The sequence below is a fragment of the Lithobates pipiens genome, unplaced genomic scaffold (assembly GCF_037356315.1).
Source record: "Lithobates pipiens isolate NorthernLeopardFrog02 unplaced genomic scaffold, aLitPip1_a1.2 Scaffold_16, whole genome shotgun sequence".
In the NCBI taxonomy this organism is placed as follows: Eukaryota; Metazoa; Chordata; class Amphibia; order Anura; family Ranidae; genus Lithobates; species Lithobates pipiens.
In genome coordinates, this window is record NW_027507748.1 from 324,621,471 (window position 1) to 324,693,559 (window position 72,089).

Here is a 72,089-nt window from a genome sequence, read left to right on the forward strand (position 1 = left end):
AGGGCCACAGTGGAGTCCCCCGCCAGCAATAGGGTCCCCTTCTGATGCGACGCTAAGAGGGAGCAGATATGTGACAAGAAGGGACCTGGATTAGAATTGGGAGCATAGTAGGTCAAGATAGTAACTTCCGTATCTTGAATGATGCCCAAAAGCAAAAGATATCTGCCTGCAGGATCTGCTATCTGTTTGTCGCACCGAAAGGGGACCGTCTTGCGAAAGGCAATTAAAACTCCCCTCTGTTTGGTCGGACCATTGGCCTGAAACACCTGTGGATATTGGGAGTCGAAATAGTTAGGGTGTGAAGCAGAGGAAAAATGGGTTTCTTAGAGACACGCGATATCAACGCGTTGCCTTCTGAGATATTTAAACGCTTTTACTCTCTTGGGTGGTGAATTCATACCTTGGACGTTCAGTGACAGCCAACGCAGGGTCATAACGAGTAAGCAGAGAACCGCTTATCAGAGGCTCCACGTGCATCCCCTCAGGAATAAGAAGAAGAAGGGTTAGAGTAGAATAGGAAGTATTAGCATAAGAAGAGATATTAACCAGTTGCCGACCGCCGCACGCCGATGTACGTCGGTACAATGGCACGGGCAGGCATAAGGACATACATGTACGTCCCTTGCCTCCCGCGGGTCGGGGGCCCGATCGGGCCCCCGCCCGGTGCCTGCGGCGGTCGGTATTCGTTCGGGAGCGATCCCGGACGAGGGGACGGCCATTCATTCATGGCCACCCCCTCGCGATCGCTCCCGACGAATAGAAATCCCCGGTGACATCACTTCCTCTCCTGTAATGTAAACACAGGAGAGGAAGTGATGTATTCTCTCCTCCGTGTCGGTATTTTTCGTTCCGACACGGAGGAGAGCGGATCAGTAAGTTGCACCAACACTCACACACACAGTAGAACATGCCAGGCACACTCACACCCCCCCTTTACCCCCCGATCACCCCCCCAATTACCCCTGCCCCCCAGTCACAGTGACACCAATGTCATTTTTTTTTTTTTTTTTTTTGCATTGGTGTCATTTGTGACTGTAATAACTGTTAGGGCAGTTAGAGTTAGCCCCCTTTAGTTCTAATGTACCCCCCTAACCCCCCCAATAAAGGTTTAACCCCGTGATCACCCCCCGTCGCCAGTGTCACTAAGGCTGGGTTCACATTGCAGCGGTTTATGAGAACGAATGTGATTCGCACCGCACTGCAGTGCAAATCACATCCGATCTCTGTGCGATTCGAGTTCAGCCATTCGCCGCACCCGCCGCACCCGCCACACCCGCCGCACCCGCCGCAAATTCGCACGGGACCCTTTTTTTGGCCCGCAGCAGAATCGGATCGCATGGGTGTTCACACCATGCGATCCGAGTTTGCAGATCGCACTGCGATATGCGAACTGATCTGGGGGTGTCAGTAACATTTCACTGACACTCCCAGCAGTTCGCATAGGGCAGTGTGAACTGCCGCCGGGAGGCATGCGATGCGGGAACCCGCCGCGGATTCGCGGCGTTTCCGCATCGCTCCAGTGTGAACCCAGCCTAATAAGCGATCATTTTTCTGATCGCCGTATTAGTGTCACAGGTGACGCTAGTTAGGCAGGTAGGTATTTAGGTTCGCCGCAGCTTTTTATAGCGCCAGGGACCCCCATATACTACCGCATAAAGCCCCCTGATTGCCCCCTAGTTAACCCTTTCACCAGTGATCACCATATAACTGTTACAGGTGACGCTGGTTGGTTAGTTATTTTTTTATAGTTTCAGGGCACCCGCCATTTATTACCTAATAAAGGTTTAACCCCCTGATCACCCGGCGGGTGTCATTTGTGACTAATAACTGTTAGGGCAGTTAGGGTTAGCCCCCTTTAGTTCTAAGGTACCCCCCTAACCCCCCCAATAAAGGTTTAACCCCGTGATCACCCCCCGTCGCCAGTGTCACTAAGGCTGGGTTCACATTGCAGCGGTTTATGAGAACGGATGTGATTCGCACCGCACTGCAGTGCAAATCACATCCGATCTCTGTGCGATTCGAGTTCAGCCATTCGCTGCACCCGCCGCAAATTCGCACGGGACCCTTTTTTTGGCCCGCAGCAGAATCGGATCGCATGGGTGTTCACACCATGCGATCCGAGTTTGCAGATCGCACTGCGATATGCGAACTGATCTGGGGGTGTCAGTAACATTTCACTGACACTCCCAGCAGTTCGCATAGGGCAGTGTGAACTGCCGCCGGGAGGCATGCGATGCGGGAACCCGCCGCGCATTCGTGGCGTTCCCGCATCGCTCCAGTGTGAACCCAGCCTAATAAGCGATCGTTTTTCTGATCACTGTATTAGTGTCACAGGTGACGCTAGTTAGGCAGGTAGGTATTTAGGTTCGCTGCAGCTTTTTATAGCGCCAGGGACCCCCATATACTACCGCATAAAGCCCCCTAATTGCCCCCTAGTTAACCCTTTCACCAGTGATCACCATATAACTGTTACAGGTGACGCTGGTTGGTTAGTTATTTTTTTATAGTTTCAGGGCACCCGCCATTTATTACCTAGTCTCACTAGTGTACCCCTAAATTTAGGGGTGTCTACTTTCCAAAATGGGGTCATTTGGGGGGGGTTTGTGCCATCTTGGCATTTTATGGCCTTCAAAACTGTAACGCCCTTAGAAAGCCTGAAGGCGGTGCTTGGTTTTCGGGGCCCCGTACGCGGCTAGGCTCCCAAAAAGTCCCACATATGTGGTATCCCCATACTCAGGAGAAGCAGCAGAATTTATTTTGGGGTGTCATTTCACATATGCCCATGGCATGCGTGAGCAATATATCATTTAGTGACAACTTTGTGAAAAAAAAAAAAAAAAAAAAAAGTTTGTAATTTTCCCGCAACTTGTGGCAAAATATAAAATATTCCATGGACTCAACATGCCTCTCAGCAAATAGCTTGGGGTGTCTACTTTCTAAAATGGGGTCATTTGTGGGGGTTTTGTGCCATCTTGGCATTTTATGGCCTTCAAAACTGTAATAGGTAGTGAGGAGTGAAATCAAAAAATTACGCCCTTAGAAAGCCTGAAGGCGGTGCTTGGTTTTCGGGGCCCCGTACGCGGCTAGGCTCCCAAAAAGTCCCACATATGTGGTATCCCCGTACTCAGGAGAAGCAGCAGAATTTATTTTGGGGTGTCATTTCACATATGCCCATGGCATGCATGAGCAATATATCATTTAGTGACAACTTTGTTAAAAAAAAAAAAAAAAAAAAAAGTTTGTAATTTTCCCGCAACTTGTGGCAAAATATAAAATATTCCATGAACTCAACATGCCTCTCAGCAAATAGCTTGGGGTGTCTACTTTCTAAAATGGGGTCATTTGTGGGGGTTTTGTGCCATCTTGGCATTTTATGGCCTTCAAAACTGTAATAGGTAGTGAGAAGTGAACTCAAAAATTTACGCCCTTAGAAAGCCTGAAGGCGGTGCTTGGTTTTCGGGGCCCCGTACGCGGCTAGGCTCCCAAAAAGTCCCACATATGTGGTATCCCCATACTCAGGAGAAGCAGCAGAATTTATTTTGGGGTGTCATTTCACATACGCCCATAGCATGTGTGAGCAATATATCATTTAGTGACAACTTTGTGTAAAAAAAAAAAAAAATTTTTTTTTTTGTCATTATTCAATCGCTTGAGGCAAAAAAATAAAATATTCAATGGGCTCAACATGCCTCTTATCAATTTCCTTAGGGGGTCTACTTTCCAAAATGGGGTCATTTGGGGGGGTTTTGTACTGCCCTGCCATTTTAGCACCTCAAGAAATGAGATAGGCAGTCGTAAACTAAAAGCTGCGTAAATTCCAGAAAACGTACCTTAGTTTGTAGATGTGACAACTTTTGCGCAAACCAATAAATATACAATTATTGACTTTTTTTTTACCAAAGACATGTGGCTGAATACATTTTGGCCTAAATGTATGACTAAAATTGAGTTTATTGGATTTTTCTAATAACAAAAAGTAGAAAATATCATTTTTTTTCAAAATTTGCGGTCTTTTTACGTTTATATCGCAAAAAATAAAAATCGCAGAGGCAATCAAATACCATCAAAAGAAAGCTCTATTTGTGGGAAGAAAAGGACGCAAATTTTGTTTGGGTACAACATTGCATGACCGCGCAATTACCAGTTAAAGCAGCGCAGTGCCAAAGTGTAAAAAGACCTCTGGTCATTTACCAGCAAAATGGTCCGGTCTGAAAGTGGTTAAGAGAGCCAGAAAAAGTAAGCACAGAAGAATCAAAAAAATGTCGGAAGAGAAATAATAACCACAACTGTGCATGTAAGCGTAGGCCTGGTGGCCTACCAAGAAGTCGGAAGTTGAGAGGGACCATAATCCCACGCAAATACCGAATCTAGGGGGGCGCAATAGTCCACCTGGCCCACTCGGTCTATCTTAAAAAAATTACAATAAAACAAACATTGAACTTGAGCACTAACTTACATAACTATTGACTGTAAGTAGAACAGAATACTTATGGTAATGTCAGACACGGAGTGCTGGTACTAAAACAACACCAGCGGGTCGAGACAAGCTCGATAACTAGTAGGTCACACAAGGTAAAACCCCATAAACTGCAGGGGCACATGAGCTTAAAATTAACACAACATGTGGTCATTGAGGGCTCCAAAGGATGTATTAACCTGTTATGTGCTGACGTGAGGATGGGCCAGGAAAGGAAAATTACTGTAAATATTTGATAACAAGTTTCCATTATCCTGTAGTTTTTAAGATCAAAGATACAATTATGTTGGTGCCCCTTGTTAATTTTACATTGCATTTTTTTAAATGTAACTGCCCAAAATGTAATTTGAAGTAAAACACAAAGCCAAGTATTCTTCTACACAATTTTTTTATTTTGCATAAAAAAAAAGGAAAACAAATAAAATTAGACATGCTATCTGCCAATGGAACTTAACCAAAAAGTGCATTCTGTGCATCCAAAAAATATAAAAAATCAAATCATTATTATTCAACCAAACAATAAAATAAAAGCCTCATGCATGTGTCCTGCTTCTTAATATAGGGGGTCAACAATGCCAAGATTTGGTGAAAGCAGGGGTCCATCAGCCAGAGATAATTCCAATAAACATCTGGATTACTCTCCTGGAGCTCCTGCAGCAAAGGCATATGACATAATTGGTCACGATTAATAAAGCAACCAATTTTTGGTCCAATAACCCCCTCCTCCTGTTCCTGGACTGGACTTGGATCAAAGCAATAACTCCAAGGCCAATAATAAATAACACATTCTCTCCTCCGATTCCACAACATGTTGACGAATGGCTGTTCAGAAACACTCACCAAACTTCTACTAACCCGAAATTAGCAGAAGGAGCCCAAAGAGGGCCGCTAAAGAGTTCAAAAACCACGTAGTACGTCAGTACATTTGTGTTTGTTGGCCGACAATTCCTTGCCGTTTGTATGCAAGATAAAATCCAGGCACACGCCTTTGGACAAAAGTCAGAGGTTTTGTCTGCAGAAAATCCGATCATGTGTACGAGGCTTAAGGCCCCCTTTCACACTGAGGCGCTTCTAAATTGCCAGTAAAACACTGAGTGCTTTTGAAGAGCTCTTCAGGCACTTTTGAAGAGCTTTAAAAGCGCTTTCCATTCATTTCAATGGAGAGGAGTGTTTTTTCACTGCCCTACCAGCGCTCTGCCCCAGTGTTAATTTTAAAGCTACATTTATACTGGGGTGTTGGGGGTGTCGGCAGTAAAGCGCCGCTATTCGGCTGCTATCGGGGCACTTTTAACCCCCCACTACCAGCCAAAAAAGGGTTAAAACTGACCGCAAAATGCTGCTGTAGTGCCGCTGCCCATTGATTTCAATGGGCAAGGGCGCTTTAGGAGTGGTGTGTACACTGCTCCTACAGTGCTGCAAAGATGCTGCTTGCAGGACTTTTTTTACCGCAAGCGCACCGCTCCAGTGTGAAAGCAGTCGGGTGTGAGAGGAGAGGCTCTTTACAGGCGCTAAGGTTGTTCTAAGACTACTTTCACACTGGGGCGGGTGGGTGCCGGCCATAAAGCGGTATTCGGCCGCTAGCGGGGCAGTTTTAATGCCCCACTGGTGGCCAAAAAAGGGTCACAACCACCGGCGGTTTGGCGGCGCTGCCCCGTTGTTTTCACTCCTGGCTCCTGATTCTCCAAACACTGTGCTGGGTTTTTCTGGTTGAGACACTGAAAACTAAACTTATATATGATGATCTATGAAATGTGACATATGCTTTTTGCTCATTTTTAATAACATCTTACACCACCCACTTTTAAATAAACTTTACAACAGATGTTTTCACAGAGTCCGGTATCTATGTGGATAGATGTTTATGACAATAGCTTTGATCCAGCCCATGAAGGGGGACACAAACACACATTACCCAACCAGAAAGATCCAAGAGTGGGTCTGGTTTCCTGGGAAACTGACAGATAGGAGACAAAGGGAAGGCAGAAATATTATAGATTGTAAGCTCTAACGAGCTGGGCCCTCTGATCCATCCTGTATTGATTTGTAGGTGTACTGTCTGCCCTCATATTGTAAAGAGAACACAAACTATTGGCGCTATATAATAATAATTATAAGTAAGCTTAAGGACAGTTTACCTGGTGGTAGAGGCATTTAGTGGTTTACATTCCCAATGGTCCCAGTCAGAGTGTGGTTCCTTCTATAGACTCTGTCCACTTCTGGCTCCTGATTCTCCAAACACTGTTCTGGGTTTTTCTGATTGAGACACTGATAACAAAACTTATAGATGATGAAATGTGACATTATTCTATTTGCTGTTTTTTAATAACATCTCACACCGCCCACTTTTTTATCTTGGGTATAAAATAAGATGTAACAAATAAACTTTTGAACAGATGCTTTCACAGAGTCCGGTATCCAGTCTCTTTCTCTTTTTTATCTGTCCTCAGTAATTGCATACAGTTGAAAAACTACAACCCCGCTGTGTAAAATCTACATGGAATAGAATGCAATGATTTGCAAATCTCACAAACCCATATTTTATTCACAATAGAAAACATATCAAATGTTTAACCTGAGGAAATGTACCATTTTAAACAAACAAACAAACAAATAAGGTAATTTTGAAAAAGCTGGTGAAGCAAGTGGTACTAAGAAGGAACAGCTGGAAGAACATTTTGCAACTAATTAGACTAAAGCCACATACACACGATCAAACAATCCGGTGGAAAAGTTAAGCGGGCTGATTGTCCGACGGACTTTTTTTTACCCAAAAGTCCGGCGGACTAAGAAAGTAGTTTTGCAAATCAATCTGTCCACCGGACTCGGTGAACAATATGGCCGTGTGTGTGCTAGTCCGCTGTACTTTTGAAATGAACGGACTTTTCCCGCCAGAAAAGGGGAATCCCTATGCCAAAAAAAACGCTGTGAGGGTCCCCCCTAGGTCCATATCAGACCCTTATCCGAGCACGCTACCCGGCTGGCCAGGAAAGAGGGTGGGGACGAGCGAGCGACCCCCCCCACCCCCTCCGGAGCCGTACCAGGCCGGGCTGGTATCCGGGGGCCCCCTTATTAAATGGGGCTCCCGGATTCCAATAAGCTCCCCGCCCACAGACCCCGACAACTAACGGCCAGGGTTGTCGGGAAGAGGCCCTTGTCCTCATCAACATGGGGACAAGGTGCTTTGGGGTGGGGGGGCCGCGCCCATGTTGAGGGCACGCGGCCTGGTACGGCTCAGGAGGGGGGTGCTCGCTCATCCCCACCCCCTTTTCTGGCCAGCCAGGGTAGCGTGCTCGGATAAGGGTCTGATATGGACCTAGGAGGGACCCCCCGCCAATTTTTTCGGCGTAGGGATTCCCCTTTAACTCCATACCAGGTGACGGGGCCAGCAACGCTTCCTTCGCTGGTCCCGGCTACCTGGAGCCGCGCTCAAAATGAGCGGACTTTCCTCTGTGTGTGTGGGCGAGTCCGTTCATTTCAAAAGTACGGCGGATAGTCCGCCGCAAAAGTACTGTGTATGGGCAGGTAGCTCATTCGGGAAAGTCCGGCGGTTTGTCCGCCAGACTAAGTCCGCCGGATAGTCTGATACGTGTGTACGTGGCATAAGTCGCAACAGGTCAGTAACATAAAAAAAAAGGGCATCTTCGAGAATGTCTAAGTAGGAAAAATAAGCAGGGGTTCACCAATCTATGAAAAGCTGCATCCAAAAATTGTCAAACAATTTCAGAATAATGGTCTCAGCGTAAAATTGCAAAGACTTTATATAAATCCTCATTGTTCTACAAGGAGCAAAGCCAAAGCTCAATATTGGATGCCTGTGATCTTCGGGCCCTCGGATGGCACTGCATTAAAAACAGAAATGATTCTGTGATGGACATCAATGCATGGGTTCAGGAATACTTCCAAAAATGTGTAAACACAGTTCACCTTGGCATCCAAAAAAGCAAGATACAGCTCTATCATGCAAAGAACAAGCCATATCTGAACATGATCCAGAAGCACTGCCGTCTCCTCTGGGCTGAAGTTGAATTTAAAATGGTCATTTGCAAAGTAAAGTACTGTTCTGCAGTTAGAAGAAAAAAAATTGACATTCTTATTGACAACAATGGGTGCCACTCCCTCCAGACTAAAGAGGTGAGCAACTTTCCAGCTTGTTAACAGCACTCAGTTCAAAGGCCTGCATCTCTGATGGTATGGGGGTGAATTAGTGTATATGGAATGGGCAGCTTACACATCTGGAAAGGTACCATCAATGTTGAAAGATATATCAAGGTTTTACAGGAGTATATGCCCCTATCCAGATGATGTCTTATTTCAGGGAATGCCTTGCATATTTCAGAAGGGCAATTCAAAACTGCATACTGCATGGCTTCGTAGTAGAAAGGTCTGGCTGCCCAAATGACCTGCCGGCTGTCTAGACCTTTCACCAACTAAAAATATTTGGATCTAGAAATAAAAAATATGGCAAATTGGATCCAAGACTGTAGAGCAGCTGGAATCCTATATCAAGCAAGAAAGGGACAATTGTGCTTAAAGTTCATGAAAAAGATGTGTTCAAAGTCCATTGAAACACAATTAAAGGTCAAAATCACATCAAAGAGTCCATACACAGGTAACCAGGTAGATCCAATTAATAGAGGAAAGGTGCACATTCAGGGTGTTAATCCCTTGTGGTTATCTGGATCTTAAACTTAATAAAAATAAAAAAAAAACAATCCATAGAGCTCTCTGACAGACAGATTTTTATAAAAAAAACAAATGTATATGCATTCACATAGATATTTAAAAACAAGTGCTTCAAAAACTGCTGCTGTGCTCACTCACATGCCTTCCCACTACAGCCACTGAAAGACCAAACATCGCTCTGAGATGAATCATGCAGTCTGTAAGGTCTCTCACTCATTCTCCCCAATGAATAGGCTCCACCCTATGTGTTACATTAGAGGGGCTCCTGATGACGCAGCATCCAACTTCTTATTCTTCCACTAGTTTATTAGCTCAAAAAAAAAAAAAACATATTGCAATCATAGTGCTTTCTGTAAAAACTCTGAAGGGGAGCCGGTGACATCATCATGCAACCCAGGAAGTAATCAGACATCGGGGAGACCAAGGAGCTTGTTTTCTTAAAGGGATTTACACACAAAAATTCCACCATGCATGGGACTAGTGCATATATATATATATATATATATATATATATATATATATATATATATGTGAATATGTTTTTTATTTGTTTTTAATAAAGGGAGCTTTACAGAAAGCACCATAATTGCAATATACCTATTTTGAGCTGATAAACTGGTAGAAGGATAAGAAGGTAGATGCTGGAGCCATTACCCAAAGGGAAAAGTTTCTGGTTTATGCTACAAGGTAAAGTGTTCCTGGAGGAAAGTTTATGAGCCCCAAGTACGGAAGAGTGAACATCTATAGTGTAGCCCCTTAAAGGAGAACGAGTGATTTGACCTATAATATATATGGGTCAATACCAAAGGTGAGAGCATATTGAGAACAGAGGAGAGAAACACTAAGGCTGGATTCAAACCTATGGCATTTTTAGTGCTTTTTGCATTTTTGCAGATTTGCACTACAGAACATGTTCCATAGGACACCATGTTAAATGGACTGTAGTGCAAATCTGCAAAATGCAAAAAGCATTAAAAATGCATAAGTGTGAATCCAGCCTAAGTGAAGTTGTAGTGGATCACAGCACATGTTTTTGGCGCACAAGCTTTGAACTGTTTTGTGTATAATATAGACTTGGACTTTTCATGGGGAGTATAATTACGATTTAATTGCAAGTGGTATAATATTTTTTTTCTCACAGAAATACACTAGTGGGATATTTTGCATTTATTTTTAGGCAGACTGCACTAAATTTAAGATATATTATTTATGGTGTAGGAACAGTCGGTGTGGGCTAGCTACTAATTATATATATTTTTTATGTTAGAATCTTTATGCTGATAGCAGAGTTTGCATTCATTAGATTCCTGGCTTCTATACTTGCCTTTGTTTTGAAATCTCTGGTACCAAAAGGATTTTTTCTCACGCTGCTTCTTTTTCTTAGGAAATTGTTTCCTGCGGTCTGCTTACTTATCTAACGCTGTTTCGAGTTCACTGCTAAACAGCAGTTCTGTGTTAAATGGAATTACACATAGTTTGGATTTCGAAGTGCCCTCCGTCCACCAAACTGAGCAGCTGGCTAAGTACATACGCTCGGACTTTCTGACGGAAAATGTGAGATCAGATCGCATTGTCGGAAAATCTGATCGTGTATGGGCTCCATCTGACTTCTTCCGTCGGAATTTCCGACACACAAAGTTTGAGAGCAGGATCTAAAATTTTCCAACAACAAAATCCGATTGTTTAAATTCCGATCGTGTGTAGGCAATTCCGACAGACAAAGTGCCACACATGCTCAGAATAAATTACCAGATGAAAGCTATTGGCTACTGGCCCGTTTATAGTCCCGTTTGTATGTGTTCTACGTCACCGTGTTCAGAACGATCGGATTTTCCGACAACTTTGTGCGACCGTGTATGCAAGACAAGTTTGAGCCAACATCCGTCGGAAAAAATCAGATGGATTTTGTTGTCGGAATGTCCAACCGTGCGTATGGGGCATAATTCCACACAGTTTGGATTTCGAAGTGGCATTCCATGTTTTCAGCCATATTGCTCCCTGGCCAAAAAATGGAGAGCTCTTCTTGGAATGCGTACCGACACAGCTGAGGTGTCTGCGATTAACTTTGTTGCCTTTTCAGTATAATCAGTAACAGGTACAAGATCTGGTCCCTTGTGGTTCTCAACTCCAAATGTTGCTCTATCAGATTTAGGAACAAGATATACAGGTAGTAGCTAAAGCTGGCTTGAAATTGCAGATTTCCTCTTCCTAGGTCCCCCTCTGCTATTTTATCCTATTTTGGAAACCTGTCACAGGGATGTATCTAATTTAGGGCATTTGTTCCACAATTAAGCATCATCTAAAAAAATAAACTTATTTTTCAGGTTCAAAGGAAAAAACAAAGGCTTCCCTGGCTGCTTGCATTGCTGTTTGATAGATTGCTTTAGGGCTTCATGCATTGGGAAGTATGCTCTTTTCTTGTAATCCCCCATACATTTGATCATGTATTGACAGTTGTTCCAGGATTCCCAGAGAGGCCCTCCATATCCTGATAATACATACTTTTGCTGCTAGCTTTCTGGACTCTGCTAATGTAAGGATCCCTTGTTCCCTGGTTTATCTGAAGAGTCAGCATTGTTGCCTGACCTCTCTGACATGTCTTTCCTGCCTTGATGGAGAGGATGCTACTGAAGAATCACCAGGGCAAGCTGACTGACTACTAGAGGATACAATAGCCTGGTTACTGAAATCTTGTATTAGCATTCTAAAGGACTGAAATGTTGAAGACATTTCTTCTCGCATTGGGGTTGATTTACTAAAGGCAAATAGACTGCTGATGTTCATAATCCAATCGCGTGCAGGCAAAAATGCGTTTTTTTTTCAATTTCCCAGCACGTGATTGGGTATGCTTAGTAATGTGAAGCTTTATATCATTTAATAAGCTCTGGATCAAATGCACTTGCACAGTGCAACTGCACTTGCAAAAGTGCACAGTCTATTTGCCTTTCACCCCCCTAGTGTCCATAAGCTCCTTAAACACTTCAGCCCGGACCATTTTGCTGGCTTAAGACCAGACCACTTTTTGCGATTCGGCACTGCGTCGCTTTAACTGACAATTGCGCGGTCGTGCGACGTGGCTCCCAAACAAAATTGACGTCCTTTTTTTCCCACAAATAGAGCTTTCTTTTGGTGGTATATGATCACCCCTGCGGCTTTTATTTTTTGCTTTATAAACAAAAATAGAGTGACAATTTTGAAAAAAACGTATTATTTTTTACTTTTTGTTATAATAAATATCCCCAAAAATACATAAAAAACATTTTTTCCCTCAGTTTAGGCCGATACGTATTCTTCTACATATTTTTGGTAAAAAATCACAATAAGAGATTATTGATTGGTTTGCGCAAAAGTTGTAGCGTTTACAAAATAGGGGATAATTTTATGGCATTTTTATTTAATACATTTCTTTTACTAGTAATGGCCGCGATCAGCGATTTTTATTGTGACTGCGACATTATGGCAGACACATCGGACATTTTTGACACATTTTTTGGGACCATTGTCATTTATACAGCAATCACTACTATACAAATGCAGTGATTCCTGTGTAAATGACACTGGCAGTGAAGAGGTTAACCAGTGGGTGGCAGTGTAGGGGTTAAGTGTTCCTAGGGGCGTGTTACTAACTGTGGGGGGCTGGGCTTTCTTTTAGTGAACACTGATCTCTGCTCCAATCACATGGAGCAGAGATCAGTGTCACTTGTTGCTAGGCAGAACTGGGAGATGCTGTTTACAATGGCATCTCCTAGTTCAGCCGCCCCGTGAAACGATCGCGGGTATGCCCGCGGCGATCGAATCTGCGGGACCCGCAAACAGACTCACGGGGGCCCCGACCGGCGCGGAGGCGCGCCCGCATTGGGAGGGTGGCAAATTTAAAGGGATGTACAGGTACGCCCATTTGCCTGCCCGTGCCATTCTGCCAAAGTACATTGGCGTGAACCGGTCGGGAAGTGGTTAAACAGATCTGAGGCTTTTTTTAGTAAGACTATAGAATAAGAATGCAAACATTAACATACTGTAAAACTTGCAAGTTGCCAGGGCTGTCTTAATGAGAAAGCACACTTTGGGATTGCCCAGGGGCCCCAGCTGCATGGGGGGCCCCTGCACTTTCCCCAAAGTAGCTGCTTCTTAAACCCACTCTGGCCAGAAATTGGGGGCCTAATGATGGCACTGGGAGTGATGGATATACAGGGGAGGCAGGCTGGTACGATCCCTATTATACAGCCAACAGGGAGGGGCGGGGCCGGAGCGCCAGTGATGCTCTGACCCCGCCCCATGCAGCTTGAATGCTCAGGACTCAGAGGCCATGAGGTAGGAGCTGGAGTGAGAGCTGCTGAGTTGGCAGCACTGAGAGCCCGCCTGCGGAAGTGGCATTGTGGCTGTTGTCATGTTGAGCCCAGCTGTCCAGTAGGCATGAGCTTGGTGTTCGAGTCGAACACATGTTCGAATTGAATGCTGGCTGTTCGCCCGTTTGGCGAAGCCAGAACTCTGTGGGCCGCATGGCGCTCATAGCCCACAATGCACTACGCCATCGCAGTGCATTGCTGGCTCATGATTGGCCAAGCATGCACTGTGACCCCACATGCTTGGCCAATCACAGCGCCGGCAGCGAGGAGAGCCATAATTGGCCACAGGCAGGATGTCTGTGGCCAATTATAGCTCAGGCTGTTTAGTACACGCCCCACACTATATAAGGCCGCCAGCGCGGCGGCCTTGTGTAGTGTTCCGGCGTCTGCAGGAGTTAGTGGGTGTTGTGTGCCTTCAGCGCAGTATACACCTGTATCTACCCTTTATTGCTGTTCTCAAATTGAGCCATCTGCAGGAGTTAGTGGGTGTTTTGTGCTTCCAGCGCAGTATACACCTGTATCTACCTTTATTGCTGTTCTCTAATAGAGCCATCTGCAGGAATTAGTGGGTGTTGTGTGCCTCCAGCACAGCACAATATACACCTGTATCTACCCTTTATTGCTGGTGCTCTCTAATACAGCCATCTGCAGGAGTTAGTGGGTGTTGTGTGCCTCCAGCGCAGTATACCCCTGTATCTACCCTTTATTGCTGTTCTCAAATAGAACCATCTGCAAGAGTTAGTGGGTGTTGTGTGCCTCCAGCACAGCACAGTGTACACCTGTATCTACCCTTTATTGCTGGTGTTCCATCATACAGGCATCTGCAGGAGTTAGTGGGTGTTGTGTGCCTCCAGCACAAATTACACTACCCAATTGCTGGTTTTCCCATGTCCCTGCAGGCCATTACAATGTCTGGAAGGCCAACAAGGAGAGGCAGACAGGAACGAGCCAATAAAAGAGGGCAAGCAGGCTCTGTGTCTAGAGACAACAGTGCTGGTCGTGGACGTGGTGCATCGTCATCAGCACGTGGCCATGGGACACGCTTGTCCTTATTTTCGGCAGCTGGACGCGTTGAGCCGCATCATGCCGAAGACTTGGTAGAGTGGATGACCAAGCCCTCTTCATCCTCTCTCCCCCAGGCTCAGAGTACTAGCAAAGCAGCTGCCAACGTATCCTCTTCTCTCGTCTCAATGTCATCATCAGTCACTCCTTCCCTAGACCCACCATGTCCTCCTGAGGAGTCCCCCAAACTGTTTGAGCACAGTGTCGGGTACATGCTCCAGGAGGATGCCCAGTGTTTTGTAGGCTCTGATGATGATGCTCAGCTAGAGGAAGGCAGTAGCGTGAGCGCAGAGAGAGGGGATGCTCAAGAAGGACAGCAATCTGGCAGTCATGTTCCACAAGCTGCAGCATACTGCCAGGTTTTCTCCAGTGATGAAGAGGGAGGGGATGATGAGGTCACTGACTCCACGTGGGTGCCTGGTAGGAGAGAGGAGGAGGAGGCCCTCCAGGGGCCAGCTTAGGGGCAACACACCGACTGAATCACACCGCAGAGCTCCGCCTGTGCAGGGCACTGCCTCTGCGTGTTATTCTAAAAGTTCTTTGGTGTGGGCCTTTTTTGAGACGAGTGCATCAGATCGCACCGCTGCTATTTGCAACATATGTCTCAAGCGTATCTCGCGTGGCCAAAACATCAGCCGCTTGGGCACCACATGCTTGACCAAACATATGTTGACCTGCCATGCAGCTCGTTGGCAAGCGTACCTCAAAGACACACCAAAGAACAAAGCGGACCTCTCCTTGCTCCTCATCAGCTGTGATCTCCAACCCCACTAGACCTTCAGTCCTCTCTGAAACCTGCACTGAGAGGAATCAAGGTGTAGAATTAGGTGTGTCACAACCAAGTGCTTGCGGGCACTCTGCTAGCAGTACACCCATGTCCGATTGTAGCAGGCATATATCCCTGCCCCAGCTGCTGGACCGGCGAAAGAAGTTCACTCCCAGCCATCCACATGCCCAGCGGTTGAATGCTAGCTTGGCTAAATTGCTAGCACTTCAACTGCTGCCTTTTCAGTTGGTAGACTCGGCCCCCTTCCGTGAGTTTGTACAATGTGCGGTTCCTCAGTGGCAGGTCCCCAAATGCCACTTTTTCTCACGGAAGGCGATTTCGGCTCTCTACCGGCATGTGGAAGGCAATGTCCTTGCCTCACTGGACAGGGCGGTCAGCGGTAAAGTGCATATTACCGCTGAATCATGGTCCAGCAGGCATGGACAGGGATGTTACCTGTCTTTCACGGCCCATTGGGTCACTCTTCTGGCAGCTGGGAAGGATGCAGGACAAGGTGCAGTAGTGTTGGAGGTTGTTCCGCCACCACGCCTCCAAAATGCTACTACTGGTTGTGACACACCTCTCTCCTCCACCCCATCCTCTTCTTCTTCCTCCATGGCCCCTTCCAGTGCTCTGTCCTTGGAACCAGCAGTGCTCCGTAGGCATTCAAGGAGTTACGCAAGTACGCAGGCAAAACTATGCCATGCCGTGCTTGTGCTGGTTTGTTTGGGGGACAGGAGCCACACTGGGGCAGATATTTTGTCAGCTCTGCAGGGGCAGGCCGAGAGGTGGTTGACACCATGCCAGCCTAAGCCAGGAATGGTGGTTTGCGACAATGGCACCAACCTCCTCTCCACCCTCCGACAGGGACAACTGACCCATGTGCCCTGTGTGGCTCACGTACTTAACCTGGTGGTGCAGCGGTTCTTGGGCAGGTACCCGGGCTTACAGGATGTCCTGAAGCAGGCCAGGAAAGTCTGTGTGCATTTCCGCCAATCATTTAATGCCAGTGCTCAGCTGGCTGAGCTCCAAAAGGAGTTGAACCAGCCCAAGAAGTGCCTTGTATGTGACATGCCCACCAGGTGGAATTCAACATTGGCCATGCTGCAGCGCTGCACACGCAGCAGAGAGCCATCAATGAGTACCTGTGCAACTACGGCACCGGGACAGGGTCAGGGGGGCTCAGTTTTTTCTCACCACACCAGTGGGGCATGATCAGGGATGCATGCACTGTCCTGTCACCGTTTGAGGAGGCCACAAGGATGGTGAGCAGTGACAGTGCATGCATCAGTGACACTGTACCTCTTGTCGACCTGTTGGAGCATACGCTGCGTGGAATAATGGACAGGGCACTTGAGGCAGAACAGAGGCAGGAAGAGGAGGACTTCCTTGCTTTTCAAGACCCCTTCATCCAGACAGTGTTCCTGCTGTCCCACTCATCGCACAGGAAGAGGAGGAGGATGATTGTGTCAGCATGGAGGTGGAGCCTGGTACTCAGCATCAGCAGCAGCAGTCTTGTAGGGATGATTTACAGTCCCAAGAAACCCGTGGACTTCTACATGGCTGGGAGGAGGTGGCTGCGGATCATGTTGTCCTTAGTGACCCAGAGGACTCCGGACCGAATGCCTCAGCTAACCTACGCTGCATGGCCTCTCTGATCCTGCAAAGCCTGTGGAAGGATCCCCGTATTCTTTGGATCAAGGAGTGGGACCATTACTGGCTGGCCACTCTCCTTGATCCACAGTACAAGGGTAAGGTTGCCGACCTTATCTTGCCGTCTCAGAGGGAGCAGAGGATGAGACATCTCCGGGAGGCCTTGCAGAGACGTCTGTGCAATGCGTTCCCTGAGACTGGGAGGTTACAAACTCCTGGTCCTGGACAACGTGTTGCTGAGGATTCGGCCATAAGGAGCGGTGGAGAAGGTGGCCTTCTGAGCGATGCGTTCAAACAATTTTTTAGTCCGTAGCCCCAAGGTATGATCAGTTACAGCAACCATCGCCAGTGTCTGATTTACATGGTGCAGGAATACCTAGGGGCAAGGTCAGACTTGGACACCTTTCCCACCGAAAATCCTCTGGCTTACTGGGTCTTGAGGATGGATCACTGGCCAGAACGTCACTTCCGCCCATACCTCTTAAAGGTATATTTTTTTTAAATGTCAGATTTTCTTTTTTTTTTTTGTTTTTTTTGTTGCATTTTAGCCCAAATATGAGATCTGAGGACTTTTTGACCCCAGATCTCATATTTAAGAGGACCTGTCATGCTTTTTTCTATTACAAGGGATGTTTACATTCCTTGTAATAGGAATAAAAGTGATCCATTTTTATTTAATTTTTTAAAACAGTGTAAAAATAAATAAAATCAATTAAAATAAATAAGAAAAAAAAAAAAATTTAAAAACACCCCGTCACGACGAGCTTGCGCACAGAAGCGAGCGCATACGTGAGTAGCGCCCGCATATGAAAACGGTGGTCAAACCACACATGTGAGGTATCGCCGCGATCGCTAGAGCGAGAGCAATAATTCTAGCCCTAGACCTCCTCTGTAACACAAAAAATGCAACCTGTAGAATTTTTTTAATGCCGCTTATGGAGATTTTTGAGGCTAAAAGTTTGACGCCATTCCACGAGCGGGCGCAATTTTGAAGCGTGACATGTTGGGTATCAATTTACTTGGCGTACCATTATCTTTCACAATATAAAAAAAATTGGGCTAATTTTACTGTTGTCTTATTTTTTATTCAAAAAGTGAATTTTTTCAAAAAAAAGTGCGCTTGTAAGACCGCTGCGCAAATACGGTGTGAAAAAAAGTATTTCAATGACCGCCATTTTATTCTCTAGGGTGTTAGAAAAAAACCAATATAAAATGTTTGGGGGTTCTAAGTAATTTTCTAGCAAAAAAAACTGTTTTAAACATGTAAACACCAAGTCTGAAAAAGAGGCCTGGTCCTTAAGTGGTTAATCGTCATTAAAATCAGTGCTCCTGAAAAAACTGCCTTTTTAAAAAACATTTTAGGCATTGACCCATGTCCCCTTGGGCAGGAGCCAGGTCCCCAAACCCTTTTTAGGACAATATCTTGCATATTAGCCATTAAAATTAGCACTTTTTATTTTGAACGTTCGAGTCCCATAGATTTCAATGGGGTTCTAAAGTTTGCACAAATTTTCGGTCCGTTCGAAAGTTCTGGTGCGAACCGAACCGGGGGGTGTTCGGCTCATCCCTACTGCCCAGCACTGTTTGCACCGAAGGGCTTGGAATGCCTGGAGGGATGCTCCCTCGTCCAGGGCCGTTTTTAATATAGATTGGACCCTGGGCAAAATTTTTATTGGGCCCCCCATGCAATTTCCCTCTCCACCTACTCTGAGACATACAATAAATAGCAGCTTGACTTAAAATCAGTTTTCCATATCAGATCAGGCAGCAATTGCGATTGGTTGCCAGCAGTTACAGCATATCATTACTGCTTACTGACTAGTTGCTAGAGGTTACAGCACACATTACGGCTCACTGATTAGTTGCTAGAGGTTACAGCACATCACCTCCTCACAGCAGGGGAGCATGATATACATAGGAATGCCGCCTCTATTTACATATCAGTGCCACCAGCCGCAGCTATTTACTCAGTATTGTCACCGCTATTTACATATGAATGCCGGTTAGTTACATGTAAACACAGGGTCTGCAGGTGAGTCCTCTGCACACAACAATAGGGCAGAGCTGGGCAGCATTAGTACCAGCACTTCACACTGAGATATTGGGACACAGCACAGGAATAAAACTTCAAGGGACAATGGAATTGAAACCTGGATAGTTGGCAAGTATGAGGCAGCTGTTTTGGGCCCCACAACAATGACAGGGCCCTGCCTTAAAGATGGCCCTGCCCTCCTCCACCCCTCCTTCTGCCAGCATGACTTGATTGGTATAGGTGAGTGCTGGAAGTGGGCACATAGCCAAAAGTGTCCATACACTGTAGCTCCATTGGAAAAGGGGGTACTACACGTGCTGGAAGTGGCCAAAAGTTCACATGCACTGTAGCTTTATTGGAAAAGGGGGTACTACATGGATGGAATAATGGTGCTGGGGGATATCAAGGGTGTATGGGGGAAAACAATGCTGAGGGGGGATCTGGGGCGTATAGGGGGTAGCAATGCTTTGGGTATCATGTGTGGCTATAGGGCTAGAAGTTTCAGTGATGTAGAGAGGCCAGTGTAAGGGGTATCAGGGATGTAGTGGGGTCACAATATAAGGGGTATCTTATGGTATATGGTAACAGTGCTGGGGGAATATATAGGGTGCAGCGAGCGATCAGACTGCTGGAGGGATATTTGGGGTGTAGAGGGGTCAGAGTGCTGGGGGGATATGTGGGTTGCAGAGAGGGATCAGAGTGCTGGGGGAATAGCTATGGTGTAGAGGGGTCAGAGTGCTTGGGGGATATCTGGGGTGTAGAGGGGTCAGAGTGCTTGGGGGATATCTGGGGTGTAGAGGGGTAAGAGTGGTGGAGGGGGAAATCTGGGATGTACTGGGGTTTGAGGGTTGGGGGGATATCTGGGTGTAGAGGGGTCACAGTGCTGAGGGGATATCTGGGGTATAGAGGGGTCCCAGTGCTGGGGAGTTATTTATTTGGGGTTGAGAATCCAGGGGTGTGGAGGTGGTAACAGGATAATAATGGTAGGGGGAAACCTGGTGTGAGTGTGTGTTTGGATGTATATAAGATGTAGAGGGGTTACAATGTTGGGGGTATCTGAGGCCTTGTCAGACTGGATGGTGCCTCATGATTTTTATTGGTGGTCGTATCTATACTTGTTACAACTGTCCTGAGCATCAGTCTAGCACAGGGGTACTGAATTAAAATTCACAGAGGTCCGGTCAGTAACATTTTCTTCCCGTGGAGGTACGAATGTCATATTGGTCATGACTCAGATGCTTCACATTACAGCCTCCCGTGCACGTCATAATTGTTTTATATTGCCCTTGTAGATATCAGGGTTTTTCTAGGGCAGAAAAACATAGATCTCTGCACAAGTGTGGACAAGCCCTTACATCAGCGCCCCCAGTCCCCCCTTCACAGCACATCCCTCTCTTTTACATCGCAGTCCCACATCAGAAACCCCCCAACCCATTACAGACTGTCTCATCACAGTTTGTCTTTTTAAAGACTTGCCATCACAGACCCCTCCATCACTGAACCCCCCACCTCATTACAGACCCCCCACCCCCCACAAACACAGATCCCCCATTGCAGATCCTCTTCACCACAGATCCCCCTCCATCACAGATCCCTCTATCATAGATCCTCACTCCATCACATATCCCCCCCATCACAGATCCTCCTAATACAGACCCCACTCCATCACAGACCCCACTGCATCACAGACCCCTCTCCATCACAGACCCCTCTCCATCACAGATCCCCCCCCATCACAGTCCCCACTCAGACCCCCTATTACAGGCCCCACTCCATCAGATTCCCCAATACAGACTCCCTCCATCACAGTCCTCCCTCAACATTACAGAGTCAGACTGTCCCTTTCATTATCGCAGCATTCCCCCTTCATCCCCCTCCCCACACTGCCCTACCTTATTTACACAAGCCGGGAAGCACGCATGGCAGGTCCGGACAAAGGGCGGGACTTTTCAAGTTAAAGGGGGGTGATTGTTTGCTGGGACCGCCCCACTGCCTAGCAACCAATCACCCACTTCGTAAAGTGATAAATCCCGCCATTTGTCCGGACCTGCATCGCTTCCAGGCTTGGGTGAATAAGGTAGGGCAGTGTGGGGAGGGGGAGGAAGGGGGAGTGATGTGATGATGAAAGGGAGAGACCTGCCACACCTCCCATGTAAATCAAGGATGTTAGCGGCAGCGGCGGGCTAGCAATCTGGCAGAGGGGAGAAAACACGCAGGCAACTATTTGCGAGGCTGTGGGCCGGATATGGCTGCTACTGGGTCCGGATTCGGCCCGCGGTCTGCCATTTAGTGATGCCTGGTCTAGCAGATATATTATATGCACAGGACAGCTTTGTTACTTTATGTATGTAGCATTTTCCTACTGTTTCTTTGCGGTATGATAATGATTGTTCATGTCGTTCATGTGGAGCTCCACCCAAAAGGGGAAGCTCCGCTTGTCTGCCTCCTACCTACTTGATGTCTGTTTACCTGTGCTGTCTTCTTTGTAGGGGCCCCAGAGCATTACTTTGCCCAGATGCACTATTCCTTCTGGCTTCCCTTTAAATCAAGTTGTTGGTTTAGAACTGTTTTTTTTTTTTAACCAGGGTGCCTTGAGGTTTCTTCAGGGGTGCTGTGTCAAAATGCCTAAAAATGTACAAAATATGTAATACAAGCCAGCAGGTGGATCAAGCCTGCCTTTTAGTTATACAAAGCCTTTCCAGACACTGGTATCCTAACAACCAATGACATCCCTTGATAAGGAGGATGTCTGTTGCCTCCACGGCATCCTTGTTTGACCCTCCTGTGCCTATCTCCCTCAGCACTGGGGTGAGATTGGCTGACTGTTGGAGAGAAACAGAGAGGGAGAAGAGAAACATTAGAATACTAGTCACTAGTCAGTACCAGTGGGCAAAAGTGTATTTGCGTTGGAAGAATAAATCACCTCTAGCATTGGATGGCCTACTTGTTGATATTGCTGCATTGAGGACCTCGACTGAAAAAGGCTACACTGGTTTAGAAGATGACTCCTCCTCCTTTGGCAAAAGAAGCACCAGTTCAAATATATAATCAGTATGTATTGTGATGGGTCATCATTCAAAAGTCAAGAGGGATGACCATTAAAGCAAAAGCTCTGCTTACTTCCATCATCCAATCATGCGCAAGCAAAAATGCAGTTTTGTAAAATTTTCCTTGCACGTGATTGAGTACTTTTTGCAAAGTGAAAGTTTACCTAATTTACTAAGCTCTGGTGCAAAGTGCACAGTCTATTTACCTTTAGTAAATCAACCCCCTAGTGTCCATAAGCTCCTTAAACAGACACAGGGTTTCTTTAGCAAGCCTGGCAAGACCATTTGTTAGAATATATAAATAACTTTGGGTTACATGCTGCACATCTTTTATTGTGGGTTTTTGCCTCTGTTCATCTGGAAGCTTTGTCCTTATGCCCTTTCATCTGCCAAGAGTAATAACAATACTAGGTATTTTTCTTTTTTAGGGCCCTCATGAAGAGAGATGTCAGCCCTCATATCATATAGCACAGAAGACAGAAACACAAATCCTGTGCCTGTAGGGGAGATTTACTAAAAGTGGAGAGTGAAAAATCTGGTGCAGTTCTGCATTGAAAACAATCAGCTTCCAGTTTTTATTATCAAACCTTAAAGAGGAAGTAAACCCTGATGAGTTTACTTCCTCTTTTATTCCCTGCAAAGGTAAAGCAGGACACAGGAGCCAGCGATGTCACCGCTGTCCCCTGTAGTCCGGGCATCCATCTTCTCGGTGGGTCTCGCTGCTCCGCCGCTGTCATTCGGCGAAGCTGCAATGACGTCACTCCGGCGCATGCACATGGGAGCCGCCACGCACGGCATATTCGCCGCTGGCGGTGCCGCGCTCAGTGCGCCTGCGCGCCGCTGTCTACGGCACATGCGCCGTAGACAGTGGTGCCTGTCTTTCGGCAAATATATCCTAAACCGTGTAGGTTTAGGAGATATTTCTTGGACCTACAGGTAAGCCTTATGCCGCGTACACACGAGCGGACTTTTCAACATCCAAAGTCCGAAGGACTGAGTCCGTCAGACTATCCGATCGTGTGTGGGCTGCAACGGACTTTTGACTCGCCAAAGTCCGAAGGACTTTAGAATATGGAACATGCTTCAAATTTTTCCGAAGGAACTCTGCCGGACCCGGTCTCCTTCGAAAAATCCGCTCGTGTGTATGCTACTCCGACGGACTAAAACCGACGCTAGGGCAGCTATTGGCTACTGGCTATGAACTTCCTTATTCGAGCCGAGTCGTACGTCATCACGTTCGAATCCGTCGGAGTTTAGTGTGATCGTGTGTGGCCAAGTCCGCTCAGCCGAAAAGTCTGTCAGAACTCCGTCGGAATTCCAGCAGAACTCCGACGGAACTCCTTCGGAAGTCTGTCGGACATAAGTCCTCTCGTGTGTACGGGGCTTTAATCTAGGCTTACCTGTAGGTCAAAGTGTGTTGTAAGGGTTTACAACCACTTTAATTGAACAAGATAAAGTTAGAAGCTGATTGGCTACCATGCACAGCTGCACCAGATTCTGAGTGCTCCAGTTTTAGTAAATCCCTACCTATGTCTCAGCCACAGCCATCTGGTATTGAAAAAATACAACCATGCATTTCTCTTACCTTAGAGCACATTGGGTCTCTGCAGGAGCAGTGGTGAGAGGTTCTGTGCACTTGTCTGCCTCTCACCCTCTACCGATCCATCTTTACCTAAGTTCCCAGTCCACTAAGCTGAGCAACTGGCTTAGTCCAGACAAAGCTTCTGCCACTAGCATGAGAATTTCCAAAAAGTGTGCTGTACTCATGCTAGACCAAGGAAACACAAATAAACATAGGATGCTGACACATTTTTTATATTTATTGTGAGCCTTGTTTTTACTATTTAGGTAGAAGTCTCTCTCTCTCATGTGTGGCTCTGGATGATAATTAGGGGAAACTGTTGTTACCTACAGCAACTGATGAGAAAAAATGCTTCAACTACTTAAGGACCATAAGGATTTCCCCCCTTAATGATCAGGCCATTTTTTGCGATATGGCACTGACAATTCTGCGGACGTGCGACGCTGTACCCAAACAAAATTTAAATCCCTTTCCCCCACAAATAGAGCTTTCTTTTGCGTGACTTCTGGGATCATATACAGAGCTGAGCAACTTAACCTTTTGGGGGACCCAGGCTAGTACAGCTGTCACAGTGCCCATGTGTACCACCTTGAGGGTTTGGTTGCAAGCTTCTCTGAAATACCACGAACCTGGAATATACTCACCCCACTGTGGGGGGGACCCAAGTCACCTCACTTACAATACCTGATCCCCAGATCTGGGCTGGATATGGTGTCACCTTATTGCGCCACATTATCTCTCAGGGAAGTCTCCTCGGATTTGATTCTCTGAAGGCTGACTTTCAAGTGCCCAACCATATGCTCTTTTATTTTTTCCAACTCCAGGCACACAGTCAATGTACAATTTTGGCGCATTGTTTCTTTGTGCTCCCATCCACTTGAGGAACTTCTCGTGACAGATGGTGCATGGGTGCTCAACCTGTGGCTCTCCAGCTGTTGTGGAACTACAAGTCCCATGAGGCATTGCAAGGCTGACAGTTATAAGCATGACTCCCAAAGGCAGAGGCATAATGGGAATTGTAGTTCCACAACAGCTGTAAGGCCACAGGTTGAGCACCCATGGTTTAGAGAAACAGCTTTCCTCCATTTATGCCCAGCTTATTGTTGCCATCAGGCTCAGGCTTGATGGCCTTTACAGGAAATGGCACGCGGATTTCCCTTCGCTCACTAAAGAGGACTGGTCTATATGTCTGGACCAATTTTTGATTTTATGATATCAGCTAGAGACAGATTTAAGCTTCTACATAGAGTGTACTACACCCACAAAGACTGCCCCGTATATATTGAAACACTGATGTGGACATGTTCTCCACTATCGGCCTTTTGGGGTGAGGTGGTGTCCACCAGCAAAACTGCAAGTCGTCTATCGCTTCACAGAAACCCCTTATTTTCCTATAGGGTATGACTGATAATATGGCAAACACCCAATATGTTAAATTGTTTGTATTCTATTCTGCATTCTATGCTAGGCGGGCCATACTTCTAAAGTGGAAGACTCCTCAACCACCTACTGTGGAGGAATGGAAGGCAGGAGTTAACACGGCTCTTCCAATTTATAAATTAATGTATGCCAATTGCAATTGTCTGAAAAAATTTGACAAAATATGGTTAGCCTGGATAGATGCCAAAGAAATTACCGTTTAATGAAAGCTACTATTTGCAACACAGTTATCAATTCTGAGGAACACGGCTTGGACTGTGGCATGTTCTTGTACATCAACTTAAGTGCAGATTCGGTTGCGAGCCACCTGTTCCCTTCTTCCTCCTCTCACCTTTCCCCATTTTTCTCTTCTGTTCTCCCACTTTCTCTTTCATCCTTCTTCCACACATCATGCTCCTCTCAAGTGATTGCACCTCTTCAGTTGGTAAATGTGCACCACACCTATGCATTTATCCTACTGTATATCCAGATTTTCTTTACTACGCTGTCTCTCTATGTTAACTCAATCTATTCTGCTGAAATTTGACCTGTACTCTGTAAGAAACTTTAATAAATATTTTACGCAGTAAAAAAAAATTCTGCTGTTAGTTGGAGGCAGGATGGGCTTCCCTGAAGAAATTAGTTTTCAGGGAAATAGAGAGTTCAAGAGGATGGGAGAGGCTCTAGAGAAGTCCTGGAGATGATCATGGGTGGAGGAGGCAGGAGAGCTAGAAAGCAGGAGATCTTAGAAGGAGCGGAGAGGGCAGTTTGGGTGATATTTGGAGACAAGATTGACAACATCTCGATTTGTGGATGGCTTTGTATGTTGTTATTCATAGTCTCTGACCATCTCCTGTATCCTGCACACAGTCTTTGACCATCTCCTGTATCCCGCACACAGTCTCTGACCTTCTGCTGTATCCTGCACACAGTCTCTGACCATCTCCTGTATCATGTCCGCAGTTTCTGACTAACTCTTGAGGTGGAGCACTAATAGGAAGAGGTGGGGCATAAAGCGGAAGGGGTGGGGCTTACAGATGAAGGGATGGACCTTGAACAGGAAGGGATGGGACACATTTAGATCCAATTTTAGTCTTGCCTAGGGCAGCACAAAACCAAAATACACCACTGGTGGCAAGTCGCTCCAGCAGCACTGGAAACAGGACAACATTGACTGTATATAGCAGTAATGGTGAACCTTGGCACCCCAGATGTTTTGGAACTACATTTCCTATGATGCTCAAATACACTGTAGAGTGCATGAGAATCATGGGAAATGTAGTTCCAAAACATCTGGGGTGCCAAGGTTCACCATCACTGGTATATAGTATAGACTATTAGAGGGAATTGCAGCATCCATAATGGTCCTCCAGATATGACACATTGAGCCAAGCTGGGCCAATGTTCATTTACAAAATAGGTAATTCCTGGAGTTCATCATGACTGAAAGACATCTGTCAAATAAATAAGGATCTCCCAAAAATCAAATGAGAATGAATAGTACTTTTATTCCTTCACAGTAAAATGAAAAGGCAACATATTTAATAATCAGATCCTCAGAATCGGAATACAAAAAGGAATACAAATTTGAGGGGAATTGTATTACTGACAGAACAATACAACACATAGCAAGATACTGGCCTGGGGCCTGAAACAAAGAGTATTGCTTTGGAAAGACAATTTACATTGACAACCCCCCCCCCCCCCCCCCCCCTTGCTGCTGTATTGTGATAGGTATGCACAGATTTTCAAAGGACCATCTGCTCATCATGCCTCATAGGCACAGAAGACATTTTGTGACCTATGAATAACTTCTGGACAAAAAAATCGACCAAGAAAATGTGAAAATGTTAGTCTTCAAAAAATAAGAAAAAGAAAAAAAAATTATATATATATATATATATATATATATATATATATATATATATATATATATATATATATGGTACATAGTAATCCAAAGTATAGAGCAGCACTCATGGGTCTTGAGAGGTGAACACAGTGGTTATTATTATAATACAGAATTGCTATAGCGCCAACCATTTGCATGGCGCTTTACAATATAAAGGGGGGCGGTACAATTACAACCCAGTTCAAGATAGAATGAATAGGAGGGCCCTGCTCGTGGAGCTTACAGGTTTTAGTTTGACATTTCAACGATTTCTACATCTGTGAGTGCTGCTGTATCTTTTGGAATATATTATATGTAATTCATGGGGATTGCTGAGCCCATTTCCTCTGATATATGTGCAGTGGCAACTACTGAATTATATAGATATATATATATATTAAAAGAAATAAAATGTGTATGTGTGTATATATATATATATATATAAATTAAAACAAATGTATGAAAATAATATATATATATATATATATATATATATATATATATATATATATATATATATACAAACATATGCACAAACACACAGAAAACATTTTAAAACCTATGCATACATTCTGAAAAAAAAAACATGCACAAAAACGTCAGTCTTCAAAGAATATATATATATCTATATAGATATGTATATTTCTATATAGATATATATTTATTGACGCTTGTTTTAAATGGAAAATTCGGCGGCTTGTCTCCTCTGAACACAAAATCCCGTAAAAACCCTCCATTCACAAAATGTAATATGCTTAAATCTCCCAATCGCAGAACAAAGGTTAAAAAGGCCTGATTGGTGGTGGAGCCTGCCACTTATCAAAACACACCAATCACCATAGTATTCCCTGACTGGAATGCGTTTAGGGTGGGACGAGCGTCCTTACAGAGGAGGGGCGAGGCGGGAAAGCGGTCCAATCGCCATCGCAAGGTCTGGAGGAAGCCCCCATTTCCCTTTCCTGTTACCGGGCTCGCACACCAATAGCACATCGAGTTCAGCGCTCCCTATCCTCTCATTGGACCAATAGTCGGGAAGGCGTAAACGATAGCTGGGTATAGAAGTAGAGGACACAGCCACCTCGTTTCTCTCTCTTCGCCGCCATTTTGGAGTGACGAGCCTTCTTTGTGCGTCGTGTCTTTTCCGTGCTCTAATCTTAAAATGTCCCGGGATAGGTACCGAAGCCGCGGCGGTATGGGTGGCGGTGGAGGAATGGGGGGCATGGGAGGAATGAGCCTGTACCGCCGAGGTAACGGTGGCCGCGGAATGGGAGGCGGAGGAGGTGGCGGCGGAATGTCGAACTATCACCGTAGCCCGGGGTACATGGACTCCAATCGCAACACTTCTGGGTTTCAGCAACACAAGCCGGCTCAGCAGCAACAGCCGCCACAACAGCCCCAGAAACCCGCGCAGCAGAACCAGAGCCAACCACAGAGCCAGACCCAACCACAGAGCCAACCGCAGAATCAGACCAAGCCGCCTCAGCAACAACCAGCAGCACAGCAGCAGCCGACACCTGCCCAGGAACAAAAGCCGGCCGTACAGGAGCCCGCCAAGCCCGCCCCGGCCCCACAGACCCCAGCCGCCAAACCTGCTCCCCAGACCCCCGCTCAGTCCCCTCAGACAAAACCAACCCCGTCCCCTCAGCAGAAGCCAGCGGTTACCCCACAGCAGAGCCCGCAACAGCAGCAGAACCAGCAGCAACAGGGTAGCGCTCAGAAACCCGCTGTCCAGAACCAGGCCCAAAAAGTGCAGCCCAAAATGATGCCCCCTCCTAGCCAGCCCCCAGCTCAGCAGCAGGCCCGGGAGCAGCAGCCCCGTGAGCAGCAGCAGGCCCGGGAGCAGCCGCCACCGCAGCACCAACAACACCAACAGCAGCACCATCAGCAACAGCAGCAAAGGCGCTCTGGGCCTAACAACCAGATCGGCCAGAAGAGGCCGCACCAGTCCCGCTTCCACTCTCATCCTCCGCCACATGAACAGCACGATGTCAACATGGACCACGCCAGCCACGAGGAGCCCTTCACTGAGGTAAGTGCTTCCTTTACCTAGTGGTGGCCGTAGATGATTGACCTAGGATCTTTGCACATGGCAGTTAACTGACTTTACACTAAACAATCGGATTGTCCAGTCTCCTTAATGCTGCCTGTACACCACACTGTTTATACGTTTTTCTTTTAGCTATGAGGGCCCCCCTAACCCAATCACATTTGGTCACTTTCATGATCCAAATGGTAGATGTAAAGATGCTTACAGTCATGGATTGTTTAGGGTTTGGGTGGCCTTAGATCTGACATCAACTATATAGTCTAAGGGTCTGATTAACTTCAGATTTTATTAGTGTTAAAATACAATAGATCCAGGCTAATACAAGTGACTATGGTGTTACATCCCTTATAGAAAGTGCATGGGGTGGGGGTAACTTCTTTTTTGTTTTTTCTATGCTATTAGCTTCCAGATTATATAATGTATTATCTACTGTATTCTGTACTTTGTGATTGATAAAACATGTTAAGTCAGTGTCATTGATCTTATACATGTGGCTGCCCTTAGGATTGGCTTTCTAAATATTTAGGTGATCTGTTTCATGAGATTGTATACCGTTCCTGTTACAAAGCTTGACTGTTTATCAGATAGGCTTGTGTGCTTTTCTTTGTATGGGGCTCAATTCATTCTTTACATGTAGTGTTTTTTTTTTTTTTTTTTGCATCACGTGGGTTGCAATGCACTTTAATAGCTTGGCAATGATTCTTTGTCCATTTGTGTCTGGGGGGAAAAAACTAGAGCACCAACTGACAGCAATTAAACTTGTTACCGGTAACGCACCTGAGTAGCTATGCTTGTGCGGAGACCAGTATGTTCTGTCCAAATCACAGGACTTCATTACGGCTTTCATCTTGTCTAGAGAAGCGATTACGTAAGATGTCTAAAATGGCTGCCGGGGCTGCCTTTCCTTTGTCTGGGCTCCATTTTGGCTTTGCCCCTCCCCCGCCCCTCCCTTATGGAAAAAGCAGCAGGTTTGTATGATTGCTGCAGTTGAATGTTTGGTAGGCAAAACAAATTCTGCTATCATCAAGGTAATAAATTATGAAGTGTTTTGCACCATTGTAACTGATTATGTTTTAAACAGGGTGTGAAGGCCACACTGTCCCTTTTGAAGAGGCCAGGAGAAAAGACTTATACCCAACGCTGCAGGCTGTTCGTTGGAAACCTTCCTACTGACATCAGCGATGATGAATTTAAAAAACTGTTTTCGAAGTATGGGGATGCTGGCGAAGTTTTTATCAACAAAAGCAAAGGGTTTGGTTTTATTAAGCTGGTAAGCTTCATGTGTATGTAGTCCTATGTACATTTTTATGTGTATGTATATATATTTTCCATATCTCTTGTTCAAAACACCACAGGCTAGGTTCATATATGCAAGCAGTGGGTGGAGCTGGTTCACACAGGTCTGGGCTGGCCAGTGTGGATTCCAAATGTGTCCTGTGTGTTTGGGTCTGGTTCAGCTGCAACTCAGGCAAAAATTCAGACCTGAAATGGTAAATGCACACACCGAACCCGTGGCCACACGTATGAACCCAGCCTAAGAGGGCTATCAGTGTGTTTTCATACCTGTTATGTCCTATCCAGGCATACATGTCTAGCATTTTACTACTGGTATGCCTTTTGCTTAGGATTATGCTAGGGCTGAAACAACTAATCGATTACTATTTGATTAATCGGCCAGTAACATAATGGGGTAAAAAAAAAACTAAAATGAGCCCTTTATAGTACAAAAAAATATAATCACTACTGTAAATATTACTTTCACTGTTCTACAGTAAAAAAATGAACCCCTTCCAGTAATCTGCTTTTTTTTTTTTTGTAGTACTATAAAGGGCTAATTTTAGTCTTTTTAACCCCCATTATGTTACTAAATGTCTTAGGCCTGGTTCACATCTATGTTTGGTGCTTTTTGCAGAAACTCACTACAGTTCATTTACATGGTTTCCTCTGGGACATGTTCATATCTATGCTTTTTTTTCAGCAGCTGCGTATTTGGAAAGGGTCAGGGCCTTTTAAGGCAAAATTGTGCTTTTTTTTTTTTTTTTTTTTTTGGTTCAATATACTGCAACAGAAAAGAATGTAATGTGTTTTTGCAGCAATTTTTTAATCTGCCCAAAAAAATGCAAAAAGCGCAAATTGCAGTAAAATCACTTGCGGTTATTAATCGAAACAATAATCGGCCAACTAATCGATTATGAAAATTGTTAGTTGCAGCCCTAGATTATGCTGCTGTTTGTATAGCCCAATGTAGCCCCAGGCAAGCTGCAGGGATGCGGCAACAATTGTTACACATGGATATGAGGGTAGTCTCCAATCAATTATGATTCACACCATTGTGAATGTTGATGTTCCTTTGTAGCCTTTATGGATAAGGGGGCAGCCTTTCTTATCAATGTAACTAAACCCTGTGTCGGCACAGTGGTTGTGGTCTTGCAGTGTGCACCTTTAACCACTTCAGCCCCAGAAGGTTTTACACCCCCCAAATGGAGTTTTCTTTTCGTGGGATTTGATCACCTGCATTTATATTGTGCTATAAACAAAAGCAACAATATTTACTTTCTATGCTATGAAACCTATCCAATAAAAATATGTAAAACAATTTTTTTTTTAATTTGGGCAAATGTATTATGCTACATATTTTTGGTAAAAAATGCCAATAGGTGTATAGTGATTGGTTTGTGCAAAAGTTATTGCGTCTACCAACTATGGCAGGGGTAGGCAACCTCGGCCCTCCAGCTGTTTTGAAACAAAGTTCCGTGAGATGTTGCAAGACCCCAACAATCACGACTCCTAGTGGCAGAGGCATGATGAGATTTGTAGTTCTACAGCTGGAGGGCCAAGGTTGCCTACCCCTGAACTATGGGATATTTTTTAACGAGTAATGATGGAGATCTGCAAATTATAGTGTGGTTGACATTGTGGCAGACAAATTGGCTGCGAAGTGACACTTTTTGGGGACCAGTGACACCAATAGTGATCTGTGCTAAAAAAAAAATGCACTGTCGCTGTATAAATGACACTGGTAGGGAAGGGGTTGCCATCAGGGGTTATCAAGGGGTTAAGTTTGCTCCTAGGGAATGCTTTCTAATTGGGGGGGGGGGGGGGGGACTGACTGGAGGAAGACATGTCTGTTCCACTATCTTTTTGCCCTCTGACAGAACGGCAATCTGCCTTTATGTTTTGCCCCCCCCCCCCTACGGACGATCGTGGGCCATTGCTGTCTTGCAGCCACCCCAGGAAGAAACGTACAAATGTGTTTTGCCTGGCCAGGCTGCCCCTGCCTCGGTATGTGCGGTGGGTGGTCTGGAAGTGGTTAACCAGGTTGGGCATTTGTGTTGCTTTTTGCGGTCTAGTTCTTAAACTTTATTTTTTCCAAGCGAACCCAAAAAGTAGTGATCATTTTTTAAGATTAGCTGACTAAATCAACTCTGTAAATGGACAGAACCTGCCTTGGCTTGAAATCGAGCCTGCACGAGTGCCACCATACCAAACTGCTTGTGCTATGGGGGCACTTGGAAGGGGGGAGGAGCCAGGTGAGGGCAGAACGCCAATAGAGGTACACGGAGCAAGTATAACACGTTTGCTGTTTAAAAATAAGTTGGCCCTTATTTTTTTAGAATACCTGTTAAAGCTGAATATTTTAATTTTCTAGGAAACAAGGGCACTGGCTGAAATTGCAAAAGCAGAACTTGATGATTTCCCTATGAGAGGCAGACAACTTCGTGTACGTTTTGCCACTCACTCTGCAGCCCTTTCCATACGCAATCTGTCTCCATTTGTATCAAACGAACTATTGGAGGAAGCATTCAGCCAGTTTGGACCAGTTGAAAGAGCTGTGGTCATTGTTGATGACCGTGGAAGATCCACAGGAAAAGGAATTGTAGAGTTTGCTGCAAAGCCAGCTGCTAGAAAGGCATATGAAAGGTGCAATGATGGAGTCTTCCTTTTGACAACGTAAGTTTCCTTATTGTACATTATGAAATTATTAGTTAACCTTGGGCAGGTGAAAAATGTAATCTAGTTATACATATTTTCTAAAATGTATAATCTTATGTTCCTGCATATTTACACAAGTACTTTGAATCTCATTATCAAACTGTTTGTTGCACTCTTCACCGCATTACTATGAGTGATGGGATTGACCAGAACTTTATGGTTTGCAGTGCTTCTGTCCAATCCTGCACATGCTTAGGAGATAGTAGTCATTGTGCTCTTGCTCCTTCGCTATGTAATCAAAGTCACAGTAGCCTTCAACTGCCGTATTGTTGTGCAGTGTTCAAGGAAGTCTGGGGCCCCTGGCTGTTATCTGGCAGGAGATCATGGATTGGAAGATTTGGGTTAACTGAATTAAAATGGTTATGCTTAAACCCCCCCTCCCTCCCCATATACCCAGTGACCTGTTTGTTTGGCCAATCCTCACATAAGTTGTACCTATTTTTCTCCCCTCTCCTGCATCTGTTCAAAGTGCATGCCTTATACAGCTTCTGATTGTTCATAGAGCAGGGAAGGAGAGCTAACTGGAGGAAGGGCTTGCACCCTCTTCACGTAGTAACAGAGCTGGGGTTGTCAATCACAGGCTCTGTGCTGGCGCTCCCTTCCCTTTTTTATTTTTATTTTTTTTCTTCTCTTGGCGTCAGATGTGACTTGTGCTGATAGGAAAAGGAGACCACAGAGAATTGACACTTGGTACAATGGATAGAGGCGTATGCTTTGTTAATTTTTTCGAGGTTTGCAACCACTTAAAGCAAGGGTCTCAAACTGGTGGGCCTTGAGCTGTTGCCTTACAATGCCTCAAGGGACTTGTAGTTTCGCAACAGCTAGAAGGCTGCCAGTTTGAGACCCTTGACTTAAAGCGAGTCCGGCATGTTTTTTTTTTGTTTTTTTTTTTTTTAAGCCAGCAGTTACAAATACTGCAGCTGCTGACTTTTAAAATAATGGCACTTACCCGCCCAGAGCGCCCGCAATGTCGGCACCCGAAGCCGATCTCTCGATCGTCTCTCGGGTGCTGCCGCCATCTTGGGTATGGGAATCAGGAAGTGGAGCCTTGCGGCTTAATTTCACGGTTACCTACTGCGCCTGCGCAAGTCGTGCTGCGCAATAAGGATGGTCCCGCTGTCTCTGGGATCCGTGTTTCCCAGCAGACAGCGGGGGACCTTCGGAAAGTGGCGTACCTTCTGCAGATATCTATGCCGGAAGTGGGTGCAGATACCTGTACTGTACAGGTATCTGCACCCCCCTGAAAGGTGCCAATTGTGGTGCCAGAGGGTTCCAATGAGCGGAAGCTCCACTTTAGGGTGGACCTCCGCTTTAAAGGATAATCCTTTGGATAAATCCAACCTTTTTCTCCAGGTGTGTACTTGGTGGTTGGGACACTCAGACATGATAAGAAACAAAACAAATCCTATAATGTGTACTAGTTTCTATTCAAAGCTATTATCGTTGAGACAAACATGCTTACCATGATCCGTTTCTATGTACACTGAGCAAAATTCTAAACGCAATGCTTTTGAGTTTGCCCCTATTTATCATGAGCTGAACTGATCTACGACTTTCTATGTACACAAGACCTATTTCTCTCAAATATTAGTCACAATTCTGTATAAATCTTAGTGAGCACTTCTCCTTTGCCAATATAATTCATCCACCTCACAGGTGTCGTATCGGGAAGCTGATTAGACAGCATGGTTATTGCACAGGTGTGCCTTAGGCTGGCCACAAAGGGCCACTCTAAAATGTGCAGTTTACTGTATCAGCGTGACTGCAATTCCTGCACGCAGTGAAGAACACTTCCTTCGCATAGTGTTGGTCAGGGGTTGTTTGTGAACTGTGGCATGTTGGTCCATTCCTCTTCAATGGCTGTGTGAAGTTGCTGGATATTGTCAGGTCATGGGTGACATTTCTGAGTATGCTGGCTATACAAGAACTGTGTGTGTGTGTGGGGGGGGGGGGGTTTCCAGCTTACATGAATTGTGCAAAGATCCTTGGAATATGGGGCCATGTGTTCTCATGCTGTAACATGGGGTGATGGATGTGGATGAATGGCACAACAATGGGCCTCAGAATCTTGTCACGGTATTGTGCATTCAAAATACAATCGATGAAATGCACCTGTGTTGCCCATAGCATACGCCTGCCCTTGCCACAATGGACCACTCAAGCCACAACATTGACATTGGCAAACGGCTCACCCACACTACACTATACAGGCTATCCGCCCTATACAGTAAAAACCAGGATTCATCCATGAAGAGGGCCTCAAGTGGCAGATGCCATTTTCCCACTCTTAAGTCTGTTACAACAAACTGCAGGTCAGTACCCTGAGACAACTGCTGCAACCATTGGTCAAATTGTCTCAGGGAAGCTCATCTGCATGCTCGATCTCATCGGGGTCTCAACCTGACTGCAGTTTGTCTTTGTAGTCTACTTGAGTGGGTAAATGCTTTAATGCTCACATTCAATGGCGTCTGGCACTTGAGGCTTTCTCTTCGCAAATTAATCTCAGTTTTCACTGTCAAGGCAGATGGCATACAGCGTGTATGGTGTTGTGTGGGTGAGTGGTTTGCTGATGTCAATGTTGTGGATTGAGTGGCCCATGGCAGTGGGGTTATGGTATGGGCAGGTGTATGCTATGGACGACAAACACGGGTGCATTTTATTGATGGCATTTTGAATGCAGAGATACTGTGACAAGATCCTGATGCCCATTGTGCCATTCATCCACGACCATCACCTCCTGTTGCAGCATGATATATGGCCCCATGTTGCAAGGATCTGTACACAATGCCTGGGAGGAAATGCTTTAAATGTGATGGGGGGGGGTGTATATTAGTCTGTGTAATGTATTTACTTTTACCAATGTTGTATTCCCTGCACGTATGGAAATGGTGGTTTCCTTTTGTTGCACTGAAATTCCAAGCAGTGTTTTTAAAGTCCACATAAAATGTAACTTCCGCTTTTTGGGAAGGCTCTTTGGGGGGGTTGTTGCAGATACCTGTATAATACAGGAATTTGCACCCATTCCCAGGCGTAGATCATCGTGGTGACCTACACCAATCGGCTTTAAACTCTGCCTAGTTTTGTTGCTGAACGCCATTTCCTCAAGCCACAAAATAGTCTTGTCGAGCAGGGCTGATAATGCTGCTTGAAATTTCGGTGCAGCAGTTGTCGAGGCAAAGCTAGGAGGGCACTGGATTTCTTGCAGGATCAACAGATTTGGTATTAAGACATGTATGAAATGTGCATGTGTTATGAGCTACTGCACCAAGTGTGGGTTGAAAATGCTGTGTTAAGTGCAACATTGCAGTTTTTTTTTCTTTAGATATAACTTGTAACTGTTGGTTTAGGTTGTTTACTTACAGCATATTTCTGTTTTACAGAACCCCAATGCCTGTTATTGTGGAGCCGCTAGAGCAGTTTGACGATGAAGATGGCCTCCCAGAGAAGCTTGCCCAGAAGAATCACTTGTATCAAAAGTGTGTTTTGTCTTATTTTTATTTTTTTAAGAATTTGAATATTGCTAGTTTTATTAATAATTTATATAGTGCCAGCAGTTTATGCAGCGCATGTCATCCAGTAAGTTTGATATCCTTGGAGTGAAGAGAGATCTGGGTGCCATCAGCATAGAGGTGGTGTTGGAAGCTATGGGAGGTTATCAACTGGCCCAGGGAAGAGTTGGAGAGAATAGGAGGGGCCCAAGTACAGCCTGGGGGGCCCAACCTTTTTCACCCGAGGAACGATCGTACTTTTTTTTTTATTTTTTTATTTTTTTTTTTTTCCAACCTTCCAAACAAATTAAGGACACTCACGTTTTTTTCTTGTATGGGAACCAAACTATTTTCGTTTTAATGTGTACTAATTTTGTAGGGGAGAAATCAAATGAAAGATTGCACATGACTAGGAACAAATGCCTTTTGTACATTTTTGTTCATTTCCTTCCTCGATTCTGATTTGCAATGAAACGAGGAGAATCGGACAAACGTTTGCCTGATTTAGACCCCTTTCACACTGAGGCACTTTTCAGGCACTTTCATGCTAAAAAGCTCACGAAAACCCATTTCCATTCAAATCAACATGAATAGATCTTCAAAAGTGCCTGAAAAGCTCTTAGTGTGCCTCACTTAAATGTTTCCCTTTCAGAGCTGTCAAAATGGTCTCAACGTGACCAAGGCTTAAGAGGAGCTAGAACAGGAATGTCTTGGTGGGGTTGACTAGCTTTAGAGAAGACCAATTTATACAGCTGACACTGCTTGGGAAATGTCTATTTTACATGTCTTAAACATATGAGTCTTATTGCTGGCATGATTGGATCAAAATTGTGTTCTGGCTTTAAAGGGTACAATGTCTTTGCTTGTTTGTCTTCTTATTGGAAAGCTTTTGTAGGATGCGTCAACCAGTTTTAAATGGTGGCCTTTACCTTGAGCTAATATCTACTTTGTCCAACAGAGAAAGAGAGGTTCCGCCACGATTTGCCCAACATGGAAGCTTTGAGTTTGAGTATTCTCAGCGCTGGAAGTCTTTAGATGAGATGGAGAAGCAGCAAAGGCAGCAAGTGGAGAAAAATATGAAGGAAGCTAGGGAGAAACTAGAAAGTGAAATGGATGATGCTTACCATGAACATCAAGCAAACCTTCTGCGACAAGGTGTGTTTCAGGCACCCATTAGTTATCACTCCAAATTTGCATACAAATGCACAATCCTCCTCCTGCACGCTAAAACCACATTAATTTTATGATCTGCTATGAGGTGGTCTAATTGGTTTGGGTAAAGTACTAAGTTGCCAGCAATTGATGTTTTGAGCATGTTTTTGAACCCAATGTTGAATCTAAGCCCTCATTCGATCCAGAGCTGTGCAAAGCTAAAGCTCTTCCGTGTCTCACTGGTTTTGCTTGTGAATCGGGAGCCATTGGATCCCAGTTCTCTCAATCAAAGCCAATGGGGGTAGGCTGAGCAGCAGGGCTTGGGAGGGAGCGAGTACACGAGTGCCCCCATGGGAAGCGGCTTCTCATGGGGGTGCTGGGCAGAGTAGGAGCCAGGTGTGCTGACTAAAAATTCCTTTACAATCAAAGGATTGGTAAGTGGCAGTAAATTGCTTTTTGGGTTTTGGTACACTTCATGGTTTTAGGATCTACTTGGTTATCTAGCAGGTCTTAATTGGCTTGTTACTGATCCCAAATTAGTGAACGTGTTTTCAGGACAGTGCATGTGTTGGCACCAACTATTTGCAATAATGTACACTGAAATCCAATTGTGAGTATACACACTAAGACTGCACTTACATAATAAACAATATGTGCATTTAGGAAACTTTATTTTTTTTCCCCCCTCTAATCTAAAATTTCATCTTAGATTTGATGAGACGTCAGGAAGAGCTGAGACGCATGGAGGAGATGCACAACCAAGAAATGCAGAAGCGAAAAGAAATGCAGTTGAGGTGAGCCAAGCATCTTCACACTGATAGTGTAGCTTGTATGAATTTGTGGGCTTTTATTTGTAGTTTTATATACATTTTTCTGCTTTAAATAGACAAGAGGAGGAACGCCGCAGACGTGAAGAAGAATTGATTTTGCGACAACGTGAAATGGAAGAACAGATGAGACGTCAGCGGGAAGAGGGTTACCGTATGAGTTATATGGACCCAGTAAGTAATTTGAATGTTTGATACCTGCTGTTTCTGAACCTTTGTGGGACTTTGTTGTTGCAACTTTGTTGTCTTTTTCAGAGAGAGCGGGATATGCGCATGGGAACCAACTCATTGTCCATGGGAGGTAATGCAGACCTTTAACTTGCTTTCTTTTTAGGATGTTTTCAAATCCTTTTCTAATTGCATGTATTTGCTTTAAAGATCCATATGCTGCCGCAGCAGCCCCAAAATATCCAACAATTGGATCAACTGGCATGGGCTATGAGGGCAGCCCAGGTGTGACACAGGCAGCAATTGCCTCATCTCTAATGGCGAATGACATGGTAACGTATCTTACTGACACTTCAGAAATGGTGTCATTGACAGTGTGACTAGTATTTCTACTTATTGTGGTTTTAGGTATGGTGGACTGCTACACACTGTGTAGTATGTCTCAAGACTGAGTTTGAAAACCTTAACAGGTTTTGCTTAAGCAAGGGACCTGTATCTGAGGCTTTAGAGGCTAGATTATGAAAAGGTCATTCTTGTCTGGTCTAGCTGCTAGTCTTTATAAAATGCTGATGAGGTTTTGATCCATAATGGCAGAAATTGAGTCATGAGTTTTGTAACTCCTGACCTTGACTAATAAAGTTGAGGTCCCTTTTAGAAATATGGGTGTTTTACTGTTCACTAATTTGAAGGATGGGTTTGTAAGCTATTGTAACCCTATAGAATGACAACTTGGGTTCACTGATGTACTAAAAGAGCTAAACCAGATCTGCTTGAAAAGAACAGACTTGGTGCATAGAAAACATTCCTCCTTGGAGGGAATTAGATTTTTAGTATTTAAAATTAACTAGATTAAAAACTATACAATAAAGCTGACTAATGGCATATACTCATTTTGCATAGTAATATGGCCTTTCTTCATAAATATCCCTATTGTGCCAAAGTAAAACGTAATTAAATTTATTTATTTTTTTAAATCGCGGCTTAATTTTGAGTCACAAAATGGAGTGCATTTTATGCAATATTAAATGTAATTGTGCATTTCCATTGGTTGAAGAGCTACAATTTTTGCCCTTTTCTGCAAATTGGGAAAGCCCTGCAGTAAATTATAAATTGTTGTTGAAAAGTAACTTCTGACAAGCTGTCGAAGGTATGTAATCAAAGCTGAACTCAAGGCTCCTTCACAACACAATGTGTATGCATAGAGCAGCAAGGACAGAATGGTTTAATGTGGGTCTTGTGGTTCAGTAGCTTGATTCAAAATGTTTCTGGGAGTATTTGTAAGCAAGTTTGGAGTCCATAAGGAAGTCTACAGCACATATACCCTTATCAATAGTTAAGTGCATACATAGTTTAAAAAATTCTCAAATGTGTATACAGGCTTGGTTTTATTTTATTTTTGTTCACTCATCTATTAGGCATCGCACATATAAACAGCATAATTCACAACCCTCTTATGTATATTCCACAATTCCCCTTTACGTTATAATTGGTAACATATATTCATAAACACTTAAAGCTATTCCACCCACATAAAAGGGCAGAAGGCTGCCTAAACCTCTACTAGTTCTGGCTTGACCCTATATAGGAAGGTATGATTGAAGAGCTTTGACTCTTATAATTTGTCAAAAGCTGGTGACCCTGCTGAACTTTTTTATTTTATTTATTTTTTTCACTCCGGCCCTTCCTGTTATGGCGTGACAAACTGTTCATTTTTGTTTTCCTATGTTTAAACCCACTTCCTTGTTTGAGACTACAATGTGGCTGTGCAGGCAAACCTTGCCAGGCATGGTTCGCTGTCGTCAAGAGACTGATCCTAAATGAAGATGGTGCAGCTGGTGGAAAATGGCTGCAGAAGATCAGGAGCAGTGAGGTGCACAATTTTTGTCGAACCAAACCTTGGGACTAGTAACAAGCAATCGGGTTTAGCTTGTGATGTACTGGTGACTTCCTGAGCAGTTTTGTAACCGTATAATTGTGTGGGTGTGCATCATTCGCTTCTAGATGGTTTGGCTAGAACTGAGTACAGTCAGAGCTATGGCTCTGTGTATCTGAGATTTTAATAGGCAAAATACCCAGGGTATGCTGCACATGGCTCTTACAATCGTCCACGAATGTCCTGCCAAGCAGTTACTTTAAAGCTGAACTGCTTTTGGATACACTTGGTTGGTTTGAGCCAGAACAGTATCAGATCAGTGCTCAGCCATTCAGAGAACAGGAACCATAGGCTCCTGCTATTGTCTGTCAAATCTGTGGGGGGGGGGGGGGTGGGTGGTGTTTGCAGGGCCAAACCACACTACATGTCTAAAGGGGCACATATCCTATTGCGTCTGCATAGGGGCCACTGAGCAGGAGTGGAGGCATGCTGGTGGGGAACCAGAAATTTTGTTGCGCAGAGCAGGTAAGTATTTAAAAAAAAAACACTGACTTTAAATGCCCAGATAATAGGGGAGGGATTTATGGGACACATTGGGGTTGATTTACTAAAACGAGTAGCTGTGCCTAGTAGTTCTAACTTCAGCTTGTTTTTAAGCTTTGACAATCGAAGCTGGTTTCCCTGCAGAGCTGCACCAGATTTTTCACTCTAGTTTTAGTAAATCAACCACATAGTAAGAAAACTTGTATTAGCACTTTTTTGGCTGCTGTAAAGTTGATCAATGGAGTAGTATTTTTCACCATTTTATACAATATTTGCTCTTCTGCCTGAACTTCAGCTTTAAGGATATACCTGAGAAGCCTTGTAAGAATGCTTTTTTTTTTTTTTTTTTTTTTTTTATAACTATTAAAGACAATGTGGCTTTAGTTACCTCTGTAAAGCTGATTTTTTATACATTTGCTCATACCACTATTACATGGTCTGTATCGTTTCTGCAGACTGGGTTTAGATGGTTCTTTTCCTGTACAGGTGAACAAACTGTTTGGAGCTCAACAGTAGTGCCTTTTTAATCATGTTGCCATAGTTCTATTAATGACATTTTAAATCCTTTATATGGTTGAATCTGAAAGCATTTAAGATCTGAGAAAAAAGTGGACTTTCTGTGAATCTGTACTGCACTATCTCTTGTATTTTAAGTAGGATCTTATCTAAATTCCAGCCTAAATTGCTTTGCAGTTCTGCCAAGTTGGTGTTAAAAGATGGCGGTCTGCCTTCTTGATCACCTTTCAGTAAAAGATCCATGTTGCTGGATCTGACTTGATCCTCCTTTGGCCAACGCTACCTTTTTATGTTCACGTTTGCCTACAGTCTCAGGAACAAACTATATTCTGATAGAAAAAGGGGGCATATGCACCATCCAAATGATCAAGCGTGTCTTGCTTAATATCTGTAAGGAGCACTGTCGGCATTGAGAATAAACTTGCTGAAAGCAATGTTAAAGGCAGATTATGTTAAATGTATTGCTCCTAATTGAAATGTTCATCAGTTTCCCAGACTTGAGGATTTTTAGATGCCTATCCTTTTTATTAAATGATCATGGGTGATCCTTCCATGTGTTGGTACTCCTGATGTATTTCTAGTGGCTCTAAACGACAATTCAGTGTTCTTTGAATGCCCAGGGCCATGTGTTTCTTAGCTTGGCTTTACATTTTTCAGGGCCATATGTTTCTAGATTTCTTGCAGTACCAGTAAACTCATAGGGCCATGATCTTGACTAGTAACCTCCCTCGGTTTTGTAGGGTCATAATGCATACTTGCGTTTTTGTGATGAAACCCATAGTATTGGGCCTATGTAAGTGAGCAATTGTGAATACTTAAGATTAGATTTAAGTAAAATGTAACTTGGTACGTTCGTTACTGTGCAAGCAATTCATGTACTTGAATTTGCATCTTGGTACCTTAACTTGTGCTTTCGTGAGCACCATGGGGGAAGTCTGTTCTTTGAAACAGACATCCTTTTTTCAATTGTGGGAGCGTATCTCATGACATGTGATACTTTAACTAATTTGCAAATTACCCTTTTTTCCTTTCTATGTTCCTGGTACCTGTGGATCGGCTCAATGATGATTGTATCGACGAACCTTCACTGCGGACCCTTCTAAAAACACACATACACACACGGACAACTGCTGTAATGAACTGATTTTAACAGCGTAATGATCGCTTTGTTCAGGGCAATGCAGGGACTCCCAGTGCTCAGGCCTCCAGAGGGATTGGGTCAGTTCCTCCTACAGCAAGTGCTGGAGGCTATGGGAGGGGGAGAGAGGAATATGAAGGGCCACCGAAGAAACCAAGGTTCTAGATGGCCACCTATCAACCTGAAATTTTTTTTTTTTTTGTTAACACTTTTATCTTCTATTTTATTGAAGTAACATTTTTATGAATGCTCCTATTGCTTGACCCAGTATCTGTGAAGCTGGCTATGATAGATTTAGGTCTGAGTTATTACGTTTCTTTTTTTTTTTTTTTTTTTTCCCTTATGGCAGTGTATGTTCATTCCCATAAATCGCCCATTTTTTTTTTAATTTTTTTTTTTTTTTTTTTTTACATGTGCTTTAAGTATACTGGATGCTACTTAACTCTTGGACTTTGCCGTTCAGAATTTCACCAGTTAATTGGTATTGGTCATCAAACTTCAATTACTCCTAGAAAGGAGTATATTGGCAAGACCATTGCTTGACATGCCATCAGCGCCAGACTGTAAATAGATGGGCAGCTTTATCCCCAACAAACAGCCGTAGCTCAAACTTGACCCTCTTGTTTTAAGATGGCAGTCCAATTCTAAGTAATGCTCTAATTTGTGGATCACCTCCCTGTGGTTCTGGGATGGATCGGATAATGCTAATTTATGTATTTGAGTATTGTGGTGAGCAGAAACGCGATGAAACTTGTCCTTGTAATACATTGTATTAAAATACTTATAAATAAAAATGTGGAAGTTATTGTGTTTGGGGTGGGTAACTGTACTGTCAGAAGTTCAGTGCTGCAGTTTAGGACTAGAACACCCATATTTCTTGGTTGGAGTTGGGTAGAATGACTTGCTGCGTAAGGAAAGCTGTTTAATGCTCATTTTGTGTATCTGCCAAATGGCGGAGGGTGTATTTTTTTTTTTTTTTTTTTTTTTTTTTTTTTTTTTAAATATAGCAGGGATGCCTGTTCTATGGCTACATGACCTGCCCAAAGCTTTAAATCCCCTTAGCAAGCTTTGCTCTTGTGGTATTGCTGACCAGTTGAGAATAGATGCAAGAGGTCACCTGGCCAACTCTTTGGTCCAAAAGGAAACCCGCATACAAATCTTTAGTGGTTTTTGCTATAGTAGTCTTTGTACTCCTTTATACTAGCAACAGCCATTTTTGTTCTAGTCACTTTTTGGTTTTCTGTTTTCCAGGTTAAACAGCTTTCCTTCTGCAGTAAGTAATCAAGGCTTCCACAAGTGTGACTGACTAATTTTATGTATGGCTAAAGCAAATGTGGTGTCTTTCTGGGCATATTTTACCCAGCTGACTTTCGCTACTACTGCTCACAACAGCAAAACTTTTTTTTTTTTTTTTTTTTTTCCCTTGACCTTAAGACTTATTTTCTATGCATGTTGTGAAAGCAAGCTCCATTGTTTTGCCCACAACTGCAGAGAAACAAATGGTGAATTGACCTCTAATGTGCAGATGAGTGTCGTGAGTCGTCGACCTCACTTGGTTACTTTTTTTTTTGTGCACTGTTAGAGTGCATAATTTTCTATTATGAAATATTGTCCTTTTTACTGGGATAGGTTTACAAAGAATTGGCAGCTAGTAATTTATGCAGGTTACTCTCTTGGCCTAATTTTGGTCAGTTTGTTTACTGTTGTCATTCAGTCCATTTTTAAAGCAAATCTGTATTGTGCGTTTTTTACCTTCATATGCACACTTCAAAACTGAATTTGTATTTTTAAGCTAGTCATTTACTCTGCTTAACTTTGTAAATCTTTCCCACTTATACAGGACCATTGTGTTAGGGATATGTACAATCCTATTGATCTGGTAAAATGAAAGTGGGGATGGGCTGTTGACAGGTTTGTAAGTTCCAAGTTCATGCTGTGTATGTTTACGGAGAGTGTGTGTATATATAGCAAGATCACCTAAGACATGCTTGCACTAACCCACTGGTACTATTGTGCACGCTCCATTTAAATGTTTTAAAGTTGAACTCCAGACAAATGTTAAATTTTGCATCTGCCTTGTCATTATTTTTTTTTTTTTTCCCTTCCTGTAGGGCATGGCCAGTGTTGGGTAAATGATTTGTAAAGCAGAGCTCTTGACTGGCTTGGGGTCATGTTGACTTTTATTTATTTTTTCTTTCCATTTTAAAAGGCAGGAGTTTTCTGCTGGCTGTCTTGCATTTTAAAACCATCAAACACCATTGGCCTAAATCAGTTGTCTGTTTGGATTTCAGCTTTAATACATATTTACCTTGTAAAGGACTACATGTATATCAATTTAGAGGTAACGTAACTAATATGGAATCTAATGTGTATGAATCGGCTTGGAACAAACTATTTTTTTTTCCCCCAGCGTTGGGTTGAAAAATTTGTTAATTTTAAGCTCATTAAGCCACATGAGCCAAGCTGCCACCACTTTTTTTTAGTTTTTTTTTTCGTTTTTTCCTTTTTGGTCTTTTGCCTATAGTTAACAATCACTTCCTCCCATGAACTGGGAAAGATTTTTCAATTTATCTAAAGCTTGTTTGGTTGTGTTCTATAGCAGCCTCTCTTACAGTGTGCAAACATCTGTTTTAGAGCACTCATAATTTAAGCCCTCATTTAAGGGGTTCCAGCAGGATAAGTTTGCTGAGATCTCAACAAGGGCAAGTCATTACTTGATCAATTAACAGACTACTATACAGAACCAGGAAATATGAAAGCCACGATGTTGCATTCTGGCAATGTAATGATCGAAGATCATGTGCAAATTGCCAGATGAAATGCTTGGGACCAAAATCTCTAGTGCTTTTTGTAAGTAATGGAGTCCCCCCACTTGCTAATGGGGTAGGCTAGTTTCCAAATGGCTAGAAACTTCCCCAACCTATCTGGCTCACAAAGTAATGGTCATAGTAAATATGTCAAATGTCACTCATGTCCTATATATAGCTCTTGATATCCAGAACCTTTAACAAACATTTGGGGTGTTTTTTTTTTTTTTTTTTTTTGTCCTGTTGCAGAATTTTCAGTACATGGGGACATAATGGCTGGTGTTAGCTGGCTCCCTCGGGCACATTTTACATAATGTTTGGGCTGAAGTTTTGGTAGGAATCGACAATGGAGCCTACAGTCAATATTTTAGACCTTTAATTTCTTTTCAGTGTTAATCTTCAAGGCACAGATGAGTATTCAGCGGTGTACTTTTTGTTGGCAGCCAGAGATGTAAGAATCTGTTCACTTTATTTTTTTACTGGAGTTTTAGCCACATCAAGTGCACTTTACAATCTTAGTGACCACCTGTAGCAAGCATTCTGCAGTGCATAACTTTGAGGAACATAGTGCTACTGGACAATAGGATCCTGGATGTAGTAGTCCTGCTTCAAGATGCTCAGTGCTGGCCTTGTCCAGGTAGGTACATAAGAAATCCTCTACCTTGGTGACCTACTTTTTGTTATATTGCTATTCTGACATTACACTTCTGTTCAATGAAAACAATGCAGCACTTATTTCTTATGGTCAACTTCTGCTATGCAGCAGCACAATCATAAGGTCGGCGTTTACTGTAATGAACTACATTTTTAACATGGTTTCCAGTGCTGGCTTAGGTGGCTATTGGGAGGGGTGGCAGTAGTTTTGTGACATTTGTTGCCTTCCCAAATGGAGGGTTTAGTGTATTTTAAAGGTCTTCTAATTTAGAAGACCTAACCAGAATATATAGATACTGTAATTTTACAATAAGTGAATGTAGTATAATCTGATGCGGAAAGGATTTTTGCTCCCCCTTAGAGCAAACTTCTGGCTATAAAGTGCCTTTAAACATTGGCCTGTGACTAAAAATTGCTCAAGCATTTATTTGTAAAATGTAGTGCTTGTGTCAAATGATCAAACTGGTTGAATAGCGCCTTTTTGTAATTTAGCTTTTTACACGAGCAGTTAGCCTACAAATGACATTTCAATTTTTAATACTTGGTAATCTGAGCATTGCATTTGGTGCTCCTGGCACATGAGTTGCTAGGTAAAAATGCTGGTTGCTTATTACAAAAGGATCATAGGTTTTCATTTATTGTGAAGAATGGAAATGCTGTTGCAGCTTGAGTAAGATTTAAACCATTGCTATGAACAGTGTCAAAGATTTCCTTCTGGAGTCCCTTATAAGGAATAGCCAGTGGGTTACACTGCTGAAGGGTTATGCCCACAACTGCGCTTGACCATTTTGTATGATTGAAAATGAAAGCGGCTTATTGTGGTACCAATAAAAATGTACTGAGGCAGTATGGGATGGCCATTGCTGATCACCTGCTGAAAGACCTTCTGTATTGATCATGCTGTTTTTCTAATGGCACAGGGGTGTGGTTGGGATGTGTGGTTTTTTTTTTTCCTTCTCCAATCTAAGTGTGCAGCTTATTTTACAAGCTGATTAAGTTGCATACTTGTTCCGGGTCACTTTCAAGTGTACCGAAGCAAACCAATAATGCCTACTTTTATTTTTTATTTTTCAGGTTCTGCAATAGCAGCCATACCTATAACTCTATACATTTTCTTAAGGGTAGGAAACTGAGTCTTTTACATAAACAAACTTGTAGCTTAGCTTGCTGACATGTATTGGTGTGAATAGCCAGTTTAACAAACTTTTTGTGATTTGCTGCACATGGACACTTTATTTTTCTTACTGTACAGGATTTGTGTGAAAAGATTGACTTTCTCCCTTTGCAAGTGGGCACACTACCACATTGTCATTGAAATTTCAATCAACACATTTATGACTTAAATATGGATGGCCAATCCACTGTGCAGCAAAGTAGAGCAGTAACTGTAAACTGGTAGGCTAGTGTCAAATGGTTACTATACAACAAACTGAAATCTTTTAGGTGGAGGGAAGTAAAAATGAACTAAAATATGGTTGCATATGTGTTCACACCCTTAAACTAATTTGATGCACTTTTTTGCTTTTATTACGGCACGGTCTTTCTGAGCATCAGCATGGCACATCTTGACTTGGCAATATTTGCTCACTTTTCTCTATAAAAACACTTATCAGATTACGAGTGAATCTCCTGTGCACAGCCCTCTTCAGATCACCCCACAGATATTCAACCTGATTCAGGTCTGGGGCATTCCAAAGCTTTAATCTTCTGGTGAAGCCATTCCTTTGTATGCTTTGGGTTGTCATGCTAAAGTTCCTCTTCATGTTCAGCTTTCTAGCAGAAGCCTGAAGGTTTTGTGCCAATATTGACTGGTATCTTTAAAGCTGTTCATAATTCACTCTACCATGACTAAGGCCCTCCTTCCAGCTGAAGGAAAACACCCCAATGCATGCTGCCACCACCATCCTTCACTGTGGGTATGGTGTTCTTTTAGTGATGTGCAGTGGGTTTGTGCCAAACATGTATATTTTGGAATTATGGCCAAAACATTCAACCTTTTTGTTTAAACGGACCATAACACGCGCTTTTGGGAGGCTTCAGTTTTTGCTTAATTTAGCTGGGCTTGGATGTTTAGAAAATCTTGCCACTCTACCCCATAGCCCTGACTTATGAAGCATACAGGAGATTGTTCACATGTACCACACAGCCAGTACTTACCAGATATTCTTGCAGCGCTTTAATCTTTTCGTCAATTTAGGAGGCTTCCAGTTCTTGGGCAATGTCACTATTGTGCCATATTTTCTCCACTTGACTGTCTTCACTGTGTTCCATGGTATATCTAATACCTTGGGAATTCTCCTGTACCCTTCTCATGACTGATACCTTTTAAACAATGAGATCCCTCTGATGCTTTGGAAGCTCTCTGCGGACTATGGCTTTTGCTGTAGCTTGCAATTAAAAATGTCAAAGGCCTAATAAAACAGCTGAACTTTATTCGGGGTTAGTCAGAGGCACTTAAAAAACCAAAGCCTATCTTTTATACAAGTGTTAAAGTTTAAAATCGGTAGTAAATGGGTACCAAATGTGGTGTTTGAAAATTGCACACAAACGATGGCACTTTAAAATCTCTGCGACACTTTAAAACCAGTTACCAGGTTAGTTAGTGGACATCTTTTGCTAAATTATTGCTCACTCTGACAGGGGTACCTCACATGTGATTTGAACAGTTTTTTTAAATTTGCAGGCATAACTTGCGTATGTGTTTTCTTTGCTGTGCGAGCACGCAGGGACACTTCAGATTTATTTTTTATTGCTATTACAAATGTAAACCTTTGTGACAGTAATTGGCAGTGACAGGGGTCCTCTTAATGGAGGGATCGGGGGTCTAAAGACCCCTCCTTTGCACTTAAGAGTATTCAGATTGCCAAAATCGTCATTTCTGAATTTTTTTTCAGTGCTATTGGCAGCCAAGTAAACCAGAAGTGATGTTCCTTCAGGGTTTTTACATTGTAGACTAGATCAGAGGTGAATCTGGCTTGCAGATCTCAGACCAGCCAGCGGATGTGCCAGATGGTGGCTCGGGTCTCCTGGTGGTATGGGAGGCCTGGGAAGAGCAGCGGGTGGGTGACATTGCCCTCTCACTGCCTGGGATAACTACCAAGCGGCTGCTGAGCCGAATTGGCCATTATCAACTAATAGCCAGCCGCCTGCTCTAAATCGTATATTGGGTGAAGGCAGGTGTGTACTGACTCCTATTTAACATGACTTTGACTGCTTAATTCTGAACACCGCTACATCCTCACTTATGCAACCACTCTAATTTTTTTTAGTCCCGTTACCCCCCCCCCCCCCCCCCCAAAAAAAGTTTCAGTTTTATTGAATTGTAGTTTATAGGTCACATTTTTTGGAAAGTTCTGAATTTTTATATATACAGGTATGTAGACTGTTTATCAAACTCTTTATCTACAGTATATGCTGGCCTTTGGCTAAATTGACCTTCTCTAGGCTAGAGGAAAGATAAAAATATGAATTATGCAATATACTCGCACTTGGCAGCATTTCCCAATCAGTTTAGGATTTATGGCTCAAACTTAACATCTATGCCGGTTTCCCTGATGTCAATGGAACACATGTTGACGTACATTGCAGTGCTATATTTGGTGAACTCATAAGGGATGAATGCGTGGGTTGTGACGTGACTGCGACATGCTGTTTTTGGTAGGCTTCCATTGATTTCAAGGAAGCTAGGGGAAACTGCATCAAGCAAAATGCATTTTGTCCATATGCGTTTCTAGATGCAGGGCCGCTGTTAGAAATCACGGGGCCCCGTACAGTCTAGCTGACAAGTGTAAAAAAACAATCACTTAGTGGACACAAACCTTGTCATGCTTCAATTCTGCCTGCAAGCCCAAATTCTCCCCAAACGGTGCTAAAATTCCACCCAAATCTCCCTTATCCCCTAAAATCGCCTCATCTAGCGCACATCCTTCTCAAACTTTGTATCCTAGCACAATTCCCCCACACCCTTCTGGCACATATTTTCAGTCCCCCTCTTAGGACAAATTCCCACAAACCGCCCATCCTAGCATAACCCCTCTAAAGTACCTTCCCAACACTTTTTTTTTTTTTTTTCGCCTCGCTACTGAAATCCCCCCCCCCCCAATATTCCTATTGCACCTCCCAGCACAGAGCCACCCCTCCCCCCAACTTTAAAGGGGAAACCAACTACCAGCCAGGAGGTTTGCGGTGTTCTGATCTCGCAGTCTATACAGCACAGAATTGCTCTTAGATTGCATTGCACTATACACACCACCCTTATCCAAATTTCCTGCTGCCGAGAGGTGAGCAGCCCTTGGAGGAGATGGTGTCTACAGTTAATTTTTTTTTCAGGCACTTGTATAGCGATGTCAATTTACACAGCGCTTTACATATACATTGTCATTCACATCAGTCCTTAAACTTGTCCCTAACTCGCATTCATTCATACATGCACTAGGGACAATTTAGATATTAGACGGGATCCAATTAACCTCCTAGCATGTCTTTGGAGTGTGGGAGGAAACTGGAGCAAATGCACGCAGGCACAAAGAACATGCAGACTCCAGACAGGTGGTGTTGTGGTTGGGATTTGAACCAGCGACCCTAGGCACAAGTGCTATCCATTACAGCACTGTGCTGGCCAGTTAAGAGTGATCCTGTGCTGTATAGACCAGTGCTCTTTTGACAGGCAAGAGCACCCCCCCCCCAAATCTGGCCATGTCTCTCACCCAGCAACAAATCCGGCAGAAGGGAGGGAAATGCACATGGTATTGTCATGCTTCATTCTCTGATCCACCTATCCTGCTCTCCTGGCCCCTCTGTGTGCTGGGCCCTATACAAGAGGACCGGTGGGCGCCCCCCCCCTTCTATCAGTGGCCCTGGATACATGCCATGGAAGTTGTGTGCATGCTGCTTTCCACATGTGTATTGACTTGCTGTCCCTTCATAAAAATATTGACTTTTAAATAAGACCTGTAACGAATGAGGTGTGAGATGCACAATTTATTCAGGGTCTGAACTGGATATAGCACAAACCAGGCAAAATTGTAATGACTGAAGGGGAGCGGCATAGGTTGAACAAATGATAGAGCCGCCTCAGTCTACATCGGTTTCTCAACTCCAGTCTTTAAGGTGGCCCAACAGGTCATGGTTTTAGGCTTTCTATTTTGCACAGGTTATTTGATCAGTTTCACTACCTTAGTAATCAACATTACTTTTTTTTTTTTTTTTTTTTTTTTTTTTTTTTTCTGAGGGAAATCCTGAAACCATGACCTGTTGGGCTCTACATATCTCCACCAAACCACACCCCCTGTTTTCTTCCTGCGGCTTAATTGGGGATGGTTAAGCCCTGGTGGGCATGGTGTAATGCATTGGGATATGTGGTTTGGTGAAATGCGGACTGAGGCTGCTCTTGCTACTCCTGACCAGCCCAGGTGAACAATTCTTTCTGCTCTATATTTACCAACTCCTTGGATTGAAATCTGGTCAAGCCTGCACCCCATCTTCTGGTCACTGGGATATACTTTATTTTGAAAGGCTCCCTGAGCAATCCAATAGGTCGCAGGCAAAAATATGGGGGGGGGGGGTTTGAGCACCCATTTAAAGTGTTTTTGGTGATTCCAGCCAAAACTTTTTTTAGATGACAGGTGGGGCTTTAACCCTGCCCCCACACTAAACTGTCTGGATTTGCATGTTTGTCAAAATTGGTACATGCTGCTTTTTATACTTGTAGGATAACATGGACCCATATTTCTTGGCAGTTGCCTACATACATTTCATAGGCTAACAAAAAATCTTTTTTCAGTCCCCGAGATGGCTGATGGACATAGTTTTAAGAGGTAGGAACTGTGAAAAGTAGTAGCTTGGCACAGCAAAGTAGGCATTCGAGCCAGGATGTAATGCACAAATGACTGTCCCATGGACATTGTTATATTGGGGGGGGGGGAGGGAAACTAACAGCTCATTCAAATTTATAAATTTGTCACCTTGAGTTTTTTACATGGCATTTTAGAGACTTGACCCTCTTGGGTGTTCAGTCAGTATTAACCCCTTATGTCGGCCACACGCAAGTATGTGGCCTCTCGGTCGCCTGGTCCTTGGGAGTGTGCACCGAGTGCTTTCGGTACAAACTTATCGGCGCCTAAGTGAAAGTTCCTGATGGCTGCTGGCCATTGGCTTTTTTGGGTCCCGCCTCCCAAAATTATAAACCTCTTAATGGGCCAGGAGCCACTGGCCTGAAGAGGTTAAAATGGTCTCAGCTTTGGCTATTCATACCTAATAGCAAACCTTCATTCTGACTTTGTACTTGCTCCAGAGTGCTCAGTGCAGAAACTTTCCATTGCTAGGGAGTTGTGTGCACTTGGCAGGGCTCATCTGTGCTCAGCCTTCTGGGGTTTGTTTTGAGGTATGCTAAAATGAAAGCAAAAAGTTATTGGGCAGGTATTGACACCATGTGCTGCTTAAGCCAACAACTCGCTCCATGCTGCCTGAGCATTGCAGTGTTTTAGTGAGCTTTGCATAGGGACACTGAGCATGCATTAAGTTACAGTATGTACTCTGCCTTAGTGAAAAGTAGTCTGTATTGGACACTTGAAATGTCTTTGTTCTAAAAATAGATTGCAGTATTGGATTTGGGACTTGATGGGTTATACCAAGCTATGGCAAGGCAAATGTGAGCAAAAGCTGTTAAGCTACCAATGCAATGTTATAGGGTTCATGGAATCTTAGTCGCGTCATGACATTGCACGCTAGCAGTGTGGAGTTTTCAAGAAACACTTAAGTGAAAGTACTGGTTTCTTTGGATTGGGTGGCTGACTTTTTACAGTAGAAACATTTTTGATGCAACGTGGAAACATGGTTATAAAGTGCTGCATTGTTTTCATATTTGTAAATCAACTACTTGCAGTTATTGTCAGAGTTGTTGTGTCAGAATGCACATACTATGTTTTTAAAGGTGCAGTTTTTATGGTTTTCTAAAATTTGGGACAACCCAGAGAAACTTCAAAAGCAAAATCTATATCTAAGCTCTTCTGCGATGTAAATAATTCATGTATTAAAATGAAGTAATGCCTTAACTGAATAGGCAGGAAGTTGTATTTTCTGAATTTATAGGAACTATTTAAACTATTTTACTTTGTCCAAATGCTTTGGACATGAACATTTTTCACTTAAGTTGCAGTGAGTCACCCTTTTATGAAATGTGCTGTAAGCACACATTAGACTGAACTGCAAATATCTGTATTGCAGATATCGATTAGCTGATAAAATTACCTGACTTGCATCCTGCTATACTGAACATTTATAGCGGTGGTCTGGCTGTGCCGAGTAATCTCGGCAAGCTTTGTCCAGAAGCCTATTGGTTAAACAAATTAAACTAAACCCATTAACTGGTTAATGCAGTATTCCGATTGAGATCACAATATGCTATAGATAATTTTAAGAACTTAAGACTTTGATCCAGTTCTGCATTTTTTTTATTAAAAAAAATAATAAAAAAATTTGGATCATAGTTGTGCTTGGTCACTAACATTAAGCAGAAAACTGAAAGCTAATTGCTCTTTCTGGTCACTTGTCTTTAGGTATGGAATTTGGATACTGGCTGACATTGGCTCCAGAGTCTTTATGTTAAGGTATGTTCAATTGTGTGGCTTGTTTTGTTTGTGCCTTTTAGCCAGCCATAGAAATGTGTCAGGCTGGCTGAATCTTGGTCCATGTATGGGCTAGCTGGTTGTGCAGTTGATTAACCACTTGACTGCCTGAAGATGCATCCCCCCCCTCCCCCATGATGGGCCATTTTTTTGCAATATGGCACTGTTATTTTCACTGAAGCTGTAACCAGATATATATATAAAAAAATTATTTTGATGGTATATTTACCACTGCATTACTTTTTGCGCTATAAACAAGACCAATTTTGAGAATTTTTACTTTCTGCTATAAAACATCCAATTGAAACAAATTTAAGCCAATATATTCTGCAAAATGAAAAAAATCCCAATAAGTGTATATTGGTTTTGGCAAACATTTTGGTGTGTATTTTATTATTTGACTTGCAACAATTTACTGAGCTGCCAATATTGCAGTGGACTGTCAAAAGCTGATGCTTTTGACACTTTGCAGGAACCATTGATTCACGACGTCAGTGAAATAAAAATATGCAGTTGCTGTACTAATGACACTGGTTGGGAAAGTGGTTAAACATCTAGGGCGATCAAAGAGTTAACTGTGCCTAGCTAGTATTTTTGTGTAGTGTGCTGCTTTCATGAGGGGGGGGGGGGGGAGAAGGTGGATTCTAGTTGGTTTGCAGAGACACAGGATTTGAGTTTAATCACTTCAATACAGGGCACTTTCATCCCTTCCTGCCCAGGCTTTTTGATCACCTTTTTTGCAGTTTTTAATTTTTTTGCACTATAAACTTTTTACTATAATATCCCAAATTTAATACACTAGTGTTTTATCGTGACTGGAACATTGTGGCGGACAGATCAGACATTTTTGAAACCTTGACCTTTATACGTTGATCAGTGCTCTAAATGGCCATTGTGTAAAATGTCAGTAGCAGGGAAGGAGTTAACATGAGGGGGCAATCAAAGGGTTAGCTGTATTACCCGACTGTTCTAACTGTGGACAGATGGGACTGAAGGGGAGCAGACTATCTTGTGTTCCTATATACTAGGAACACGTGAGCTGTCTCCTCACCTGACAGGCTGTGGATCTGTTTACACACAGATCCATGTTCCTGCTGTGACCTCATGTGCCCGGCGGCCATTGCGCCTGCCAGGCACGTGCATCGGCTACTTGGTGGTCGCACACTCTGCTGGCAGGAAGCCAGGGTCGTCATGACGCCCGCAAGGGATGCTATTCATTTTAATAGCATCTACCTTGCCAGGTCTTGCAGTAGATGCTATAATTTATTCCTGCTAGTATTCAGAGCTACTAATTGCTTTAGAACTAGATTAAACTAATTGGTGCTAATTTTGTATTTGAGTTGCTTTTAGAGTTTACAGTAACCCAATTTTGACAATGTTTAATTTTTTTTTCTACAGATTTGATACAGGTGTCATTCAGTCCACACTACCTCCTTGAGGCCCATTGAATTGGAAGCTAGGTATAATCCTATTTACATTTTTGCTAACTTGTACTACATATTGTCATTAAGGCCCCTTTCACACTGGGGTGGGAGCGTTGGTGGTAAAGTGGTGCTATTTTTAGCGCTGCTTTACCATCTTGGGGATATTTGGCTGCTAGCGGGACGGTTTTAACCCTTTTCGGCCTCTAGCGGGGGTTAAAACTGCCGCTGCAGCGGCGCTTTGCCGGTGGTATAGCTGCGCTGTCTCATTGATTTCAATGGGTAGGAGCGGTGAATACACTGCTCCAAAGATGCTGCTAGCGGGACCCCTTTTTTTTTTTTTTTTTTTTACTGTCCTGCTAGCGCACCACTCAGTGTGAAAGCCCTCTGGCTTTCACACTGGAGTGAAAGGGGTTGGAATTTTTCAGGTGCTATTTCTAGCACTGTAGCGCCTGAAACTCCTCGGTGTGAAAGGGGCCTTTATGAAATAAAGTTAAATATGGAGAATTGGCCACTATTGTCCTATATTGATTTTTTTTTTTTTTCTTTTTCAGGGCCACTTATTGAACATTTTGTTTGTTTTTTGGTGTAAATAAAATTTTTTATATTGGAAGTGTGTGTGCGCTTTTTATTTGGTTAACAACTTAAGCCCCAGAAGATTTTCCCCCTTAATGACCAGGCCATTTTCTTGCAATATGGCACTTTAACTGACAATACTAGGTGTAAAAGAATTAAATATAACAATCATAGCTGTACATCTGTTTGGCGCAAGATCCATAACTATAGATTGCAAAAATACCTACTAGGTGCATATCTACATACAGTGGTTTTGGAAAGTATTCAGGCCCACTTAAATTATTCACTGTTATATTGCAGCAATTTGCTAAAATCATTTAAATTTTTGTCCTCAATGTACACACAGCACTCCATATTGACACAAAAACACAGAATTGTTGACATTTTTGCAGATTTATTTAAAAAGAAACTGAAATCACATGGTCCTAAGTATTCAGACCTTTTGCTGTGACTCTTAACTCGGGTGCGTTCCATTTCTCCTGATCATCATTGAGATGGTTATAGACCTTCATTTGAGTCCAGCTGTTTGATTATGCTGATTGGACTTGATTAGGAAAGCCACACACCTGTCTATATAAGACCTTACAGCTCACAGTGCATGTCAGAGCAAATGAGAATCATGAGGTCAAAGGAAGAGCTCAGACAGAATTGTGGCAAGGCACAGATCTGGCCAAGGTTACAAAAACTTCTGCTGTACTTGAGGTTACTAAGAGCACAGTGACCTTCATAAACCTTAAATGGAAGATGTTTGGGACAACCAAAAGCCTTCCTGGAGCTGGCCAAACTGAGCTATTAAGGGGGGAAAAGAGCCTTGATAGAGGTAAAGAACCCAAAGATCACACTGGCTGAGCTCCAGTGCTGCAGTCGGGAGAAAGTTGTAGAAAGTCCACAATCGCTGCAGCCCTCCACCAGTTTGTGCTTTATGGCAGAGTGCCCTGACAGAAGCCTCTACTCAGTGCAAGACACATGAGAGCCTGAAGTACTCCAAGATGGTGTCAAATGAGATTCTCTGGTCTGAGACCAAAATAACTTGGCCTTAATTTTAAGCGGTATGTGTGAAGAAAATCAGGCACTGCTCATCGCCTGTCCAATATAGTCTCAACAGTGAAGCATGGTGGTGGCAGTATCATGCTGTGGGGGTGTTTTTCAGCTGCAGGGACAGGACAACTGGCTGAAATTGATGCAAAGATGAATGTGGCCAAATACAGGGATATCCTGGATGAAAACCTCTAGAATGCACTGGGCCAAAGGTTTACGTTCCAACAAGACAATGACCCTAAGCACACAGCTAAAATAATGGAGTGGCTTCACAACAACTCTGACTGACTGTTCTTGAATGGCCCAGCCAGAGCCCTGACTTAAACCCAATTGGAGCATCTCTGGAGAGACCTAAAAAATGGCTGTCCACCAACATTTACCATCCAACCTGACAGAACTGGAGAGGATCTGCAAGGAGGAATGGCAGAGGATCCCCCAAAAGACTCATGGCTGTATTAGATCAAAAGGGTGCTTCTACTAAATACTGAGCAAAGGATCTGAATATATAATTTTTTTTATTAAATTGCAACAATTTTGTGTTTTTATTTATTTCTGTCAATATGGGGTGCTTTGTGGACATTAATGAGGAAAAATGAATTTAAATGATTTTAGCAAATGGCTGCAATATAATGGTGAAAAATTTTAAGGGGTCTGAATACTTTCTGTCCCCACTGTAGTTGCATCCAAATCATGAAATATCCCAGTCCTCACCTAAAAGAAATACTAGATCTATAACAGGGGAGAGAGGAATGATGCATTGACCAAATAATTCCATCTATATAATCTAAGAATCAAATGTCATACCCTAAAATCCACCCTCCACAATATAGGAAACAATCCACTTGGGGAAGACATACAAGGGAATATGAAATGTTAATCTACAATCATATTGGTACAGTTTGTTACCTTGATCGTGGCCATTCAGTGTTTTGAGAAATGGAAAGAGATGGAGTATGTGAAGACTCCCACCCCCAACAAAAAACACACTTTTTCTCACTCTTAATTCTAGTATCTACCACCTTTTTTCCACAAGTTATTCATGCTATTTTCACACTGGACACATCGCAAGCACTACTACAAACAGGAGTGGCTTCACCTGCATCAGAAGATGCAGTCCCCAAAACAAATGATGGAGATGACGACACTTTTTTTTTTAATCCAGAGGAGATGATTAAAAGGGTCAAAATAAAATGGCAGGCAATTTGAATTGCTTTGTATTACTTGATTCCACACAGACTACTAGGGGTAGCAACAGTAGCTGAATTCCCACTTCCTGATGGACCTGGACCATGTCTTGAGCTGGTTCAAGTACATCCATGGCATGATCATATTTGTGGTCTGGATCTACCCAGGAATTCTTTACTAAACTGGGAAATAAATAATTGATTCAATCTAAAATTCAGTCGAATAGTAATGAAACAAGTGATTTCTTAGACACTACTTTGATTTTGCGTAAAAGATGGATCTACTGGCACTACACTCTTTCAAAAAACATGGTAGGGAATACAATATTGCAAGCCGCCAGTGCCCATCACCAGTATCCTGTGTTCTCATACTAAGAAGATGCACCTGTTCTGGGGACCTGTTTCAAACAGGCTAATAAGTTATGTGAACGGTTGCTCACTAGAGGTTACACCAAAACTACACTACGTAGGGCTTTAAATAAGGCGGTATCAAAAATGAGACAGTCTTTTTTTTTATTTTTACCAAATAACAGTCCAAGAGATGGTTAACCTGGCTACTACCTTCTCTAACCAACAGGCTCAAATCGGAAACATACAAAAAAAAAAAATGGAGCATTATGAGCGATACAATTTTAAATAAATCTGTGGAAAATTATCCTGAAATGACATAGACCAGGGGTATGCAATTAGCGGACCTTCAGCTGTTGCAAAACTAAAAGTCCCATCATGCCTCTGGATGTCATGCTTGTGGCTGTCGGTCTTGCTATGCCTCATGGGAGTTGTAGTTCTGCAACAGCTGGAGGTCTGCTAATTGCATATCCCTGACATAGAAGTAGAACATCTATCTATGACCAGATGGTCACGAGGCATTATAGAAGAACTAAATACTGTAGATGAGGGCAAATTTAAATGCGGAAAATGTTCATTAGACTATCTTTCAGATTACCCAATGACTAACCACTTGCCGACCGCCGCACGACGATATACGTCGGCAGAATGGCACGGGCAGGCATATGGGCGTATATATAAGTCCCTGCCTTCCCGCGGGGGGGGGGGGGCCAGATCGGGGCCCCCCCCCCCCGGTGCCTGCGGCGGTCGGCATTCGTTCGGGAGCGATCCGGGATGAGGGGGCAGCCATTCATTCATGGCCACCCCCTCGCGATCGCTCCCGACGAATAGAAATGCTCCACGACATCACTTCCTCTCCTCACAGGAGAGGAAGTGATGTAATCTCCTCCATGTCGGTATTTTTCGTTCCGGCACCGAGGAGAGAGGATCGGTGAGTTGCACCAACACACCACACGTACAGTAGAACATGCCAGGCACACTCACGCGCCCCCCCCCCCCCCCCCAGTCACAGTGACACAAATTGAATATTTTTTATTTTTTTTTGCATTGGTGTCATTTGTGACTGTAATAACTGTTAGGGCAGTTAGGGTTAGCCCCCTTTAGTTTTAAGGTACCCCCTAACCCCCCAATAAAGGTTTAACCCCGTGATCACCCCCCGTCGCCAGTGTCACCAAGGCTGGGTTCACATTGCAGCGGTTTATGAGAACGGATGTGATTCGCACTGCAGTGCAAATCACATCCGATCTCTGTGCGATTCGAGTTCAGCCATACAGATAGTATGGCTGAATTTGCGTCGCACCCGCCGCAAACTCGCACGGGACCCTTTTTTTGGTCCGCAGCAGAATCGGATCGCATGGGTGTTCACACCATGCGATCCGAGTTTGCAGATCGCACTGCGATATGCGAACTGATCTGGGGGTGTCATTAACATTTCACTGACACTCCCAGCAGTTCCCATAGGGCAGTGTGAACTGCCGCCGGGAGGCATGTGATGCGGGAACCCGCCGCGGATTCGTGGCGTTCCCGCATCGCTCCAGTGTGAACCCAGCCTAATAAGCGATCGTTTTTCTGATCGCTGTATTAGTGTCACAGGTGACGCTAGTTAGGCAGGTAGGTATTTAGGTTCGCCGCAGCTTTTTATAGCGCCAGGGACCCCCATATACTACCGCATAAAGCCCCCTGATTGCCCCCTAGTTAACCCTTTCACCAGTGATCACCATATAACGGTTACAGGTGACGCTGGTTGGTTAGTTATTTTTTTATAGTTTCCGGGCACCCGCCATTTATTACCTAGTCTCACTAGTGTACCCCTAAATTTAGGGGTGTCTACTTTCCAAAATGGGGTCATTTGGGGGGCGTTTGTGCCATCTTGGCATTTTATGGCCTTCAAAACTGTAACGCCCTTAGAAAGCCTGAAGGCGGTGCTTGGTTTTCGGGGCCCCGTACGCGGCTAGGCTCCCAAAAAGTCCCACATATGTGGTATCCCCGTACTCAGGAGAAGCAGCAGAATTTATTTTGGGGTGTCATTTCACATATGCCCATGGCATGCGTGAGCAATATATCATTTAGTGACAACTTTGTGAAAAAAAAAAAAAAAAAAAGTTTGTAATTTTCCCGCAACTTGTGGCAAAATATAAAATATTCCATGGACTCAACATGCCTCTCAGCAAATAGCTTGGGGTGTCTACTTTCTAAAATGGGGTCATTTGTGGGGGTTTTGTGCCATCCTGGCATTTTATGGCCTTCAAAACTGTAATAGGTAGTGAGGAGTGAAGTCAAATATTTACGCCCTTAGAAAACCTGAAGGCGGTTCTTGGCTTTCGGGGCCCCGTACACGGCTAGGCTCCCAAAAAATCCCACACATGTGGTATCCCCGTACTCGGGAGAAGCAGCAGAATTTATTTTGGGGTGTCATTTCACATATGCCCATGGCATGTGTGAGCAATATATCATTTAGTGACAACTTTGTGTAAAAAAAAAAAAAAAAAAAAAAAAATCTTTTTTTTGTCATTATTCAATCGCTTGAGGCAAAAAAATAAAATATTCAATGGGCTCAACATGCCACTTATCAATTTCTTTAGGGGGTCTACTTTCCAAAATGGGGTCATTTGGGGGGGTTTTGTACTGCCCTGCCATTTTAGCACCTCAAGAAATGAGATAGGCAGTCGTAAACTAAAAGCTGCGTAAATTCCAGAAAACATACCTTAGTTTGTAGATGTGACAACTTTTGCGCAAACCAATAAATATACAGTTATTGACTTTTTTTTTACCAAAGACATGTGGCTGAATACATTTTGGCCTAAATGTATGACTAAAATTGAGTTTATTGGATTTTTCTAATAACAAAAAGTAGAAAATATCATTTTTTTTCAAAATTTGCGGTCTTTTTACGTTTATATCGCAAAAAATAAAAATCGCAGAGGCAATCAAATACCATCAAAAGAAAGCTCTATTTGTGGGAAGAAAAGGACGCAAATTTTGTTTGGGTACAACATTGCATGACCGCGCAATTACCAGTTAAAGCAGCGCAGTGCCAAATTGTAAAAAGACCTCTGGTCATTTACCAGCAAAATGGTCCGGTCTGAAAGTGGTTAAACACGAATGGTAAAACTACACATTGTGTGGTCCATATTGTGTCTTGCCCATGTGGAGCATTTTCCTAAATTAGAAATGTTTTACTTATTACTGGTCCAAATCATTTGGTGGAAGGGGTATTATGGTGTGGTTATTTTTCAGGAGTTGGGCTTAGTTCCAGTGAAGGGAACTCTTTAAAGTGGTTGTAAATCCTTACAAACCACTTTGACCTACAGGTAAGCCTAGCTAAAGGCTTACCTGTAGGTCCAAGAAATATCTCCTAGACCAGTGATGGCGAACCTCGGCACCCCAGATGTTTTGGAACTACATTTCCCATGATGCTCATGCACTCTGCAGTGTAGTTAAGCATCATGGGAAATGTAGTTCCAAAACATCTGGGGTGCCAAGGTTCACCATCACTGTCCTAGACCTATACGGTTCTCAGGTAAGTTATTCATAATGAGCTAGTATGCTATGCCATAGGTCCATAAAGACATGGAGGAACTTGACTGGCCTGCACAGAGTCCTGACCGCAAACCGATGGAACACCTTTGGTATGAGGTAGAGTGGAGACTGAGAGCCAGGCCTTCTTGTCAACATCAGTGTCTGATCTCACTATTGCGCTTCTGGAAGAATGGTCAAACATTCCCATAGCCACGCCTAAACTTTGTGGACAGTCTTCCCAGAAGCGTTGCTGCTTTTATAGCAGCAAAGGGTGGACCAACTCAATATTGTACGCTATGGACTAAGACTGGGATGCCATTAACCACTTCCCACCTGCCCTATAGCAAAGTGATGGCCGGATGGTGGTTCAGTTATTCTGACTGAACGTCATATGATGTCCAGCAGGATACGCTGCGATTGGGTGGCCGTGGGGGCGCGCAGTGCAGCTATGGGTGGTGCGGCATGTCAGTCTGCCACAGCTACAACGATCTCGGTAAAGAGCCTCTGACGGAGGCTCTTTACCATGTGATCAGCCGTGTCCAATTATGGCTGATCACAGTGTAAATGGGAAGATCCATTTATTGCTTTTTCCTTCTCACGTCTGTCTGATGTGAGTAGAGGAGAGCCGATCGGCGGCTCTCCTGCAGGGGGGTCTGTGCTGATTGTTTTTTCAGCGTAGCCACCCTGCGGATGCCCACACTGGACGACCAGGTATGGCCACCGGGGATGCCACACAGTGCCCAGAAATGGTGCCAGTCAGTGCCTGCCAGATGTTTCCTCATCAGTGATGTCTAGCAGTGCCACCCATAAGTACCCATCTGTGCAGCCTGTCAGTGAAGGAGAAAATGTAATTATCTCCAAAATTTTATAACCGAAACAAAGACCAACTTTCTTTTCTTTTTTTTCCCCCAAAATTTTCTGTCTTTTTTTTATTTGTTGCACAAAAAATAAAAATCCCTGCAGTGATCAAATACCACCCAAAAAAAGTTCTATTTGTGGGAACAAAATGATAAAAAAAATGTGTTTGGGTACAATGTAGCATGATCGAGCAATTGTCATTTAAAGTGCAACAGTGCTGAAAATTGGTTTGGGCAGGAAGGGTCGAAAGTGCCTGGTATTGAAATTGTTAAAGTTCATGTGCGTGTAAAGGCAGGCGTCTCTGAACATTTGGTAATACAGTATCTCACAAAAGTGAGTACATCCCTCACATTTGTAAATATTTAATTATATCTTTTCATGTCACAACACTGAATAAATGACACTGCTACAATGTAAAGTAGTGAGTGTACAGCTTGCATAACAGTGTAAAATTGCTGTCCCCTCAAAACAACACAGCCGTTAATGTTTAAACTGTTGGCAACAAAAGTGAGTATGCCCCTAAGTGAAAATGTCCAAATTGGTCTCAATTAGCCATTTTCCCTTCCCGTTGTCATGTAACTTGTCTCGGTGTGAATGGGGAGCAGGTAAATTTGGTGTTATCGGTCTCACTCTTTTTCATACTGGTCACTGGAAATTCAACATGGCATCTGATGGCAAAGAACTCTTTGAAGATTTGAAAAAAATGAATTGTTGCTCTACATAAAGATGGTCTAGACTATAAGAAGATTGCCAAGACCCCGAAACTGAGCTTCAGCATAATGGCCAAGACCATACAGCAGTTTAACAGGACAGGTTCCACTCAGAACAGGCCTCACCATGGTTGACCAAAGAAGTTGAGCACACGTACTCAGCGTCATATCCAGAGGTTGGCTTTGGGAAATAGACATATGAGTGCTGCCAGCATTGCTGCAGAGGTTGAAGGGATAGGGGCTCAGCCTGTCAGTGCTCAGACCATACGCTGCACACTGCATCAAATTGGTCTATCTACATGGCTGTCGTCCCAGAAGAAAGCCTCTTAAGATGATGCACAAAAAAGCCTGCAAACAGTTTGCTGAAGAAAAGCAGACTATAGATGTGGATTACTGGAACCATATCCTGTGGTTTGATGAGACCAAGATAAACTTATTTGGTTCAGATGGTGTCAAGAGTCTGACGGCAACCATGTAAGGAGTAAAAAAAGACAAGTGTGTCTTGCCTGCAGTCAAGCATGGTGGTGGGAGTGTCGTGGTCTGGGGCTGCACGAGTACTTCTGGCGCTGGGGAGTTACAGTGAGGGAACCATGAATGTCAACATTTACTGTGACATACTGAAGCAGAGCATGATCCCCCTCCCTTTGGAAACTAGGCCGCAGGGCAGTATTCCAGCATAACTACCCCAAACACACCTCCAAGATGACCACTGCCTTGCTAAAGAAGCTGAGGGTAAAGGTGATGGACTGGCATAATGATTCGACACCTCAAAAGGTGGGATTTTAAAGGCAATATCAACAAAAATTTCATATATATATATATATATATATAAAAAATATTAACCACTTAAGGACTGCTGTATTGCCAATGTACGTCATTGCAATGGCATGTACAGGCACAAGCATGTACATGTACGTGCTTGCCTTCCAGTGGGTGGGGGGTCCGATCGGACCCCCTCCCGCTGGATACGGCGGTCCGTTTCGCTTCAGGAGCGATCCGGGATGAGGGGATGGCCGTTGGTTTCTGGCCACCCCCTTTCGATCGCTCCTGGCGAATGAGAAGCTTCCTCCCACGGTGTATTGTATACACAGGCAGGGAGGAAGTGATGTCATTCTCCTCGGGGCGGTCTTTTTGACCGGACTACGAGGAGAAGACAGAAAGTAAGTGTGCACCAACACTACATTGACATGTAGGCGCACACAAACCCCCCCCCCGATCCCCTTTTTTTAGGTTCACCGCCAGGTTTTTATAGCGCTAGGTACCCCGATATACTACCCAATAATGGTTTTAACCCCCTGATTGCCCCTAGTTAACCCTTTCACTCCCTTTTGCCAGTGTCACTAAGCGATCATTTTTCTGATCGCTGCATTAGTATCGCTAGGTAGCTAGTTATTTTTTTAGGTTCACCGCTAGGTACCCCGATATACTACCCAATAATGGTTTTAACCCCCTGATTGCCCCTAGTTAACCCTTTCACCCCCTTTTGCCAGTATCACTAAGCGATAGTTTTTCTGATCGCTGCATTAGTGTCACAGTTGTCGCTAGGTAGCTAGTTATTTTTTTAGGTTCACCGCCAGGTTTTTATAGCGCTAGGTACCCCGATATACTACCCAATAATGGTTTTAACCCCCTGATTGCCCCTAGTTAACCCTTTCACCCCCTTTTTTCCAGTGTCACTAAGTGATCATTTTTCTGATCACTGCATTAGTGTCGCTAGGTAGCTAGTTATTTTTTTAGGTTCACCGCCAGGTTTTTATAGTGCTAGGTACCCCCATATACTACCCAATAATGGTTTTAACCCCCTGATTGCCCCTAGTTAACCTTTTCACCAGCGATCACAGTATAAGTGTCACTGGTGACGCTGGTTAGCCAGTTAGTTATTTAGGTTCCCCGTCAGGTTTTTATATAGCGCCAGGGACCCCCATATACTACCTAATAAAAATTTGAACCCCCTGATTGCCCCTAGTTAACCCTTTTACCAGTGATCACCGTATAAGAGTTACGGGTGACTGGTTAGTTTGCTTTTTATAGCATCAGGGCACCCACCATTTATTACCTAATAAAGGTTTAACCCCCTGATCACCCGGCGGGTGATATCAATTAGGGTCAGGGTCTGCGTCGCCCCAGGCAGCGCTAGGTTAGTGCCAGTACCGCTAACACCCACGCACAAAGCATACACCTCCCGTAGTGGTATAGTATCTGAACAGATCAATATCTGATCTGATCAGATCTATACTAACGCCCCTAGCAGTTTAGGGTTCCAAAAAAAACGCATTGTTAGCGGGATCAGCCCAGATACCTGCTAGCACCTGCGTTTTGCCCCTCCACCCAGTCCAGACCACCCAAGTGCAGTATCGATCGATCATTGTCACTTACAAAACACTAAACACATAACTGCAGCGTTCGCAGAGTCAGGCCTGATCCCTGCGATCGCTAACAGTTTTTTTGGTAGCGTTTTATATTTAAATCCTGAAGGCGATGCTTGGTTTTTGGGGTCCCGTACGCGGCTAGGCTCCCAAAAAGTCCCCCACATGTGGTATCCCCGTACTCAGGAGAAGCAGCAAAATGTATTTTGGGGGTGTAATTTCACTTATGCCCATAGCATGTGTGAGCAATATATCATTTAGTGACAACTTTGTGCAAAAAAAAAAATAAGTTTGTAATATTGCCGCAACTTGTGGCAAAATATAAAATATTTCATGGACTCAACATGCCTCTCAGTAAATAGCTTGGGGTGTCTACTTTCCAAAATGGGGTCATTTGGAGGGGTTTTGTGCTATTTTGGCATTTTATGGCCTTCGAAACTGTGATAGGTAGTGAGGAGTGAAATCAAAAATTTGCACCCTTAGAAATCCTGAAGGCAGTGATTGGTTTTCGGGGTGCCGTACGCGGCTAGACTCCCAAAAAGTCCCACATATGTGGTATCCCCGTACTCAGGAGAAGCAGCAGAATATATTTTGGGGTGCAATTCCACATATAACTATGGCATGTGTGAGCAGCATATCATTTAGTGACAACTTTTTGTAAACTTTTTTTTTTGTGCCATTATTCAGTCACTTGGGACAAAAAAAAAAAAATATTCAATGGGCTCAACATGCCTCTCCACAACTTCCTTGGGGTGTCTACTTTCCAAAATGGGGTCATTTGGGGGGGGGGGTTGTACTGCCCTGCCATTTTAGCACCTCAAGAAATGAGATAGGCAGTCATAAATTAAAAGCTGTGTAAATTCCAGAAAATGTACTCTAGTTTGTAGACGCTATAACTTTTGCGCAAACCAATAAATATACGCTTATTGACATTTTTTTTACTAAAGACGTGGCTGAATACATTTTGCCCTAAATGTATGACTAAAATTGAGTTTATTCGATTTTTCTTATAACAAAAAGTCGGTCTTTTTCCATTTATATCACAAAAAATAAAAATCGCAGAGGCAATCAAATACCATCAAAAGAAAGCTCTATTTGTGGGAAGAAAAGGACGCAAATTTCGTTTGGGTACAACATTGCATGACCGCGCAATTACCAGTTAAAGCAGCGCAGTGCCAAATTGTAAAAAGACCTCTGGTCCTTAGGCTGTTAATTGGTCCGAGGCTGAAGTGGTTAATACAAAAAGACTAAAACAATACAGTGATATAATTGTACAAACAGTTTATACAATAAAATATGTGATTTATGCAAGTATAAAGTGACAAAAAGCAGCTTTTCCAATGTGTTTCGAATAATGCATATAGTTTCTTCTTCAGGGAAGCCACTCCCTGAAAACACAAAATATCCAATCAATATATTGAAAACAATTAAAGAGTATGTGTATATATACTAGGGATGCACCGAATGGGTTTTTTGGTGCCGAAACCGATACCGAAAATGAAAAATACACTAGGCCGAAACCGATACCGAAACAGCACCGATACCGAAAATGGCTGTTTTAAAAAAATATTTTTATACAGGAGATGGTCAGAGACTGGTGACATTGTACGGGAGGTGGTCAGAGACTGGGGACATGGTACGGGAGGTGGTCAGAGTCTGGGGACATGGTACGGGAGGTGGTCAGAGACTGGGGACATGGTACAGGAGGTGGTCAGAGACTGGCGGCATGGTACAGGAGGTGGTCAGAGACTGGCGGCATGGTACAGGAGGTGGTCAGAGACTGGCAGCATGATAAAAGAGATAAGTGTGTTGTCCCCTGTGCAGCCAGTGTGTTGTTGTCCCCCTGTTCAGCCAGTGATGCAGCGAAGAGAGAGGAGAGCCGCCTCCCACCGTCTGGTTCAATAGAGCGACGGCAACATCACAGCTTTCATTTCAATAGCTGTGTGTTCCCCCATCACATACAGCCCCTCCCCCTTGTCTAGGGAACTGTGATAGACAGATCACCCGTCCATTCTGGACGGGTAATCTGTCTATCGCAGTTCCCCGGACAAGGGGGAGGGGCTGTATGCGACGGGGGAACACACAGCTATTGAAATTAAAGCTGTGATGTTCCTGGCGCTCTACTGAACCAGACGGCGGTGGCGGCTCTCCTGCGTTATAGATCTCCCATGATGGGCGGCACCAGGGGCGGGGGCGGTGCTCCGCCCAGGCCCCGCCCCATTTTCGGCTCAATTATCGCCCTTTTTTCCTTTTGGCAAATTGCCGAAAAGGGCATTTTCGGCCGATATGTTTCGGCGGCCAAAATTTCGGTGCATCCCTAATATATACAAAATGCCCATACTACTCACATATCAACCCACTGGTCCAAGACATAGATATTCCTCACCCCGGCCAGACAAATTTAACAGGGTCATAATTGAATTCACCGCAAAAAGAGCCCACGAGTCAAAACTCTACGACCGATGTATAAAATAGCTCCACTGTATGTCTCCGGACCGCGATATACATGAATATCCGGGCCGATAAGGGTGTAAGAGACCTATAACAACAATCAAAAATGAATGTCAACCACCTCAACTGACTATCAGTCATATATATAAAGAAACTGTGCAAGTAGCTATGTGCACAGATATATATGACCATGTAAAGGACTATATAAAAAAAATACTTACAAAAAAGAAGGTATAAAACGCTGAATCCTCCACACTACCAGCAATCCTCGTCCCATACAAGTAACGGATTCCCTTTAAGTCATAGGTATACACCCCTAAACCTAGGGGACAGGTGTGGAGCTGACACCTCCTGGGCTCCTGGCGTTTGCCTTAAATAACCCCATAGAGGAGAGAAGGTGCCAAAATCTGCCCCAATCACAGCTGAATCAGCTGGGAACTACAGACAGCGGTGGGAGGAGCAGAGGCGGGGCATTGGCGTGATAGGCTAAAAAGGGAGGCAATTAGGAGAATGACAACAAACCGCCTCCATCCTTTATACCACGAGTGCTGGCACTCATAGCTGCCACCCGGACGACGGCGCCCTCTCCGTTAGCTAACAACAGAGCCATGGCGCCATCGCCTAACTGGCGATGTTATAATCCGCCGGATCCACTGCAGTCCGGGCCGCGGCGTCATCACCAGGGTGACGACGGCCACCTCTCCAATGTGGCCATGGTAACGACTCCACGAACCCGAAGTGACCCCATGATGGATGTGGCTAAATGAGCGGAAGGGAGAAGCAGCGGCGCCATCACTAAGGAAATGGCACTGGAGAGCTACAGTTCATTGAGTGAACCATGAATGCCAACATGTACTGTGACATACTGAAGCACAGCATGTACTCCTCCCTTCAGAGACTGGGCCGCAGGGCAGAATTCCAACATGATAATGACCCCAAACACACCTCCAAGATGACCACTGCCTTGCTAAAGAAGCTGAGGGTAAAGGTGATGGACTGGCCAAGCATTTCTCCAGACCTAAACCCTATTGAGCATCTGTGGGGCATCCTCAACGGAAGGTGGAGGAACGCAAGGTCTCTAACATCCACCAGCTCTGTGATGTCATCATGGAGGAATGGAAGAGGACTTCAGTGGCAACCTGTGAAACTGGTGAACTCGATGCCCAAGAGGTTAAGGCAGTGCTGGAAAATAATGGTGGCCACACAAAATATTGACACTTTGGGCCCAATTTGGACATTTTCACTTAGGGGTATACTCACTTTTGTTGCCAGTGGTTTAGACATTAATGGCTGTGGGTTTAGTTATTTTGAGGGGACTGCAAATTTACACTTATACAAGCTGTACACTCACTACTTTACATTGTGGCAAAGTGTCATTTCTTCAGTGTTGTCACATGAAAAGGTATAATAAAAGGTTTACAAAAATACGAGGTTTGTACTCACTTTTGTGAGATACTGTGTGAATGGGAATATCTTTATAATATATTGCAGGTCCCTTGCTCCTATTTTTTAAACTATATGGATGGATTTTAAGGTATGACATGTTAGATAATTAGATTTAAAATGCTATCTCAATATATATATATGAGGAATTATTTGATCAATGCATCACTTCCCTGTCCCCCTTGTTATAGATCAAACATCATGCACTTCTATATATCTTTGGATGAGGACTGGATTATTTTTAAGAGATTTGCCCCTAGTAGACATTTTTGCAATCTATATATATTTATTTATGTTGCTCCAAACAAATCTACAGTCCATTGCGATAATGTTCTAGTGCTACCCCACACCGAGTTGGATCCGAGGTGGGGGGTGAGAAAGAGAGGGGTGAAGGGGGTGAGAGAGAGAAAGGAGTCAGAGAGAAAGACCCCTAGCCCTGTCTGCAGTCCCTCTAGTGCCCCTATGTCCCAGTGGTGTGTGTAATGCTCAGTATGGTACCTTGCATGCAGTAGGATGTCCATGATGGCCAGCAGCTGGCAAGATTCGTTTTCATTCTGGGTAAAGACAGGAGGTGCTCTGTTCCTTCCATCGGATCTATGATGTGTCATGGAGCGGTCCCTAGCTGCTTGCATTTCCTGCCCATCCTTGTTCTCTAAACCCTCGGTCAGTCTGTCCTCCAGGCCTGGAAGCGATGAGGAGATTTAAGGAGTCCAGGGGTTCCAGGCTCTGGTAGGCGCCGGGGATGCTGTGCCTGCTGTTCCTAGCGTCTTGCTGCTCTCCTTTCCCGTGGCCTCCATCTCCTGGGCCGCTCACATGTACTATGTGCACCGCTGTCCTCGCACCAGCTGTCACCGGCCCTACTAAACTGTGTACAGGTGTGAGCAGGGCCGGCCACTGGCGCTAGGATGGTAACCAAGTGGATGACCCCAGATCCCTGATTACAAGGGGGGGGTCACTGTGTCTATACCTGCGGACACCCATGAGTATCCAAATGTTTGTTCGATCTGTACATTTTAAGTCACATGAGATTTTGATGGAAACAAAATAAGATTCTTGTTTTAGTGGATAAATACGTAACATAAACTGATAGTTTGCCAGGTTTACTGCTGTTTGCATTATAATATTTTATAACTATGGTTCTTGATTTCAATCTTGAATAAAGTTTTTCAAAATGTTAACATAAATTACAGGTTAACCGGTTCCCGACCAGCGCACGACGATTTACGTCGACAGAATGGCACGGGCAGGCATATTGGTGTACAGGTATGTCCAATCTTCAATGCCGCCCTGCCATCGGGAGCGCGCCGCCGCCGGCACGCTCCCGCGCTGGTCGGGACCCCCGTGAGTCCAGTCGCGGGACCCGCGGACTCGAATGCCGCGGGCATACCCGCGATCGTCTCATGGGACGGCTGAATGGAGGAAATGCCATGTAAACAGCATTTCTCCATTCTGCCTAGCAACTAGTGACGCTGGTCTCTGCTCCATGTGATTGGAGCAGAGATCAGTGTTCACTAAATTAAAGCCCAACCCCCCCCCAGTTAGGAACACTTAACCCCTACACCGCCACCCACTGGTTAACCCCTTCACTGCTAGTGTCATTTACACAGGAATCACTGCATTTATATAGCAGTGATTACTGTATAAATGACAATGGTGTCAAAAATGTCCGATGGGTCCCCCACAATGTCGCAGTCACAATAAAAATCGCTGATCGCCGCCATTACTAGTAAAAACATAAATAATAAAAAATTATTAATAAAAATGCTATAAAACTATCCCTATTTTGTAAATGCTATAACTTTTGCGCAAACCAATCAATAATCGCTTATTGCGATTTTTTTTACCAAAAATATGTAGAAGAATACGTATCGGCCTAAACTGAGGGAAAAAAATGTTTTTTTATATATTTTTGGGGGATATTTATTATAACAAAAAGTAAAAAATAATGCGTTTTTTTCTAAATTGTCGCTCTATTTTTGTTTATAGCGCAAAAAATAAAAACCGCAGGGGTGATCAAGTACCACCAAAAGAAAGCTCTATTTGTGGGAAAAAAAGGACGTCAATTTTGTTTGGGAGCCACGTCGCACGACCGCGCAATTGTCAGGTAAAGCGACACAGTGCCGAATCGCAAAAAGTGGTCTGGTCTTTGACCAGCAAAATGGTCCGGTCTGTAAGTGATTAAATGTGCAGTTGCCAAAATAAAAAAAAACAATGTTACTCTGTCTTTAATGTTTTAATATGATTGAAAAAATAATCTTTTTTAACCACTTCAATACAGGGCACTTAAACACCTTCCTGCCCAGACCAATTTTGAGCTTTCAGCGCTGTTGCACTTTGAATGACAATTGCGCGGTCATGCTACACTGTACCCAAATGAAATTTTTAT

At 43.8% G+C, this 72,089-nt stretch overlaps 1 protein-coding gene across 2 annotated transcripts; it reads left to right on the forward strand.

Moving 5' to 3' along the window:
* The first annotated feature begins 28,017 nt into the window (after window positions 1–28,017).
* Window positions 28,018–55,823, forward strand: SFPQ (splicing factor proline and glutamine rich). Of its 2 annotated transcripts, XM_077481735.1 has the most exons (13): window positions 28,019–28,987; window positions 30,087–30,275; window positions 32,655–32,956; window positions 36,379–36,474; window positions 37,445–37,641; window positions 38,348–38,432; window positions 38,525–38,639; window positions 38,721–38,766; window positions 38,844–38,965; window positions 42,719–46,147; window positions 53,721–53,771; window positions 55,188–55,249; window positions 55,765–55,823. In XM_077481735.1, the coding sequence occupies exons 1-10, from the start codon at window positions 28,118–28,120 to the stop codon at window positions 42,866–42,868; spliced, it is 2,172 nt and encodes a 723-aa protein (XP_077337861.1). In that variant the 5' UTR covers window positions 28,019–28,117; the 3' UTR covers window positions 42,869–46,147; window positions 53,721–53,771; window positions 55,188–55,249; window positions 55,765–55,823. The 2 variants fall into 2 exon arrangements, with proteins under 2 accessions (XP_077337862.1, XP_077337861.1); XM_077481736.1 differs by lacking the exon at window positions 42,719–46,147 and having other exon boundaries at window positions 28,018–28,987.
* Window positions 55,824–72,089: the final 16,266 nt, after the last annotated feature.

Coding starts and splice junctions, on each gene's coding strand:
- SFPQ (XM_077481735.1), top strand. CDS start 28,118: ATGTCCCGGGATAGGTACCGAAGCCGCGGCGGTATGGGTGGCGGTGGA. Junction 32,957..36,378: donor GGAGTCTTCCTTTTGACAAC/GTAAGTTTCCTT, acceptor TCTGTTTTACAG/AACCCCAATGCCTGTTATTG. Junction 36,475..37,444: donor AAGAATCACTTGTATCAAAA/GTGTGTTTTGTC, acceptor TTTGTCCAACAG/AGAAAGAGAGGTTCCGCCAC.